The sequence below is a fragment of the Nuphar pumila genome, chromosome 9 (assembly GCF_984573655.1).
Source record: "Nuphar pumila chromosome 9, dmNupPumi1.hap1.1, whole genome shotgun sequence".
Lineage (NCBI taxonomy): Eukaryota > Viridiplantae > Streptophyta > Magnoliopsida > Nymphaeales > Nymphaeaceae > Nuphar > Nuphar pumila.
In genome coordinates this window covers 83482368-83554456 of record NC_143257.1, presented here as the reverse complement: position 1 = coordinate 83554456, position 72089 = coordinate 83482368, and positions in this window count along the sequence as shown.

Below are 72089 nucleotides of genomic sequence, written 5' to 3'. Positions count from 1 at the left end.
CCATACTCTGTCATAGCAATAAGGCCGACTCCTATCAGTCACCAAACATCGTGTTCATTCTCACTGTCCTAGGCATAGATAGTATTGTCACTTAAGCGACATTCTGTATATATCATTCGTTGGACTAGTGTACCATATGGTTAGGCTATCAGCTGTGTATTAAATAAATGTAGGATCACATGCTCAACATTATATTAAGAACAGTCAGTTAGATGATGTGTTGTATCCTTAGGTTTTGTATTTGGACCCTGCGACCAAGTTCAATTAAGCATTGTTATGCCTTCGCTTGCTATGGAATAATGGTTTTCAGTCTCGTTTCAATTGTTGATCTTCACCATAAAATATTTTAACTGGCCCTTGATGTTTTCTTAGCATTGTCTTATCAAGTATGCATGGTAGAAATTTCAGGATCTGATAGCACCTATTAATATCAGTCTTAACATATGTTCAGTCTATTGGCATTCACTTGGCTTTGCCACATACATTACAATATATGCTTTCTCACTAAATTCGGTGTATCCCATACTTGTATCCATTCCCTCATAGATATTTAGGTATCATCGAGTATGCTCTAGCCTTAATAGAATTTATAAAATTGCTCTTTATACTTTATGTGATGATAATCCTGTTTTGCAGGAGATTCATAAGAATTGCAATTTCTTTGTTTAGAATTAGTAACTCTTGTAAATTTTGAACTAAACCCGAACAATATAATGAATTAGGTGTGAATGAGAAAATTAAATTTCAAGCATTAGGTTAAAATGTATGAGCATGTATATACCATAGGAATTACTGGTTTCATCTCATTTTTTTTTTATCTTTCATTTTCTAAAAATCTCACGAATGGTGAAACACGAATGACACGTGCACCATTTCGTAAGAGGTAAATTAATCTTAAGTTGATGATCTACATCAATGGCCATAGCCAGGGTGTGGACAAAACTTAGTATTTTTATCTTTTACGAAATAACACTGGATCCACACTGGATCCATTTTCAAAATTCATCATATTTACTCAAATATTTTCTTCTTTTATTAGAGTTTAACTTAGAATTAATTCAATATATATACCAATGGCCATAGTCAGGATATATTGAGAGTTAATTTCATTTTAAACTCTATAAAAGCACCAAAATGTATTTTATTCTTCACCTGAATTTAAATATAGATTATTATATAATACATTCAATGACCATAGTCAAGGATGTATTATATCCTCAATCTTATTATAATTCACCCAAAGAATGAAATAGCTTTTCAAAATTCAATTTCAAAATTCTTTTTAAATCATTCATCATTTAGGATAGAACTGCATCATATTTCAAAATTACTTTTTCAAAACTCCAAGTGATGTAAATATCTTCTTCAATCAAATCTTCAAATCCTGTTCATCTTTTTCAAATTCTATTTCATTTTCCATCTCAGAGTCCAATTTAACTTTGAGATTTCAATTTCATTCCATATTCAAAAATCCCAAATCATTTTCAAAGTTCAATTTTACTTTGAAAATTCAAATTCATTTTCAAAAGCTCCAATCTTAACTTTGAGATTCTTGATTCATTTCAAACTTCAAATCCCAGAACTAAATTGACTTAGGATTCATCTGTATATTCAACATTCAACTTCTAAAAATTCCCTTTTCCCAAACTCAAATCAGACTTAGAAATTCTTGAATTAACTCCAAGTCTATTTTTTCTAAAATTCAACACTCATATTGGATCTCAGACTTCAGATCCAATTTCTCTTTAGGATCCAGAATTCAACACTCATGTTGGATCTTAGACTTCGGATCTAATTCCTCTTTAGGATCCAGAGTCCAATTTCACTTTTGGATCTCAGACTCCATATCCAATCCCTCTTTAGGATCCAGAGTCCAATTTTACTTTTGGATCTCAGACTCCAGATCCAATTCCCAATTAGGATCCAGAATCCAATTCTACTTTGAATCTCAGGCTTTTAGATCCAAAAATCCATCTTAGGATCCAGAATTCAATCACACTTTGGATCTCAGACTTCAGATCCAAATCCATCTTAGGATCTAGAGTCCAATTTCACTTTTGGATCTCAGACTCCAGATCCAATTCCTCTTTGGGATCCAGAGTCCAAATTTCACTTTGGATCTTAGACTTCAGATCCAATTTTCCATTTTAGGATCCAGAACCAATTTCACTTTGAATCTTAAACTTCAGATCCAATTTTCCATTCTAGGATCCAGAACCTAATTCTACATTGGATCTCAGACTTCAGATCCAAATCCATTCTAGGATCCAGAACCTAATTCTACTTTTGGATCTCAGACTTCAGATCCACTCCATTTTAGGATCCAGAACCCAAGTCCATCTTGGATTTCAAATCTCGGACCCCATTCTGTTTAGGATCCGCGATCCAATTCCAATTTTAGATTTCAATTTCATCTAATCTGAATCTCTTAAAACCATTTCTGTTTTTAAATACCATTTGATTTCTCAGATCCATTCTAAATTTCAAAAATTCAGAAATCCAAAATCGATTCTATCTCAAATGTTCATTTCCTTTCCTAAATTCAAATTCAAAGTCCATTTCTGATTTTGACTTTTCATTTCCTTTCATTTCAAAACTTCAAGTCATCCTTTCTCATTTATTCTTCTAAATCCTGATTTACTTCAAAAACTTAGAACTCCTCTGATCTATTTCAAGTTCTAAGTTAGATTCAACCATTTCTTCACTCCCTTACCAAATTCATCTCAGACATACTTGGAAATTTCTAAATCAATTTTCAAAAGAGCATACATCTTTGCATTATTCAAGCATGATTCTTTGTGCATTTAAATCTTTTAGAATAAATTCTTAGATTATATTTAGGCAAAGCAAAAGGGCATAGATTCGATCCTTGGTTCGATTACATCTGGTAAAGGCGCCAGGAACGGTCGAACCTCGTACCGACGAGCGAATCCCGTCTCTCCATTTTTCCCGCAAATTTTCAAAACGGAGGCGAGTTAAATTTCTAAATATTTTCAAATCAAGGTCAAGCGAGACCGCGCAAAATAGATCCTCTTCTCTCTTTTCTTTCTTTTATTTTTCTCCCTTCAAAAAGGAGGAAAATAGAGGTTAGAAAAGGAAAAGAGAAGGAAGAGAGAGAAACCACAAGAGAGGAAAAATTTTGCGATGATCACAGATTTGGCAACCGTGATGGGACCCGTCTTCGTCCGGTTGAATCTATGCCTTTGCTTTGCTTTTATATAATCTAAGTCTTTATTCTAACATATGTCAGCTACATTTTTCATGCAAACCTTAGGAAGCCTAGATTTTGTCCTAAGCTGACATCATTGCATATAGGATCTAAGTATGGTTTGGTAGGACCATATTGCGGAGATTATCCATGTTCACATTAGACTTAGGTCTTAAATACAACTCTCCTCAATTTTAGGGATTGAATGCAAAACAATGTATGCAAGTGTATGCTTCTTCTTATTTAAATCTATCTCTTTAGGACTCGCATTAGAGCCTTCTGATTTTATTGCATGTTGATCATATTTTGAAAACATCCCTACCTATATTGTCCTGATCTTCACATTGCTGGGCTGTCTCACTGAACCATAGTTCGGGAGAGAGCCTCACAACTGGACCACTTATTTGGGTTCACACCCCCCTACCACGTACCTAAGGGCCATAGTCCGAGGTATATCGATAGGTGTTCAAGGAAGTTGGGAAGCCCTTACCTTAGAACCGGAGAAATATTTTATGCCACGTACTTCGAGCTTCGGCTTGAGTATATCGGCATACCTTGATTGGAATCAGATGATATAAATCTTAGAGTTAGGATTAAAGGTCCTATCTGCCATTTCAAATATTGCATTTAGAGTCAGCCTTTAGGGTATGCTGTGTGCACATCTTTGTTGATATGACTTTAGCTATGCAATGTCTCTCATATTTTCTTATATATATATATATATATCAAACCTTTCCAAAACCCTGGGCATATTATTCAAAATTTTCCTTCTCTTCGGAAACCCCAGGTGTATTTTTTCTTTTCCTTTCTTGATTTCTTTAAATTCTTTTCTGATCCTGCCTGCAATTTTTTTCAATTTTTCAAAATTTACCATCTATTCTAAAAATTTTCTTCTACGTATCTTCTAAATCTATTTTGTAACAAAAATCTCTTTCATCAAGAGATGTCCTTTTAATCATATTCTAAATTGTTTATTTCTTCTTACGGGAAAATAATGCAATTGTCATACCTCTCGTACGGGCTCAATCCCTAGTAGTGGGATATCTCTTTATCAATTTGATTTCTTCCTTTATCAAAAGTTTCCTCCAAAATCTTTCTAAAAGGGTCCCATTTTGTCCTACCAGAGAGAGCATTCGGTATTAACGTGTGGTTTCAGACTAAGATCAGAGGCCGCACCAGTCAGAAGCAAGAATTGAGAAATGGACTCTCAGAGGTTTGCCAGAGAAGGAGGTCAGGACAGCCAGAATGAGATTGATCCTGCCATATATCGGTTGTTCAAAAAGATGATGGTTGAGATATTATCCGAGCAGGCTGAAGCCAGTTTTGGAAAAGCTCCCACCAAGGAAGAGACACATGTCACTTTCCGAACGAGCAAGCACAACGATGGCAGTGCAGGAAGTTCTAAAACCAGCAAGAGTGGCAACAAAGGCAACCCGGGCAATCGAGACAGCAATTTGGAGTCATCTAGGAACCAGAAGGGAAAGTTCAGCAGAAACCAAGATGAACCACTTCAATCCAATCCTCCGCAGAAGGAGAAGAATCAGGAAAAGCTAAAGCGTAAAGATTGGGGTAGTAACCGAGATTTCACTCCCTTGGATGAGCCGCTAGATAAAGTTCTTGAATACATGTTAACCAAGAGACTAGTCAGGCTCCCAAAAGCCACGAGTCCTTCCACTATCTTGGGAAAATACAAGAACCAATTCTGCAAATTCCATCGGACAACAGGACATGACATTGATCATTGCTTTGTTTTCAAAAATATTATTCAAGACTGCATTGATAGGAATCTTTTTGTTGAAGACAAAGAAGAAAAGTGCCCGTTTCCTCTAACCAAGCATGCTCAGTCTAGCTCTCAGAAAAGGGACTGCTCTCGACAAAAATCAGGCAAGCCAAAGGAGACAAAGCATGTTGGCTGGAGTTATGATCGCGAGTTTTCCCCTTTAGGTCAACCAGTCGAGGAGGTTCTCGAATACCTGCTCACGGAAGATATGATCAAGCTTCCCAGGGGAGTTGATCCTTTAGTCACCATGTGAAAATGGAAAGAATGTTTTTGCAAATTCCATCAAGTAAGGGGGCACGATACAGAGCATTGCTTCGTCCTCAAAAACATCATACATGATTTCATCGACAAAGAAATTTTGGTACCAGATGAAGGAGGGGAACAACCTGCAGTTCCAACCTAGACTCTTCCAAATCACCCGAAGAATTGATAAAACCAAAGTTTCCTGCTTTCGTCTCTTTTTCTTAGTTATCTTGTAGGGGCCAGTCAGCTCAACCTTCTATGGATCTTTTCCTTTTTAAAGTTCTTGTAAATATTCAGTTTTTGTCATCAAACCTTTGCTTATCAATGAAATGTCAAATTTTCTTTATATCTTTGATATTCAAATACTTCCTTCTTTTGCCATACTGGGGCATTTAAATTCTTGTTCTTTTCGGAACGTGAGACAATCCTGACATCATTCATGAGAGAAATGATATTGCCTATGAGGGCTTTTTCAAAAATCAGGAAGTTTTAAAAAAAAAAGAAAATCTTCGTTATGACCAAGGAGTTCAAATATTCCTTGGTCTAACCTTTGACAAAAAATCAACCCTCGTGTTGATCACGTCCTCAAAAATAAGTTTTTCAAACCATTATATTGAAAGATCAACCCTTGTGTTGGTCTTATCTTCCAAAAATGAATTTTAAACTTTTCAAAGATCAATCCTTGTGTTGATCTTATCTTTCAAAGTGGATTTCAAAACCCTTATATTCAGAGATCAATCCTGGTATTGATTTTCTCTTCCAAAATAGATTTCAAATCTTTTTATTCAAAAGTTCAACTCTTGTGTTGATCTTATCTTCCAAAATTGATCTCAAAACTTTTCAAAGATCAACCCTGGCATTGTTCTTATCTTTTAAAATGGGTTATAAATCATCATATTCAAAGATCAATCATTACATTGGTCTTATCCTCCAAAAATGGGTTTTAAATCATTCAAAGATCGACCCTGTGTTGGTCTTATCTTCCAAGATTGGTTTTTAAGCATTACCTTCAAAGATCAACCCTTGTGTTGATCTTATTATCAATTTTGAACTGTTATTTTTAGAAATCAGATCTATTGTTGATCTTCTTCTTCAAAAATAGGTTTAAAAAAAAAAAAAAACCATTGCCTTCAAAAATTGACCCTCATGATGATCTCTCATGTTGATTCGAAGGATCAGTCCTCGCACCGATCATTCTTCTTGCGGTGGATTTTCTTCCCAAAAATGATTTTTTTTCACTTAAATAAACATTTTCCTTTAAAGATCCCACGTGCAGGCAGGATCAGACAAACTCTTTTTCAAAAAAATCTTCTCAACTTTTCAGTTAATCTTGTTATCTTTATTTGTTGTATTCATTTCATCTTCAATTTAATCAAATTTTCGTCAGTTCATTATCTTTATCAATTTTTTCGTCAAGTTTTCATCAATGTCATTAAATTCTATCAATTTTTATTCTTTAACCCTTTCAGGTTAAGGGATAAACCTGATGCCTCTTTCCCATGAGGTATTTTCTAAATTTTCTTTTTTTCGCCCTCTCAGGTTAAGGGATAAACCTGACCCTCGTTGTCCGAGGTGCTCCCATTCAGGATAAGGGATAATCCTGAAATCCCTCGTAGGAGCCACAACGCTACCTATAAGGATTCGTTTGTAAATACAAGTTTTGTTAATCTTTATTGATTTTCTAGATTTATATCAACTTGCCTTCGCTAAATTTTCTTAAATTCTATTCATTTTCCATTCAGGATAAGGGATAATCCTTAAACCCCTCGTAGGGATAACAAACGCTACCTACGAGAATTCTTTTGTAAATACAAGTTTCATCAAGCTTTATTGATTTTCCAAATTTATATCAATTTCTCTTCATTTAAATCTTATTCTTTTCCCTCTCAGGTTAAGGGATAAACCTGAATTATTTCTCATAAATTCCTCAATTCACATCAAATTTTAATCTATACTCCTTCAGGATAAAGGAAAATCCTGAAGCCATCATAAATAGATTCGAATCTTAGGCCATCTTGGGTCAAGGATCTCGAGTAAATCTCTCCTCTTCATTGTCGGAATCTAGTCATACATCTTGTCAATCCTTCTAAAATCCGACTCTTGGGTAGAAATTATCTCCTTCCTGTCTGAGTTCCGACTCAGGTTTTTGTTTTGTTTTTGTTTTCATTTTTATTTTAAAGATCCGGGTTCCGACTCGGGTTTTTCCTTTTTATATATCGTTTGAAGTTTCGAGTTCCGACTCGGACTTCCTATCGGATTCAACACTCGTGTTGGAATCGATCGTACCATTGAAGATTTGAGTTGTTCAAAGCTCGGATTCTTCCATTTTTATCATTATTTTAAAGATCCGGGTTCCGACTCGGGTTTTTCCTTTTTATATATCATTTGAAGTTTCGAGTTCCGACTCGGCCTTCCTATCGGATTCAACACTCGTGTTGGAACCGATCGTACCCTTGAAGATTCGAGTTGTTCAAAGCTCAGATTCTTCCATTTTTTATCATTATTTTTAAAGGTCCGGGTTCCGACTCGGGTTTTTTTAACTTTTTTAAATATCGTTTGAAGTTTCGAGTTCCGACTCGGACTTCCTATCGGATTCAACACTCGTGTTGGAACTGATCGTACACTTGAAGATTTGAGTTGTTCAAAGCTCGGATTCTTCCATTTTTATCATTATTTAAAAGATCCGGGTTCCGACTCGGGTTTTTCCTTTTTATATATCATTTGAAGTTTCGAGTTCCGACTCGGACTTCCTATCGGATTCAACGCTCGTGTTGGAACCGATCGTACCCATTGAAGATTCGAGTTTTTCAAAGCTCGGGTTCTTCCATTTTTTTATCATTATTTTTAAAGATCCGGGTTCTGACTCGGGTTTTTTTTTTTCCTTTTTTATATATCATTTGAAGTTTCGAGTTCCGACTTGGACTTCCTATCGGATTCAACGCTCGTATTGGAACCGATCGTACCCTTGAAGATTCGAGTTGTTCAAAACTCGGGTTCTTCCATTTTTATCATTATTTTTAAAAGATCCGGGTTCCGACTCGGGTTTTCCCTTTTTATATATCGTTTGAAGTTTCGAGTTCTGACTCGGACTTCCTATCGGATTCAACGCTCGTGTTGGAACCGATCGTACCCTTGAAGATTCGAGTTGTTCAAAACTCGGGTTCTTCCATTTTTATCATTATTTTTAAAAGATCCGGGTTCCGACTCGGGTTTTCCCTTTTTATATATCGTTTGAAGTTTCGAGTTCCGACTCGGACTTCCTATCGGATTCAACGCTCGTGTTGGAACCGATCGTACCCTTGAAGATTCGAGTTGTTCAAAACTCGGGTTCTTCCATTTTTATCATTATTTTAAAGATCCGGGTTCCGACTCGGGTTTTTCCTTTTTATATATCGTTTGGAGTTTCGAGTTCCGACTCGGACTTCCTATCGGATTCAACGCTCGTGATTGGAACCGATCGTACCCTTGAAGATCCGAGTTTTTTGAAACTCGGATTCCCTATTTTTATCATTGTTTTAAAGATCCGGGTTCCGACTCGGGTTTTTCCTTTTATATATCATTTGAAGTCTCAAGTTCCTACTTGAACTTTCTTTTGAATCCAATGCTCATGTTGGACAAAATTGTTGGGTTGAGAATTCGAGTTTTCAAACTCGATTCTCACTCATTTTCTTATATTTGAAAAACCGAGTTCCGACTTGGATTTTCGCTTTTGTATATCCTTATTTTCTCAAAGTTCCTCCTTAAATTCCCCTTCAGGATAAGGGATAATCCTGAAACACCGGCAATCATTCTCGCTTAATTCTCAAGTATCTTTGAATGTCGGTCTCATTTTTCAAATTCTCCTATTGAACCATCCAGTGCTCGTGCTGAGGTGCATTTCGAAAACCCGGTGCTCGTACTGGTGTGCATTTCGAAAACCCGGTGCTCGTACTGGTGTGCATTTCAAAAACCCAGTACTCGTGCTGGTGTGCATTTCGAAAATCCAGTGCTCGTGCTGAGGTGCATTTCGAAAACCCGGTGCTCGTACTGGTGTGCATTTCGAAAACCCAGTGCTCATACTGGTATGCATTTCGAAAACCCAGTGCTCGTACTGGTATGCATTTCGAAAACCCAATACTCGTACTGGTGTGCATTTTGAAAACTCGGTGCTCGTACTGGTGTGCATTTCAAAAACCCAGTACTCGTGCTGGTGTGCATTTCGAAAATCCGGTGCTCGTACTGGTGTGCATTTCGAAAACCCAGTGCTCGTACTGGTATGCATTTCGAAAACCCAGTACTCGTACTGGTGTGCATTTCGAAAACCCGGTGCTCGTACTGGTGTGCATTTTTCAAAAACCCAGCGCTCGTACGGGAGCTTTCTTTTTGAAATCCAGTGTTCATGCTGGTACATCTAGCGCTCGTGCTAGTGTTTGGCTGACTAATCAGTTAGCCATCCAGGTTCAGCCTTTGTGCTAACCAAACATCATCATTTCAAACTATAAATTCTCAATTTCGACCTTCAGGTCACCATTTTATCAAGGATCAATCTTTTTCTCTTGCGAAGGACCCTCTTCAGGGAGAGTTCGAGGGAGCTCGTTCTTTTCGCATACAACCATCTTTCGTTCGCAAGGACCCTCTTCCAGGGAGAGTTTGAAGGGACTCATTTTCCTCGCGAACAGTTTGCAAAACAACAACCAACTTTACACAAGAGAACCCTTTTTCTAGGGAGAGCTTCGACGGAAGCTCGTTTCTTTTATGGCCCCTGTTTTGTTATCATCTCTGGCCAACCCCTTCACAGAGGACCCTCTTCTAGGGAGAGTGTGATGGACTCGTTCCTCTGTGATACTTTCTCAACTTTGTTTTTCGGCCGCCTTTCCATAAGAGAAGCCTAGAGCTAGGGAGTTTTGACGAAAACTTAATTTCTCTTCGAAAGTTCCGTTTTGCAAACACCTCCTCTTTCAGGGAAGAGAGGAGTATTTCCAACTTCCCATTCAGGTAAGGGCTTAAGCCTGAGTCTCTCTTTTTGGGGAAAAAGAGAGGAGAATTTTGTCATGGACGTGTCAGTTCGATATCAAGCAATCTCTTTTATCAAGGACTTCTAGAATACGTTGCCAATTTGCTATCAAAAGTCATTGTTGATCTCAAAGTTTTTATCGCAATGGATTATCTCAAACTACCTTCAGTATCATTTTCAAAAGAGCAAGACTCTTGCGAAATAAGAGCTAAATTCAAGCTTTTTTTTGTTGGTCAACCAAGAGGTTGAAGAAAATCTTTGATATGATCGGCAAAGGAAAATTCAATGATGCTGAAAAGCCATAAGTGAGCTGAGATTGATCATAGTTGTGACGCATTCTTAAAGATTATTCTTTTAGCGGTAAGATAGTGGAAATATCCTGGGCAGTAAAAAGAACCTACCCAATTCATATATCCTCAGTCGTCCAAGCTAAGCTGCAATCAAATATCCGCAAAAGGGATCTCTCAATTGTCGTCAAGATGAAGGCGAATTAAGCGAGTGGACCCCCGGGGCCAAAGAAGATTTGAAACATCTCCAAGATGACGGAGTTTGTGATGGATCTTTCCAGGGAAAGTTCGGATCACCGTCGAGATGAAGGCGGATGCGATGGACCTACCGACAAACCCTAAAAGATATTTGATTTCTGCTATCATTTAGAGATTTCAACCCAAGGACCAATGTCATAATTCCTGAGAAAGAAAAAGAAGGATCAGGACATCTCCAAGATGAAGGAGTTTGTGACATACCCTTCCTCGAAAAAGAGAGAAAAGTCAGGACATCTCCAAAATGAAGGAGGATGTAAAAGAACCCAGAAAAGATCCATGGTTCAAAAAGAGTACAAACAGATCATCATGGGAAATGCCCAGGATATCAAACTGCCCGAAACTGTCAAGAATCATCTTTATCTATGTGAAATTCTTTATCAATGTCTTTTCACTTAATTGCTTTTATGAAGCTAAGAATGTTTCCTCTTCTTTTCATATTAGGGAAATTGATATCTTCCTTGAGGAAACTCAACAGCAACAAATTTGAATTTTAGATCTCAAAATCTACAGAGTTAGCCCAATTGAAGCTAATACTCTAGGTAGAAAGAGGTGATATCTTCACACATGAGCACAATTCAATCATTCTGAATCAACTACAATTTTTGGCATTTTATTGGCAATATTTTCTAATTATCCCAACATGAAGTGTGAACTTGAGATCGTTTTGACGTATCCTGACGTCATCCCTCCTTAGGACTGAAAAGTCCTTTCCTTCCGGCTGATCTGAGCGCTCTCAGATTCGCACACTTCCCTGTGCTCCCCACTGTCCCGCCATAGACAGTTCCCGCTCAGGATAAGGGTTAAACCTGAACTTTTTGCAAAAGATCTGTTATTGTCAAAAGCTATTTTCAGTCTCAGCAATGAGGCGCCCAAGAACAACCCCTTTTTCAAGCTTTAGGGACCCCCATTTTCATTCTTTTGCAAAAACCCCTCGTGGACTTGTTGTGCAAAGTCTAGAGGCCCATCGCAGTTTTCCTCGCTCCTCGAGGATTCTGTATCCATTCAGGCTAAGGATTAAACCTGTTACCTCGCTCCTCGAGGTACCACCCAAAACTTCTGCGAGAGGTCGTCTGTTTTTAAAAAGCTGATTTTAGTCTCAGCAATGAGATGCCCCAGATCATCCCCTTTCCAAGCTTTAGGGAATCCCTTGATTTTCTCTTCTCGCAAACCCCTTCTGGATTTGTTCGTCCAAATTCCGAAGGCCCCATCATGGTTTCTTCATCCGAGGATTCCGTATCATCGTCCCTTTCAGGTTAAGGGTTAAGCCTGAATCTCACTTCACGAGGTACCTTCCGTTCAGGTTAGGGTTAAACCTGAGTCCCATTTTCGACTAGATGTCCTTTCTAGTTCCATCACGGTTTCTCCATTCGAAGATTCCGCATCATCTCCCACTCAGGTCAAGGGTTAAAACCTGAATCTTGCTTCGGTGATGCATTTGTTGTCCCATCATGGTTTTCCCCATAAAGGAATCCGTGCTCTTTGTGCATCCATCCAGGAAAGGATCGTTCTTGAGTTTCATCTCATGAAGCATTTCTCTCAAAATGTCCCATCGAGGTCCATTTATGTTTCCTTTCCCCATCCAAATTATCTTGATCTATCTTCGTCCCATCGAGGTTAAGGGCTAAACCTGAGTCATTCCAAAGGGCTGATCTTGTCTCGCCCATGAAACTTGATCAAAATTCTTATCTTTCACCATCCCTGAGATTGTCACCCAAAGTCCCATCACGATTTCCTCATTTCTATCATTTAGTCGTATCATGGTCGAGGATTTCATCCCCCCAGGACCATTCAGGATAAGGTTTTAAGCCTGAAAAGTCGTGTTTTCAAAATAAATTCTTCCACACCCAGTTCAGATCGGTTGACTGGGGCATTTTTTAAAATTTAGAGTATTTCTTTGCCACTAAGCTCGGCTTTCAACAGGCTTAGTAGCAAAGAGGGGCATCTGTGAACACCCCAAATTTTTCAAAATGTTGTAAATATCCCCTTTTTGCCCTTTTTCCCCATTCTTTGGGTAATTAAGTCGGTTTTAAATCTAAATTCCATTTTGTTTCTCAAATTTCGTTGAAATTAAATTCATTTTACATATCTGACTCAATTTCGGATCTGGATCTACATCAAAATCCAAATCTGAGTTTCATTATCCAATCAAATTATCAAAAATAACTTTCTGAAAAGCTCAGACACTTCGTCCGGTATCCGTTTGGATCCATCACGTTATATTTCTCGATTCGAGTATCAAAACTCGAATATTTTCACAAAACCTGGGTCCAAACCCTTTCTTTTGAAGAAATTCCCCCGAAATGGTCTGAAATTCTCAGAAAAACACTTTTGTAAATATTTCTCAGAAAAATACAAAAAAATTAGTATCATAATCTTTGTTTTCTCATAAAGCCTTAGGCTTTTATTCCAAAAATACAAAAAAATGAAAAATAAACTAAAAAACCAAAAAATTGAAAAATTTACGAGAAAAACGAATGAGTTTTAGCTTTTAAAAATCATCTTTTACTAAAAACCTCATTTTAGAAAAAACACCTTTTGAAAATCTTTTTTTGAAAGAGCCCTTTTTCGTAAATTGGTGGCTTAGGGTTTTTCCTTCGTAAGAGAGGAGAGTCTTCCTCCATGGCTGATCCCCCCCCCCATGTGCGACCTCCATCACAGCCTCCATCTCTCGTCCATCACCAACAGCCTCGCAGATCATCCACCAACCCTTCGATCATCTTCATTCGCCTCGGTCCGTCGATGCAAAACCACCCTCTCCTCTTCAAGACCCTTCCGACCCTCTCATAAAAGGGGCATAGGGTGAACGATCAAGGGGATGGAGGCTTCCATCGTCGAGGCTACTAATCATTCTCCGATCTCCTCCCAAGAACCATCGATTATATTCATCTCCTTTGCCTTTCACGAATCTGCAATTCTCCCTTCTGAAGCTCCTCCGAATCACCAGCAGGCTGAAGGAGGTCGGCTACCCCTGCAAGGATTTCAGACCACCACTCCTAGCCAACTATCCCCCTCTATCCATTGAAGAAAGCCGGCCGACTACCCTTGCAACACCAAGTAGTCCAAATGATCCTTGCAGAAATTGGGTAAAATCTTCTTCTCCCTCTTTTGCTTCGTTTTACCTTTTAAATTTTCCTTTATATCGTATCTTCCTTGACTCTGCATAATTTGTTTTCTCCTTCCCTTCTGTTTTCCCAATTCCTCTTGCATCTTCCTTATTTCTCCCTCATAGAAGCGTCTGTGATGGCGTTGGTTTACTTGTGGTAAATCAACCCATCACGCCGCTACATTAACGGAATCTTTTGATTCCAACATTTTTTTTTGGGTTTCTGCATAGTTAGTTTCCTATCTTTATTATTGTTCCCTTTTTTTTTTCGGGTGGCATCCTCTCTGTGTTATTGTGATTTCTTATTACGATTTTTTTTTTTCTTTCTTTCATTCCTTTTCTTCTTCTTTTTTTTTCTCCTTTTTTTTCTGCTTTCTTGATTCTAACAACTGAGTTCTTGTTTTGGTCATCTCGTTAACTGCATTTCTTATGCTGTCACGACCCCCATCAGTTTCCTATTTGTTTCATGATATCATCCGCCTTCGTTTAGCATCATATACCATGTCACTCTGTTCTTTATAAGTATGCATCTATGATTATTTGATTTTCTACGTTTGGGGATCACATGAATGATGATTACGTTCATACCTACCTTGGTCTTGGAAAGATTGGGTTATGCCTAAAGAGGGAAAACGATGGTGACAAGGGTGTTGGTTTTTTTTTTTCCTGAAAGGGTATGGACTTTCCATGATGAGAAGGTCGGTTCATTGGCTTCACGTTTAAGGAAGAAGGCAATTTACTATGAATCCCAGGTTGTTTGATACGCAGGATGCCTACATCGAGCTATGTGTGCTCTGTATAAGGCCTTCCTGTATCATGCATTTCATCTTTCAATATCACCATGAGGTTTTCATACAGTTAAATGTTTTCCGCTATCTTGCATTGTTGTATATCATTTCGTCTAGTTCTTTTTTTTTTTTCCTCTTCCTCTCTCTCATAAATTGTGTATGAATTCTTCCATTTAACGTTGTGCATCCACTTTTACATTCTTAACATCTACCAAAAGGGTGGCTATTCATGTCACGTTTCTGCTCAGATAATTCAATTCTAAAAGTTTTTTTTTTTGGTGTGGATTGGATCTTAATCAGACTTAATAATTTTGGAACACCTGGAGGTTCACATTTGCTCTAATGATTTGAGATGCCCCGGTCAGGTACAGTTTGGGGGAATTCGGGTTCTTTGTGTTTTGCGAAATGAGACTGCAAATGGAAATTGGTTAATGTCCCTGTATTCTCGTTAATGTCTATGAGTACCAACGATCCTATATTAACTGTTACATGTTACTTAAATTCCAAACTCAGGTGTATGGCTGTTATATTGCTCCATGGTCGTCATGATCATCAAAAACCAGATATAGCTAGATTTAAACAGATTGTTTTAGACTGTTGTTTTCAGGTTCTGTTAAAAAAAGAAAAAAAAAATGATGATCGAATTTGAAGTAATTGATGTAGTATCGGCAATTAGTGGCCTGGCCAAGGGATCGATCATGGGAGACTAAACTGGGCATGGTGTTCTAGCTCAGTTCGTTAGATGCTGAAGTGTAATTTCGGTTTTCCCATAAGCTTTCCAACTTGCAGTTACAACCTTCTCAGACAACTACTGTCTTACCAAGGGCGAACCCATCAATAGTGTGAAGACCCTGATCTTTTATAGGTCTGGAATGTTTCTGTGAATGTTCTTCGCAAGGAAAAGGAGTAAAGGTGCCAACATCATCTGCCAAAAAAAAAAAAACCTCCAAAGGACATGTTGGAATCCATTTGAAACAGAGGCAGGTGACATTTCAGGTAACACTTTTCCTATGGTCAGTAGTGCTGGCAATGTAAATATGCCGAAGACCAGAAGATGCGAGGATGCATTTTAGCCAGGTGTTGTAAGTAGCAACCCATCTCTGATTTTCGATTTTCTCCCCCACCTGGCATCTTGTGCTAGATTCACATTGTTTACCTTCAGCAAAATCATTTATTTTCTGCAAAATACCCTCCATACCTACTATAACTCCCTTACTGTTGTAGAACAAATAAAAAAAAAAGAGGAGGATAAGGAAAACCCAGTTCTCCCTTCTCTGCTTGTGTTGCTTCAGCAGAAAGTGATGGATTTATCTTATGAAATTCTTTGTGGGAAAATCTCTGGTATTATGCTCATGATTCAATATGTGTATTTTATCTCTCTTTGAGTTGGAAATTATGGTGAATTTCAAGTACCCGGATCAACTTCCTCCTTGGATCAGAACTTTTTTTTTTATTCGATGGAACTACTTACTCTCGTGTATTCTATCATAGTGTCCCTCGCTTAACAGATAGCTTATACTGTCTCATAGCCATGACTTTGATAGGAAATCTATCAGTCTGTCCCTCTGAAAGCTTTGGCCGTGTACAAACTCAATCACCTACATGGGATTTTAGCATCATCATCTAATTTTGAATTTTTTTTTTTTAGTCTCAGATTCATGTGGCTATCCCAGAATTCGTTTTTTTAAGGTGGAACAATAAAGGCTTATTGGTGGACCTGCGTAAGGATTCAGCATCACAGGTTGTTCAACAAATTCCTAACCACATCAGCTTACACAGGTTTTGAATTTTTTTTTTTTTTATTAACACTCATTTTATCAATTGCTAGATCTAACTTGAATTTTGTTGCAGAAATTTGCTTAAATTTTCCATGAATTGTATAGAAGATTTTTTTTTTTTTATATATACCCTTGCATACTCACCCACCGACTATTACTTACAACATCACGTCTAATGCATTTTTTTTGGCATACGTCTTGTATATCAGGTCCACTGTCATCGCAAATTCCCATACTTGCTGCTTTCCCATCCATGCTCATCTTATTGTGTTGCCCAGTCCTACTGGTTTATGTGTTAAATCAGTAAACGGATGCTGCTAGGGGTCTGTCTGTTAATACCATCGAGATTCTGTACTAATGTGATTGCAAACTGGTTTATGGCTGCTAAAGGTGGCCCACAGGCCTATCAGGCTCTCCTGGACTGGCTCCAATGACTGTCAAGCAGTCATCTAATGGCACATGATGTTTATGCCACAAGGTTATTGGCTTCAGCTGGATCTGTCCCTTGTGTCCATCTTTTAGTGTTTGCCTCAGATTCTTTAAATTCACCCCTGTATTAGGCTGCATTGTCCATCATCCAACCCCCACCATACTCTGTCATAGCACTAAGGCCGACTCCTATCAGTCACCAAACATCGTGTTCATTCTCACTGTCCTAGGCATAGATAGTATTGTCACTTAAGCGACATTCTGTATATATCATTCGTTGGACTAGTGTACCATATGGTTAGGCTATCAGCTGTGTATTAAATAAATGTAGGATCACATGCTCAACATTATATTAAGAACAGTCTGTTAGATGATGTGTTGTATCCTTAGGTTTTGTATTTGGACCCTGCGACCAAGTTCAATTAAGCATTGTTATGCCTTCGCTTGCTATGGAATAATGGTTTTCAGTCTCGTTTCAATTGTTGATCTTCACCATAAAATATTTTAACTGGCCCTTGATGTTTTCTTAGCACTGTCTTATCAAGTATGCATGGTAGCAATTTCAGACTCTGATAGCACCTATTAATATCAGTCTTAACATATGTTCAGTCTATTGGCATTCACTTGGATTTGCCACATACATTACAATATATGCTTTCTCACTAAATTCGGTGTATCCCATACTTGTATCCATTCCCTCATAGATATTTAGGTATCATCGAGTATGTTCTAGCCTTAATAGAATTTATAAAATTGCTCTTTATACTTTATGTGATGATAATCCTGTTTTGCAGGAGATTCATAAGAATTGCAATTTCTTTGTTTAGAATTAGTAACTCTTGTAAATTTTGAACTAACCCCGAACAATATAATGAATTAGGTGTGAATGAGAAAATTAAATTTCAAGCATTAGGTTAAAATGTATGAGCATGTATATACCATAGGAATTACTGGTTTCATCTCATTTTTTTTTTATCTTTCATTTTCTAAAAATCTCACGAATGGTGAAACACGAATGACACGTGCACCATTTCGTAAGATGTAAATTAATCTTAAGTTGATGATCCACATCAATGGCCATAGCCAGAGTGTGGACAAAACTTAGTATTTTTATCTTTTACGAAATAACACTGGATCCACACTGAATCCAATTTCAAAATTCATCATATTTACTCAAATATTTTCTTCTTTTATTAGAGTTTAACTTAGAGTTAATTCAATATATATACCAATGGCCATAGTCAGGGTATATTGAGAGTTAATTTCATTTTAAACTCTATAAAAGCACCAAAATGTATTTTATTCTTCACCTGAATTTAAATATAGATTATTATATAATACATTCAATGACCATAGTCAAGGATGTATTATATCCTCAATCTTATTTTAATTCACCCAAAGAATGAAATAGCTTTTCAAAATTCAATTTCAAAATTCTTTTTAAATCATTCATCATTTAGGATAGAACTGCATCATATTTCAAAATTACTTTTTCAAAACTCCAAGTGATGTAAATATCTTCTTCAATCAAATCTTCAAATCCCGTTCATCTTTTTCAAATTCTATTTCATTTTCCATCTTAGAGTCCAATTTAACTTTGAGATTTCAATTTCATTCCATATTCAAAAATCCCAAATCATTTTCAAAGTTCAATTTTACTTTGAAAATTCAAATTCATTTTCAAAAGCTCCAATCAAAAGGTTCAATCTTAACTTTGAGATTCTTGATTCATTTCAAACTTCAAATCCCAGAACTAAATTGACTTAGGATTCATCTGTATATTCAACATTCAACTTCTAAAAATTCCCTTTTCCCAAACTCAAATCAGACTTAGAAATTCTTGAATTAACTCCAAGTCTATTTTTTCTAAAATTCAACACTCATATTGGATCTCAGACTTCAGATCCAATTTCTCTTTAGGATCCAGAATTCAACACTCATGTTGGATCTTAGACTTCGGATCTAATTCCTCTTTAGGATCCAGAGTCCAATTTCACTTTTGGATCTCAGACTCCATATCCAATCCCTCTTTAGGATCCAGAGTCCAATTTCACTTTTGGATCTCAGACTCCAGATCCAATTCCCAATTAGGATCCAGAATCCAATTCTACTTTGGATCTCAGTCTTTTAGATCCAAAAATCCATCTTAGGATCCAGAATTCAATCACACTTTGGATCTCAGACTTCAGATCCAAATCCATCTTAGGATCCAGAGTCCAATTTCACTTTTGGATCATAGACTCCAGATCCAATTCCTCTTTGGGATATAGAGTCCAAATTTCACTTTGGATCTTAGACTTCAGATCCAATTTTCCATTTTAGGATCCAGAACCAATTTCACTTTGAATCTTAGACTTCAGATCCAATTTTCCATTTTAGGATCCAGAACCTAATTCTACATTGGATCTCAGACTTCAGATCCAAATCCATTCTAGGATCCAGAACCCAATTCTACTTTTGGATCTCAGACTTCAGATCCACTCCATTTTAGGATCCAGAACCCAAGTCCATCTTGGATTTCAAATCTCGGACCCCATTCTGTTTAGGATCCGGGATCCAATTCCAATTTTAGATTTCAATTTCATCTAATCTGAATCTCTTAAAACCATTTCTGTTTTTAAATACCATTTGATTTCTCAGATCCATTCTAAATTTCAAAAATTCAGAAATCCAAAATCGATTCTATCTCAAATGTTCATTTCTTTTCCTAAATTCAAATTCAAAGTCCATTTCTGATTTTGACTTTTCATTTCCTTTCATTTCAAAACTTCAAGTCATCCTTTCTTATTTATTCTTCCAAATCCTGATTTACTTCAAAAACTTAGAACTCCTCTGATCTATTTCAAGTTCTAAGTTAGATTCAACCATTTCTTCACTCCCTTACCAAATTCATCTCAGACATACTTGGAAATTTCTAAATCAATTTTCAAAAGAGCATACATCTTTGCATTGAACAAGCATGATTCTTTGTGCATTTAGATCTTTTAGAATAAATTCTTAGATTATATTTAGGCAAAGCAAAAGGGCATAGATTCGATCCTTGGTTCGATTACCCCTGGTAAAGGTGCCAGGAACGGTCGAACCTCGTACCGACGAGCGAATCCCGTCTCTCCATTTTTCCCGCAAATTTTCAAAACGGAGGCGAGTTAAATTTCTAAATATTTTCAAATCAAGGTCAAGTGAGACTGCGCAAAATAGATCCTCTTCTCTCTTTCTTTCTTTTCTCTTCTCTCTTTTCTTTCTTTTATTTTTCTCCCTTCAAAAAGGAGGAAAATAGAGGTTAGAAAAGGAAAAGAGAAGGAAGAGAGAGAAACCACAAGAGAGGAAAAATTTTGCGATGATCACAGTGAGCTCACTCACGAACAAGAGGTCATCGCCCAAATACTCCAACTGAGTCTAAAAGTCACAATAGTGTGTTACTCATACCCTATGGTGTTCAAGCTTTTATGTCATTCTGTACATCACAAGTGTATTGTGCACTCATCCATGTCTCAAGCACGAGACCAAAGTGTATCTCTCGAAGTACGTACTTAGCAGTATAAGTGTCAAGATGTTCTACGTGCAGGTGCGAACTAAGAATCACATAATCTCAAGTTAATCGCACAATTATGAAACAGAGGCAAATATATGTATGCATAACTTAGGAAAATTCATTTCAATTATATGAGAATATGCAAGTGAGTGTACAAATCCATAATTTCAAGAGATATGTAATTCAAGAGCATAACGTAACCATAATTGCAAGTACATCAAGCTGAAACAAATATTGCAAGCTTCTAAATTATAGTTTCAACAATTAGAACTTCAAATATCATAATTTGGCGATTCTCGCATAGCGAGGCCACTTTCATAGAAAAGATTCACAATTTTGGTACACTCATGTGTTGAGATTGAATTTTAGCTAATCTCATACTTATGAGAATTACATTATCGTTTCCATGGTGGGTCGCTGCACTTGCGGGAGAATGATGTAAATACGTCACGAGGATAAATATATGTATATGCATCACTGGGTTACTTAATGTTCACAAAATATCTCGCTTTGATGCTGACAAAGTGAAACAAATGCCATAAGTGGATTCATGAATTTGACACACTTACGTGTCAAGAATGAAATCTAGGATATTCCCAACTAATGGGAATTACATTGGCATTACCACGGTTGGTTGCCACTCTCGTGGAACCCAAAGATGCTAAAGCGATGTTTTTACATGTAAATGTCGGAGCTCAAAATGGAGAATTCTTTATGTGTGGGAAGCGTAAAGCTTACCCAACAACTCCTACTAATGCTAACGGGACAACGGAAAACACAGGGTTTATTTTAGACCAAAATGTCAATTTGACTTCCCGAATGACAGACACAAGGTATGAAGTATCGATGCGTCTGACGCAATAAATGGGACTCGTATGGTCACCAAACATATACTAGTACAAGGCACACAATGTGCCAAAAGTCCATCTGGGTCTGCAGGACAGCGAACCCACACATTTCAACTTCCATATGTTCATGGTTTAACTCAAATTCTTTGTTTTTCTCATTATATATACATATATGTGTGTTTCATTATTTCAATGGCACACTCTGTGAGCTTGCTGCCATGAGGGAATTGACTTCACTCATGTAGCGAGCAGCAAGGGTTTAAACCTAATCTGGTCCAGACGGGACCCAACCCCACAAGCTCACCCTCGCCAAGATCCGACCAAAAGGGGTGGAGCTGCAAAAGTGGACAGATACAATCCGGGTATTCCAGAACAAAGCAAGACCCCACTCCAAGGGTCAATGGTGGCACTGGACTGAACCTAAAGGTTCAGCCCATGCACTGCACTCGAGGTGCAGTCCAAACTAGAACCCACCCAACCCGGTTAACTCACCCGGGTGTGGTTGCACCCGACACCCAAGCCCACACCCGTACTAGGGCAAAAGGGCAAACTGTGAGAAAAAAGTGGGCCTGGTCCTCTGGACCAGACCTTGGTGGAGGACTAACCCTGATCTAAACATGTAAGTTCAAACCGGGCTGCCAAGTAGCAGTAGACCCAGGGGCAAGGACCCAAGCCCGCGCGCTACAATGGTGCAACTAGCACCCGGTGGCAAACTGGGCGCCAAGGCAATCACGGGAAAAAGGGGCCACTGGTCTGGTCCTCTGGACCAGACCTTGGCCATGACATGGACCTGGTCTGAACCCCAGGGTTCAGACCAGACCTAACCCTTGGGACAGGGCCTGAACTCAGCGCTTCAAGGTGACAGAGCTACCCGGGTGCATGTTGGCACTCGGCACCCTGACGCACACCAAGAGAGTAGGACCATAGGCTGGGTGCACCTGGTTGAGCCCTGCTCGGACCAGGGTGCATCTGGTCAAGTCTGTCCCAGCAGGGGACGGACCAACAGAATACCATGCGACACTTGAAAGGAAAAAGAAAAAAAATACCAAAGAATAAGATGCAATAAGGGAGAGGGATTTAGCGAAAAGAAAAAAAAGTAAAATGAGTAGCCATGGCTGGACTGGACTGTACCCATGCCCAGTCTGGTGCGCCAACCATTCAAGGGACTCAAAACCTGCCCCAGCTAACCTCATGACAGCGTGAGGGCTGAGGACCAGACTATTACCACCGAAAAGTAGAGAGCTAGCGCAAGCGTGATTAATGCAAAAAATACAAAGAACAAAAAAAAAATGAAAAATGCATTCCACTTGCATGCAAACCCACAAGAGTAAACACTCATGAAAGACTAATATGCATGCAATGGCTGGGCGAAAGAGAAGGAAAAGAAAACAAAACCACCGGGGTGAAGCATAGGCATACATTGTCGTTGAGAGCAAATCATGGGAAAAAGAAACATTTCATGCATTCTAATCCACCAAGAGTCTTGCTAGAAATGCACAGCCCTCTTGGTTTCATGGTCCATGCTATAAGAGACCTTTAAGAGAGAAAAATGAAGATAGACGGTTGTAGCTCTTGACCTTGATATCGGTTGGAGTTGGGGACCGGTTGCAAGCTCCACAAGAGTGGTGGATAATCCACACCACACGGCTAGAGGGGAAATGAGAGAGTGAAAGAGAAGGATGAGAAATGAGGAAGAGAGAATGAGAGGTGAGAGATAGAGGAGAGCCCAAAAGTCATCACTTTTGGATCCCTCTCTTTTCAAAAGGCTAAATATTGCCTTGCATAAGGATTGGAGGGCCAAGATCTCCTTGAGAGATCCAATGGCTGGGGTCAAACACGCCCCCCTATGGCCGTCCAACCTTCCTTATTCACCTCTAAGGATTTGAAAAAGGTTTCAAAAATAACAAGAGTGTCATGGGACTGCTGCCCCATGCACCCAATGGAATGGAATCTCTCCCCATCATTGCTCTTTCTCTTGGAAAGAGCCAAGATGGGACTACCACACCTCATGGGGTGCAGCCCCATGCTAATGCTTGGAGGGGCGCCCCACCCTCATGATGGTGCTCCTTGCATCATCATGAAATCGTCTAATGTGGGTAGGGCCAATCGTGGCCCTCACTTTAAGAACATCTATTAGATCTTACAAAAATGCCATTACCCCAGCTGGTCAACTTGACCAGCTGGTCTTCATGGCTAGAAGAATCCACACTAGACAAGGATGGTCGACCATGGGCTTGGTCAACCCTCCTCAAGTCGACCCTAACTCAAAACGTGATAGTGCTTTATAACCAATTTTTTTTTGTTATATTTCTCATTAATGATAATAATAAAAATATCACCATATATTTTTATTCTAAATTTCTCATTATGATCAAATTCTCAAGCCTTTCCCAAGAAAAATATCACCTCTTGCGAAATTTACTCTCGTTACGACTTAGGCTTTATCGATATGCCTTTTCCGTAATTCACATGCACTGATGAGGCCTTTTCATCATTTGGGTCTCAAATTCAGGGAGAAACTAAATATATACGTTATGAATTTACCCTTACTTTTTTAGAAGTTAATTCGTCACGAATTTTCTTTAATTGCTATTTACATTTTTCTTACGCAATTTTGGACCTCGTATTTTCATACAAGTATAATTATGAAAAAATCTCAAAATTATAAAAGAAATTTCCATTCACATAAGCACATCATAATATATTACCTTAAAATATCATGGACCTTACAATTACTGCTTATGTCTTTCATAAAATGGTAAGTTATGGATATTATCTCACCAACTCGCAAGAGTATTGACCCCATTTTATGGGGATGTAGGTGATGATTGCTAGTGGTGCGATCGTGATCGATGTGCGTTGGAGAATTGAACCCACACTTTAGATTTTTGCGACTTTGGCAATTGGTTTGAGAAATCCCATGTTTTGGGGAGACATTTTTTTATAAATGAAATGATGCATATCTTTTTTTTGTCTTATTTTATAAACCAATAGTAATATGATGTTTCTACTTGTTGTTTATTCTGTAACCCGCTCAAAATTTCTAACTATTTTTCCCTTATGGTTTTTCGCTTGTGCAACCTTTAAAAAAATATTAAAATCTAAGGATTTTCTAAGTTGGGATTTTGGGGCGTTACAGTAGAGCAGAGAGGATACGCAATATGAGAAGCATAGGGAATGTGCTCAGCAAGAAAATACTTCTTTTTGTCTTGGTGATAATGAAAGCCTTCAAAATGAAGGACGATTTTGAGTGCCTAATAACTTTGAATTAAAGAAATAGATTCTTGATGAAGCCCATAAGACCAAGTACACCATTCATCCTGAACGTATCAAGATGTTCAAGGACCTGCATCAGACGTATTGGTGGAATAACATGAAGAGAGAAGTGACAGTGTATGTCTCAAGGTGATTGACATACAAGCAAATCAAGATTGAGCACCAGAAACTGGGTGAAATGATGCAGTGAATCAAGATTTTTATAATGAAAATAAGAAGACATTACTATGGGTTTTATGGTAGGTCTCAAGGACTCAAATGAAACATGATGCAATATGGGTTATAGTAGACAGATTCACCGACTCTGCTCACTTTCTACCCATTTGGATGACTTGTATGTCAAGGAGATTGTGCGACTACATGGAGTACCCATTTTGATCATTTTGGACTGTGATCCATGGTTCACGTCATGGTTTGGGGGTAGTTATAGCAAGCTTTGGGTACTAAGTTGAAGTTCAGTACAACCTTTCACCCTTAGACTGATGGTCAATCAGAAAGGACTTTACAAACTCTAATAAACATGTTGCAAGCATGTATGCTGGATTGAAAGGGTGACTAGGATGTGCACCTGATTGTAGTAGAGTTTGCATACAACAACAACTATCATGTGAGCATCAGAATGACTCTGTTTAAGAACTTATATGAGAGGCAATGTTGATCACCAACTTACTGGGATGACATCGGTGAGCGATTAGTAGAATCATCGATGGTTTTGTAACACTACACTTAACAGGTACAGATGATTCAAGATAGGCTACGAGCGATACATAGTTGGTAGAAGAGTTATGCCAATTAGAGACGACGAGAACTCACTTTTGTGGTTGGAGACATGGTCTTTGTGAAAGTGTCTCCCTCCAAGAGTGTGTTCAAGTTCGATAAGAAATGAAAGATGAGTTTGAGATTCATTGGACAGTTTGAAATTCTGAAGTGGATCAGTAAGGTTGCATGTCGTGTGGCACTGCCGCCATAATATGCCCAGATTCATAATGTCTTTCATATATTAATGTTGCAAAAGTATGTTCATGACCCTTTGCATGTCATTCAGTATGAGTACGTGGAGGTACGGGAGGACTTGACTATGTTAGAGAAACAGATAGTGATCATTGATCGTCGAGACCAAGTGTTGTGATCAAAGACAATTCCTTTGGTCATAGTATTTTGGCAATATCGTGGTATTGAGGAATGCACATGAAAACTAGAGGCCAACATGAAAGAAAAATATCCCAGCCTTTTTGTTTAAATACTGTAGTGATATTTTACGGACGAAATCCTTTTCAAGGGGGGTAAGATGTAAGACCCACAAAATTTTTGTAATGGCTATTGAAAATTCTTGATCAATAGAAAAATTTTGATTTTTGGTTTGATTGACCTATGTGAGTGATTAGAGATTTAATTTCTTTTTTTCTGGCTTGTTTTCAGAACAATTGGCAATTATAGGTCATCTGACAAATAAATTATGAATAATTAATTTAATTATTAAATAAATCAACTTATTAATTATATGGTCAAATTAAATTATTAAGATGACTAATCACTCTCTTAGAAAATATTTAGAAATGCAATTTAACTAAATGAAAAATTATATGCAATAAAAATCCTATGTATCAATTATTTTAATCTTTACTGGGTTGGATTCAGACCAACTAGATTTGGGTCCAATTGGGGATCCAATGAGGAAGGACATAGAGATCTATTATATATATATATATATATATATATATATATATATATATATATATATGTATGTATATATGTAAAGAAAAAATAAAATAAATAATCATGCATTTTTAAAAATAAAGTTGAGTTGGATCGAGTTTGGATCCAACCCGAACCCAAGGTGGGGGTTAACCTTCCATGTGGGCCCTCCCCTATGCCATGTGAACATGGGGAGAGGAGATCTAAGGGTCCTAGGAAGAAAATCCCAAGGCTCCTCCCAAAGTAGATAATGTTTTTTCTAAAAATATAAAGCATAATTTTTCTTTTTGTGAAACCTGTAAAAGTGATTTTTGACTTGAAAAAGACATTTTGAGAGGAGGGCTTGACTTCATCTCAACCCTTTATCTCATACTTTTAATCTTAGTGACACATCTACCTCAAACCCTAAGCTAACTCTACAAATATGGGCCAAAAAGGTGGAGAGGAGTCATTCTTTCCCCAATTTTCAAAAATCCTTTTCTCTCTTCTTTCACTCTATCCCCCTTACAATGTTTTTCCTTAGAGCATTTGTGAAGCTTTCAATCTCTTTCTCTAGTGTATAGTGTGAGGTACCATTAAAGTACTTCATTCAACATGATTTTGATGAGGAGGTTTATCTTGTCTTGTGTTTGTGACTTTGTGGGAATGTTCTTAAAAAATGTAAGTAGATATACCAATAACTACTTTGTTCATATTTTAACTTTCATCCACATACATACATGTATTTTTATGAAAATACATGTAGGTATGAGTATAGATAATCATGGTAAAATCCCTTATACATACTTTGTTTATAGTTAGATCTTATGTGTTATGAGTTTTAATGGTTGTTTTTCATTTTTAACTCATGTTCGTGATTAGATCTTATGTATTTTAATTTTTAATGGTTATTTTTCATTTTTAACACATGTTCATGGTTAGATCTTATGTATTTCAATTTTTAATGATTGTTTTTTCATTTTGAACTCATGTTCATGGTTAGATCTGTTGTATTTCAATTTTTAATGATTGTTTTTCATTTTGAACTCATGTTCAAGGCTGGAACTTATGTATCTTAAATTTTAATGGTTGTTTTACATTTTTAACTCATGTTCATGGCTAGATATTCAGTAGCTTGAGTTTTAATGGTTGTTTTCTATTTTTTAACTCATTTTCATGGTTAGATTTAATCTATCTTGAGTTTTAATACTTGTTTTCTATTTTTAACTCAGATCTTATGTTAGGTATCTTGATTTTAAAAGAAAATATTTTTATTTTTAATACATGTTCATGGTTAGATCTCATGTATTTAAATTCTAATAAAGTTTTTTGATACATATTTTTAGTTAATGATTCTTAAACTATATTTGATGATGCATTAATTACTTATAAATATAATATATTTTTATTACATAAATATGTCATTTATATATTTAGAACCCACACTTAGATGCATTTAGATGTCATGAAGTTACGGTTCAAATTTCATTTGAATCGAACTTAAAATGAGAAAGATATCACATTTACAGTGTAGCAGGTTGGACCTCGGGGCAAAGCGGGTCAAATCGGATCCAAGTGGCCCATTTTGGGTCATAGATCAATGCAAAACATACCTAATCCAACCCATATTAGCCCCATTCATGAATTTGAAGTTAATTGTTAAATACCCCCTCCAAAAAGGGCGCCCAACAATAGTTTTTATTTTAATGCTCTTTCCGGAATTTCCAGAAAATGAGGATTTCAATATAAAAAGAATGCAAAACCCTAGGCAATTTGTTTTTGCCTAGGGCTGTGTGCCCCCTTACCTGAATCTCAGACCATCATCTTCTTCCTCCTTCACCCATACGCCCCACCTTTTTCCTTCTTTGGGTTTGCTTGGATTTTTCAAGCAACTCCATTGACGCCACTCCTTTTTCCTCCATTTCGTTCTTCTTTCACACCTTCCCTTCTTCTCCCCTTGCTGTGACTAATGTCCCATGTTGTCTTTTGCAGGTAGAAGCAGCTAATGGAGTGCGTCATTCCCTCTTGAGGCGTTGTCTGCCCCGAGAGGGATTAACCGGCTATATCCCCCGATTTTCTATGCCACCCGATTCGTGGATCCAGCACGCCATCCTTCGGAGCACTTTTATCCTGCATTGTACAGCCATTTGCAACAAAGTGGGCATAGCACAGCACCACCGAAGGCAGCTGGGTGCATACCCCTAGGCAGATTCCGCTCTACTTCACCCCCTCCCTCGTCGGATTGCCCTTGAGGTATGATCTTCCTTCCCCTCTCTTTTAGTGTAGATAGAATCAACCCTGTATCAAGTCAAATAAATACCCAATTATCATTTTTGTAGTTTTTTATTTTCTTTGCCAACATATGTCTATAAATCAGTGTTTCCAATAGTTTTAAGATTGATCTTTACTTTAGCTTTGTGTTTCCAAGCTTTTTGTATATTACATCTAAGCTACTAGCTAGTGTAAATCGGCTAGATATATTCTAGCCGATTTGTGAGGTTTTATAAAGTGTCGAATCTGGAACTACACAGTAGTTTAATGTATATAATAAATAGGTTGGTAATGTGTAATATCGAGTTTAGTGTGGTTAGAAGTGTTGTGTTATGTCATTGGTTTGGTTTTCGCTGAATTGTCAAAATTGGCTAGATTACATCTAACCGATTTTGACACTTTAGCATATTAAGGTTCTAAACTTTTTTTTCTTTGATGTTTTGGTAGGATAAATGTATGTTGTCAGTCTGAATATATTGTGCCAGTCAGTGAGTATCTTAGGTTTAAATTCGGTTTTGATATAATTCAATCTTTTTAGTAAAATCATACTTGTTCGTGTCTTGGGAAAATCTTCTTCTTTAGGTTAGGATTTTGGGTCTGTCGTTCTCTTCCCAAGAGAGGCAGCCATTGTTGGTTCAATTAGGTGTGAGTGATTTTAGAAAGTTTAATTGGGTTAGGAAACTAAAGTAGTAGTCTAGGTGCAGTGTATTTTACTTAGTCGGTTAGGCAATAGTTGATTAAATTAGGATTTATGTTTTCATTCTAGCATTTACAATTTTTATTGTATATTCCAGCTGTGTCCAGGCATTAGTTCATGTAAGCATTGTGTAATCCAGGTTACTCATTAGCTAACGTAGTACAGTTTTTAAATTTTGAATGGCATGAAGGATTGTTTCTTAAATTCTATTGTTAGGCTATTTTGGAAATTGTGAGTGGTTTGTAAAGTTCATAATGCCAAAACAAGGAAAGAGCTGGACCTATTGAAGACGCCACCTAGGAGGATCTTTTCCTTCTTATAATTTAGGTAAGTGGAATTATATTCCCTTACCTAAATTCGTGTGATTTGAACAAAAAGGAAAGTGCCTCCCTAATAAAGGAGTTGAGTCAAAAATGCATGGGCCACTCTCTAAGGTGGCGTGTTTGACTTTGAAAAGTCATCACTCTTTCTTTTTATTGGCATATTGTCTGGATTCCACCTCAATTCCAAGTAGTCAAACACACTTAATTTTCCTTCTCTTAGTTAGATTAATTTATTTCCATAAGTTGCATTTTCCAATGGTTTTAGGTAAGTCTTGTCATATGTGGTAACGTAGATGTCAATTGATCTAATGTTAGCAATGCTCAGCTAGGTAGTATGTGGATTATGTTTAATTGAGTCCACGCTAGGTTGAAGATAGGTGTTGCATGTGCATTTGTTCTAAGTAATGTATGCCTAATTAAGAGGTAAGTTAGCATGGTTGTCGAGTATGAATCTCACTGTTGTACTTGTTAGTATTAATTCCATTTCAACCCTAGAGTGAGAAGGTCTCTAAAAGAGGATAGTTCCAGCAGTGTGTCATTAGTTAGATTAGAGTTGTCTATATTTGAGGTGGTCTATAGGTGTGTGTGTATGGGGATCCTAAGCTAACATGAATGTGTTGTTATTTTAAGGTTGCTTAGATTCTAGGACGTTATCATCTTTATTTGGTTGAATTAATTGGTACTTACATTTTGTTGATATAGTTTAACAACATATTAGAGGTGTGTATGATTGTGGCTGCATATGTTTTAAGCAATAGTGCATGCATGAGATTAGTACAAGTGAATAGTGCATTGAATGTCAAAACCAGATTTTGCACCAAATTACACTCATTATTTTATATGCATTTTTTCTGAGTTTTTTTTCAGAATTTTTATTCTATTCTCTGTATATGGGTGTTAACTGTTTGCAAACCAAAATTCAGCTTGTTTCGAGTTGATTTGGTTGGTCTCTTAAGCATATTTCAAAATTAGGTTTTTCGCAATTTAAGATTTCGGGATAAACGATTTTCAGATATTCTATGAACTTGAAATGCTTATATCTGGAGTTTTCGGATGAGTTTTTTAATTCCATAAAGTCTGACAGATTCGTGACTCTGTAAAAAACAGAACAAAAGAAAAATCTTCAAAAATCGGATTCAGTTTGCCCCTTTAAATTCACTGTTTACAAAAACCTATCAGAATCCAATTTTGTGCTATTTAGTGACAAAACAGTCATTTCCTTTCTTAATTGATTTTTTGTAGTTTTTAATGTTTTCTAGCATGTAGTTAATGTACTAACTGTAGTTAGACTAGTTAGAGTTTATTTAATTAGTTAATTTAGTCACAAATTACATTTTTAGTGTTCTTTGTTTTTAATTGTAGTTTAATTTAGTAATTAGTTCAGAAATAGTTGTAGATGTAACTTAGAATTAATTATTGATTACATACTGATTTTTTATTTTTGTTGTGTTAGGTTGATAAGTTAGAAACAGATCAACAGGTGTATTCAGAATGTGAGTGCGAAGGCACGTGTGGCAAAAAGACAAAATTACCCCTAGCAATCCGGAGAAGACTTAGCAATCTATTCAGTTCATTTCCATTTTTAGTTTGTAATTCAATTAGAATTGTATTGTTAACTTAGTTGTAAACATTTGTGATATTAATAAATTGAAGTTTTAGATTTAAATTGAATGTATCTCGTTCCCTGAGGATTCGACCCGTACTTGCCACATTCATGGAAAGTCGGTTTTTATTATTTTTGGTTGACAATTTTCCAAAAGATTTCATTGAAAATAATGTTTTAAAAACACCACTGCAAAAGTTCAACCAATATTGAATTTATTTTTATTAAACTATAACAATCTGTTTTTATTAAATTGTTAATGATTATGAAACTATAGTCAATTGGATTTATTAAACTGTTAATGATTCTAAAATTATAGTCAATCTGATTTATTAAACTATTAATACTTTTGCAACCATAGTCAATCCATTTTTATTAAACTGTGTATGATTATGAAATTATAGTCAACCTGATTTATTAAATTGTTAATGATTCTGCAACTATAGTCAATATGTTTTTATTAAACTATTAATGATTCTTAAACTATATTCAATTTGATTTATTAAACTGTTAATGATTCTGAAACTATGTTCAGTCTCATTTATTAAAGTGGTAATGATTCTGAAATTATATTCAATATGATTTATTAAAATATTAAAGATTCTAAAACTATAGTCAATCTAATTTATTAAACTATTAATGATTATGAGGCTATTGTCAATCAGATTTTTTAAACAGATAATAATTCTGAAACAATATTCAATCTAATTTATTAAATTGTTAATGATTTTAAAACTATAGTCAATCTAATTTATTAAAATGTTAATGAATCTAAAATTATAGTCAATATAATTTATTAAACTATTAATAATTCTAAACTATAGTAAATCTTTTTTTATTAAATTGTTAATGATTTTGAACTATAGTCAATGTATTTTGTTAAACTGTTAATGATTCTGAAACTATAGTCATTCTATTTTTATTAAACTGTTAATGATTCTAAATTATAGTCAATTTGTTTTATTAAATTGTTGATCATTATGTCTTTATTAAATTGTTAATGATTCTGAACTATAGTCAATTTAATTTTTTAAACTATTAATGATTCTGAAACTATAGTCAATTTATTTTTTTAAACTGTTAATGATTCTGAAACTATATTCATTCTATATTAAGCTGTTAATGATTCTGAATTATAAACAATTTGTTTTATTAAACTATTAATCATTCTATTTTTATTAAACTGTTAATGATTCTAAACTATAGTCAATTTGGTTTTATTAAACCATTAATGGTTCTGAAACTATAGTTAATCTATTTTATTAAACTGTTAATAATTCTGAAACTATGGTCAATCTGGTTTAGTAAACTGTTAATGATTCTAAAACTATAGTTAACTGGTTTTATTAAATTGTTAAAGATTCTGAATTTATAGTCATTCTATTTCATTAAACTGTTAATGATTCTGAATCTATGGTCATTCTGTTTTATTAAGATGTTAATGATTTTGAAACTATAGTTAATATGTTTTATTAAGTTGTTAATGATTCATAAACTATAGTCATTATGTTTTATTAAGATATAATTGCATGCAATGAAATGATGAATGATGTAAATGTATTCAATAAAATGGTGCATGATGTAAATGCTGGCAATGAACTACTTTATGATGCAAATGCATGACTAAGTATGCAATACAATAAAAATGCATGCGATCATTAAAGGATGTATGATGTAATTGCATACGATGAGATGATGTATGATGTAAATGCATACAATAAAAATGTTGTGTAATCTAAATGCATAAATTATTTAGTCAATGAGAATGAATGTGAAACATGTTATTTTTTTGAGGTTCCATGCATGTTTGAACCATACTTGCATTATGATTTGCCTATGTTTGAGTGTATGGTTCAAAAAATCTTTGTGGTATCATTAGACACGTGTGAATTTTTCTATTCTTGCATTTAATTTTGTTTTGTATGTAAGCCATGATATTTATTTGATAGCTTGGGTATGAGAACCCATGAGGTGCGCAAGGATGTACCTTACTACATGCATATATCCACACTTTGACTTATTATCATTTTCATCAGTGAATTGCTCATATGGGCTAATGGAACCAGTGCAATGTGATTGGGTTGGGTACATCATAGTATCATGTTACAACTATTTCTCTAAGAGGATACTTGGGCTCCTCAACCCTGTTTGTCTGATGGATCAAGGTACATAGGATATTATATGCATTAATTAACAAAAATCTTGTAACCCAATCCAACCTTGATCTACCTTAGAGAAGGTAGGTGGTACAACCTTAAGTAACACTGTAAACCTATAAATTTTTTAAGTTTTATAAATGAATAAGAAAGAAATTCCTTTCTAGATTTTATATGAATTTATTTGATGTATTTTATGCTCATTTGCTCATTTTTTGCTAACAAGGGTAAAATGGGTATTTTGAAATTATTTCAGGGGATTAACTATTAAAAATATTTAATTTATACTCAAATATGTGTAATTGAGTGTGTCTATTATTTATCGAAGTGATTTCACAATGTTTGAGCTTAACCAGATATATTTAAGTAGCTTATGAAAGGAAATTTTTATTAAAAGTGAATTTTGGTCATTCTAATTAGATAACTATTTTATTTTGTTAGAATGCTTAACAAAATATTGTCAAATAAATATTTTTGAAGGATTTTATAAATTCTAAGCACATTTCAAAGTTTTAGAAATGAAGTTGCAATTTTAATTTGAAACTTGTTTTACAAGTCAGTTTGGACCCAATGGGTTGACCCAAATTAGGGTTTTAGGGTTTTTAAATAATTAAATAAATTTTATATTTAGTTCTAATTTGAAATTTAATTGATATTGAATAAATATAGTGTTTAATAGTTATTTAGTTTTGGGTTTTTTATTTTAGAAATCATATTAAAGTTTGGCAAATAGGATCCAAATTGAACTCGGTTTGGCGACCTAGGTGGTGCCCACTAGGGAACTCGACCTCCCATGTTCTCTTCTTTCCTTCTTTCATTTCATTCAGCGGATCTCACTCTCTCTCTCTCTCTCTTATTTTTGCTTTCTATTTCCCCTAAAATCGTGTATCTCCCATTCTCTACCTCTTCTCCTCTTGTGTTGGAAACCACACCAGCGAAGTAGGGATTCACACCATTCGTGTCATTGCTGTATTATCTCTAGCCTTTCATTCTCCCCATTCAGCAAGTTGTCCATCTCTTTCTTCTTGGCTTCAATTCCCACCTTCTTCATTTCTTTCAAGGGTTTTTTCTAATAGCCTACTCCATTGATTTTTGCATTGGGATTCATGCACAAGCCCAGTCCTAGATTTTAAATTTTGTTGTTTTTTGGGGATTTGCATCACCTCCAACCATGATTGACACCCTAGGTGAGCAGCTTCTCCCTTATCCCCTTCTTCTTCATCGATTTCCATGTTCCTTTGGGTTTTTCCTCTAGTTGTTCTTCCTTATTTGGGATTGTGGGATTTTGTGCTTGATTCCCAGTATAGGGAATCATACCCGGCATTGGGATTCACGCCTAGCTGAGGCCATGTGTTTCCTCATTAACATCACCTCCACCTTCTTGACCTTCTTTATCTTATTTGTTTTCTTTCTGTGGCTCCCTACTAGCTGACAAGCATTTGGTTTATATTTTTTGGAGGGATTTGTGTAGCAAACAAGGAAATTATAGCATGGGGAGGCATGCAGACCAGGGAGAACCTCCAGTCGACTTGCCCTAGCCACGTTAGTTTTGCATTTGGGGTTTGGAATTGGTTTGGGGAAAAATCGGCCCACCTGATGTTTCTACTTGTTGTCGATGTGTGTGGTGTAAATTCTGATTTTTGCCTCGTGATTCATGCAGCCTGTAGCACTCCCTGTCAGTGAAAGAGTGCCCCAGTTAAACTACTTTTGATATTTTCCCTTGGTGTTGCATGCACACACCAAGTGTTCAGTGAATCGTCAAAGAGGCCATCCATTGTCGAGATTGCAAAATCCCTTGGAATTTCGGGTTTCGCCACTTATTTTTACAGTATCTACGAAGATAGGATTCCTAAACTGAATTTGCAGAATACATAATTAGGTTGTTTGATATTAATCTAGTGTGTTTAGCATTTAATTTAATGATAAATATAGTGTAGTAGCATGTTGCAAATTAGGTTTTTGAGAATTAGTAAATTATATCATGATTTGATTTATTAATATAATAAACATGTATTTAGCATGATTAAACTGGATTATTTAATTCTATAAAGCATGTTTAAAATTCTAAAAATTCACTCTATGCCTTGGGAATTATGTTGCACGCTAAGTGTTTGGTAAAATGCCTAAGAGAGCATAATTTCCATATTTTAAAGTAGTTTCGAATGGGATTTCAAATCAGTTATGAATCATGTGTATTTAAAACTCAGTTTTAAAAGGGGTTTTATACATCATTATATCAGAGTTATGATTATATGTGAAATGTGTCATAAAAATGCATGTAAGTGAGCGCGACCGTGCATAGTTAACCATGTTAACACGCATATCTCAAGTACAGTTTTTGCATGTGCTCATGCATTATTTATGTTCGCAAGTGATAGTGCTTAGAAGCATGTATCAACTCAGTTAGAATTGTATAAAATGCTTAGTTTATATACCATGCAATTTATGTGAATTGTCATACAGGTTTTGAAATAAAAGTAATATTTAATGTTGAGTATCACATGCGGCTAGAAAAGCCAACGCACATAAAATGCAAAGAAATGTGCAAATCGGGTAAATACCCATGGTAAGTGTATATGATGAAAAAGCATCACAAATAAATGAGGACTTGTATGTGCACACACCGCACTTAGTTATAAATATCTAGGAATGTTATGATTGGAGTTTAGAGATCATGCTTAGCATCATTTGAATATATGGAAATAAAAGTGTTCTTTTGTTGTGGTTCAGGAGATCATGTTTGACATGATTTTAGATAGCGAAATATGAAGTGCTTTTGTAGGTAGGTGTGTGCATATGCATGATTGAATTAAATGTTTTGTGATTGATATGACCACATAACTAAAATTGAATATTTATGCAAATATTATATGTGAAGTATGTCATATATGTAATAAATATATCATACATATAATTTTGAATTAAATGATTCATGCATAGGGGCATTAATGGATCATGACATGTATCATACATCAATGCATATTTATATGAGTCATGCATATGGGCATGGACTCTTTAGTCATGCATGAGGGCATGAACTATTGACTCAGGCATGAGAGCATGAGAGGGTTATCTTATGAGATAATGACACTGAAATGTGACCTATAACTTAATAATAAAGATAACCCTAGAACCACGGGTCCAATTAAGGCGTCAGTGAAGCTATGCTTTTAAAGATGGTCGGGTCAGTCCTGATCTCAATGAGATGGTTGGGTCAGTTCCGATCTCATGTCTTCCTTGGAGAGAGAAATATGGTATAAACCTCATCAGACATTTTGAGAGTTGGAGGACTATGTGTGCCTTATCCCTGCCCCACAGAGGTTAATGGGACATGTCTACCTGGGGGATTCACAAGGTAGGGCCAAAAACTCTGCAGAGTAAAGGAAGATGTTCCCTTTTGTTTTTAGATCGGGTGGTGTACGCAGGCATAGGTTGGTATGAAGACTCTGTGTCCATTTTTCAATCATTGTATTGCAGAATTAACCGCTTGTGATCGACCCAGTTAAGCCATAGGAGAGAAAAATAAAATACATAGGATAATAAATACTCTTATGGTTGTTTATGGGTGGATATACCCTCTTTTGTATCAGATGGGTCTGAATAATCAAGTGAAAATGTGCATTAGATTTATAGAATCATTGTTATCATGTGCAGAAACATACAAATGTAGACATGTAGAGTTTGTTAATGTTTATATATGTCGTTGCATATGAGTTTACACTTGAATAAAAAAAGTCATGTATAAGATTATGTGATTGACCTATTGATTCAAGTCACAAACTTGATTGTTGCACGTGAGGTGCATGTGTGTGTGTGTGACACATAGGAAAGGTCAAGTGAAATAGCTTATTCCTCATTTGATTGAATGCAAAAATGCATTAATGGTCTTAAGAGCAGACCTAATGATTTGATAAATATAAGAATGCATATCATAGTCATGAGATGGGCATGTGTATGCTCCTTTTGAGAAAAGAATGTGAATGCTTACACTTTTCATAGACTGGTATGTCTTATTTACTTGAAAAGCATACATGTATCAAGTACGCTGGAATGGGACTTCGACCTCTTTGTCATATGCAACTTTATAGAAGCATATGCTATGTTTAAGAGAGACTCTGATGTCCTAACATATTTGAAAAACATGTAAGTGTGTTTCACGGTGGACGTGGTCAAATAGGATTTGACGTAATTATATGTGAATTGCTTAAGTATTATTTATTTATGAATGAATGTCATGGATATGAATAAATGAATGTCATGTTATGTGAATGATTGTTATTATGGATTCTCTTAAACATCATTTATAAATGATGGAAATCACACTTTGATTGTATCATTACAAACTTAATTTGGATTCTTCAAGTTTGGTTTGGGTTTCCTACGGGCATGTGGTTAGTGCCCTACAATATTACATATATTATCCTAGATGATTAGGTGAAGGTCAAGTTGTTGTAAACTCGAGGGGACTCTTACTCAATACGATCCTTGGGGGATCCAGACTTTGTTTATATTTTTAAGGGTTGTAAAACATTAAACCTTACCATTCTGTATGAGTACTCTTTTAAGACTTGTAAATATTTTGGAATGAGATTCTCTCATGAATGTTATATTTTCTTTTGTGCAATAATTACGTATATGATTGTAAATCTCAAACTTCTACGTAACTCCTTAATTGTATTAACCCTTAAATAAATTTTGACTTTCACATTCTTTTTATATGTGATGGTCCCTAGAGTAATAACCTCAATTGAGTTGTATCTAAGGTTGATTTCGTACTGTATTTGATATTGAGAGGCTAATATATATTCACGCTAGTCTTATAGTATTTGAAATGGTTAGAATGTGGTCATAGATGAACTCGTTGACACATTACTCTTAGGAGTCATGTAAAACTTTATAACAATTGAATAATTTTAAAATTTCTCAAAATTATGGGTTTTTGAGAAAGTTTTAGAAAGGTTGGATCTTTAGAGATGTTACAGTTGGTATCATAGTCAAGGTAAGAGTGACCTTCGTAGGTAATGTATATGTTTGTTAATGTTGTTGATGTGCACATACGTGATATGATATTATTAAATATGGAAAAACATTTCATGATGTATGATGTTTGCATTTAACCAAGAAATATGCTAGGACTTAGAAACTATTTGTGTGTTGTTGCTTTTCTTATCCTGATGGCATGGGCAAGAATGGTGAATGATATTATAGATACCCTAGCCATTGTAGTCGAGGTAGTACAATGGTAGTTCACAACGATAGAGGTCATGGCGGGTAATCTATAGAACTTGGCAGATCATTGCCAGAATACAGAGGGAGACTTTGGATATAAGAAGTTCAGGGATATGGACCCTCCCGTATTCAAGGGTAAAGTCGACCCTATAGTGGCCGAGAATTGGATAAAAGAGATGGAGCATATTTTTAGAGTGCTTCGTGTTCTTGAAGGTAAAACATGTGCTTGATGTTAACAATTTTTTAGGCGATAACTGTATTTGTGCTTATTACATGCCTGATATATCTATTGAGTTGGGTGGGCAGAATTTGCTTGCTAATCTTGTGTTGCTCAAGATGACCGAGTTTGATGTCATCCTCAGTATAGATTGGCTCTACGAGCACTATGCCATTATTCATTGTCATGAGGGCACAGTGGTCCTATTATGACCTGATTGTCCTGGGATTGCTTATTATGTGTCTAGACCTTCCCTGGGACACCATGTTGTTTTATTTATAAAGGCTCAAAAATATGTGAGTAGAGGAGATATTGCCTTTTTGGTAAGTTTGACTTCTGAGGAGCCTACGGTTTCATCTTTGGAGAAGTAACTGGTAGTAGGGAACTACCCAGATGTATTTTCAAACGAATTATCAAAACTTCCTCCACTTTGTACTGTTGAGTTTGACATTAAGCTTTTGTCGAAGACTGCTCTAGTCTCTAAAGCTTTGTATCATATGGCGTCAGATGAGTTGGAAGAGCTTAAGAAGAAACTTCAAGAGCTTTTGGAGCATGAATTTATTCGACTGAGTGTATCACCGTAGAGAGCATTCATTGTCTTTGTAAAAAAGAAAGACAGACGATGAGGTTATGCATCGATTATCGAATGCTTAACCAAGTCACTATTAAGAATAAGTATCCATTACCTTGTATCAAAGACCTATTTGATCAGTTGCAAAGGGCTAAGGTAAAGCTTCACTTTAGACCTTCGTGTTTGTATCTTTTATGAGTTATACTAGTTGGTGTGACTTTTGTTGTGATATATGTTTTTTTTGTGATCTTTTAAGGTCTTTTTGAAGATTAATCTAAGATCTGGGTATCATCAATTGTGAATTAAAGCAGAGAATATATCTAAGACTATGTTTTGCACTCGTTATGGGCACTCTGAGTTCGTGATGATGCCATTTGGACTCACGATTCATGGATATGATGAATCATATTTTTTGGCCGTTCTTGGACTCATGATTGTTTTTAACAATGATATCTTGATCTATTCAGAGAATGAGAATTAGCATTAGGAGAATTTGCATATTATATTAAAGATTCTTAGGGAGCACCAACTCTATGCTAAGTTTTTCAAGTGTGAGTTTTGGCTTAAGCAAGTTTCTTTTCTTGGCTATGTGATTTTAGTTGATGGTGTAGTTATAGATCCTACAAAAGTCGAGGCAGTGTTAGATTGGCAGCAACCACAGAACATCCATGATATTAGGAGTTTTCACAGTTTTGTCGAGTATTATCATCGATTTATTCAGGACTTCTCTCATATTGCTTTGCCTATGATAAAGCTTCTAAGGAAAGGAGTCAAAATTGAGTGGTCAGATAAGTGTGAGGAGAGCTTTCAGATGCTTGAGCAAAAGCTTACATTTGCTTCAATTTTATCTTTGCCATAAAGCAGTGGTAGTTTTGTGGTCCATTCAGATGCTTCAGGCATGAGTTCAGAGTGCATTTTGATGCAGCATAGTAAGGTTATGGCTTACACATCGTGTCAGTTAAAGGTTCACGAGCGCAACTATTTGATGCACGCTCCTGAATTGGCCATTGTAGTCTTCGCATTGAAGATATGTCAACATTACTTGTATGGCGAGCAGTTTGAAGTGTTCACAGATCACAAGAGCTTGAAGTATTTATTTTTCAAGAAAGAGTTGAATATGCGACAATGCAAATGGTTGGAATTGATTAACAATTATGACTTTTCTTTATCCTACCATCTGGGTAAGGCTAATGTTGTAGCCGATGCGCTTAACAGGAAGTGTGGTGTTCTATCTAGTTGCTTTACTAAAGGATAAAAACTATTAGAGGATTTTATTGTGTGGAGGTCATTTGCTATGAGCTAAGGCATGATCAAGCTAGCTATCCTAGTCGTGAAACCTGATATTTTTGTCAGGATCATCGCAGCATAGTAGAAGGACCCTCAGTTTGAGAAACTGAAAGCCCTTACTGAGGTGAGTGACACCTCTTTCCACCTTAGAGAGGACGGGGGTATTCATATGAAGGATCATATTTGGGTACCTGTGATCATTGCAAATTTTTTTCCTTTTCCTTATTCTTCCTTTTCCTTTTGATGGAAAAAAGAAAGCGAGAAGACAAACTCTTTGCAAGGTCTCACTTGACCTTTTGAAAAAGATGTTTTGAAATTTACTCGCCTCCATTTTGAAATTTTGTGGGAAAATGGAGAGACGAAATTCGCTCATCGGTACGAGGTTCAACCGTTCCTGGCGCCTCTACCAGGGGTAATCGAACCAAGGATTGAATTCATGCATTTGCTTTTCCTAAATTTGACTGAGAGATTATTATGAAAATCTTGAATGCACATGGAATCAGGCTTGTGCTATGATTTTTGAACTTTGAGGAATGTGTATGCTTTTCTTGGAAACGTTTCAGAAATTTAGATTTTTTCAAGTAATTCTGAAAATGGATTTGAAAATATCTTTTTAGAAATGTCTTTGAAGTTCAGAAAATGATTTTTAAAAGGTTGAAATTTGAAATGGACTCAGATTTGAAAGCTTGTAATTGAGGATCTGGAAATTGGATTCAGAGTTTAAGAATTTTGAAATATGAAATTGACTGAAAATCAAATTTGAATTGATTTTAAATTAAAAATCAAGATTAGAGATTGATTCAAAGTTTTAAAATCATAATTGAATTTGAAATTTGAACTTGAACTTGAAATTAGAATTGATATTGAATTTGAACTTTGAATTTGGAATTTGGAATTTGGAATTTGGAATTTGGAATTTGGAATTTGGAATTTGGAATTTGGAATTTGGAATTTGGAATTTGGAATTTGGAATTTAAAATTTGAAAATTTAAAAATTTGAAAATTGAGTTTATATTTTGAAATTGGGAATGAATTTGGAAATTGAAACTTGAAATTGGAATAAGAACTTGAAATTGAAATTTAAAATGGGAATTATAGAAATGAATTTAGAAGTTGAAAAGTTTGGAATCTAAGAGTAAACTTTGAAATTGGATTTTGAAATTGGAATTCAGGATTTGAGATTAAAATTGAATTGAAATTGGAAATCTATATTTGAAATCGAATTTGGAATTTAATATGGGATTTTGAAATAAATTTCAAATATTTGATTTGGAATTGAATTGAGAATTGAAATAAACTTCAGAATTTTAAAATTGAATTTGAAAATAGAATTCGAAATTTTGGAATTTTAAAGAGAAGTAAAGGTTTTGAACTTAACATTTGAATTTGAAATAGAATTCTAAGTTAAAATATGAAATTTAGAAATGTGAAGTTCAGAAATAAGGATTGAAAGTTGAAATTTAAAGTAAGATTTAAAACTAAATGGAATTGAAGATGAAAAAAAAAACTAAAGAAAATAAAGAAAAATCTGAATTTATAAATGGAAGTTGAAAAATGATTTTGAATTTTAGAAATAAAAACTTTGTTTTTGAAAACTTATTTCAAAAATCACTTGGAATTCCGAAAAGGATTTGAGATAATTTGGAAAGATGGCAAATAATGATGCAAAATGATGAATGCATTGAAAGAATTTGTTTAAAATTAGAATTTTAAAAAGCAAATTTCATTCTTTAATAGAATTGAGATGAGATTAAATTTTAATATATCCATGACTATGGTCACAAATATATTTTAACTTAATCTTTATTTAAATTTCAAGAAAGAATAAAATTAATTTTTTGTGCTTTTATAGAATTAAAGCCAGATCAAATTTCCATATATTCATAATTATGGCCACAAATATATCTTGATTTAGTCTTTACTTTGAATTCTAATAAAAAAAGAAAAAGCATTTTTTTTAAAATATGATGATTTTCAGAAAGAACTCAAAGTGAAGGTCGAGTTTTATTCCATAAAAGATAAAAATCCTAAGTATTGTTTGCATTTTGACTATGGCCATAAATGTGAGTTATTTACTTAGGGTTAATTACCTCTTTTTAGAATGGCGCATGTTCCATTCGTGTTATCCCATAGTATTTTTTTTTTAAATAAAGTAAAATGAAATGCCCCAAGCAATTATGAGAATTTAAAATGCAACTATATGCTCATACATTCTATTCTAAACAAAAAAGTAGAAATTCTCATTAATATAAATCTATTACAATCTTAAATTGAAATTGAAATTTTAAAACTTCCTATTCTTGAAAAGAAATCAGGATTTTCCAAGCTTTCCTGCAAACACGAGATAGCACAAGGCAACAGAGAATAGAAAGAAATTGAAAATACTATGTTAAAACTAACATATATATGATTATGCCTATATTTCAGAGGAAATGCACATACATCTATGAAAATGCAATGCTTATGCTAATGAAGAAATGCATATGTATTTGCCTAAGTGCAATGTCTGTGCTTATGGGGAAATGCATGTGCATGCATATGCCTAAGTGCAATGCTTATGCTAATGAACGAATGCATATGCATCTACCAAAGTATAATTCTTATGCTAATGAAGGAATGCATATGCATCTACCTAAGTATAATGCTTATGCTAGTGGAGAAATGCATATGATAATGCATATACAATGCATATGCTGGAATGAGACTGTGTCTGTTAAAATGCATATAAAAATACATTTGTTGAAATACCTATGAAAGGTGCAAGATGTTCATGCATACAATGAAATATATATATATATATATATATATATATATATATATATATATATATATATATATATATATATATATATATATAAATTTGTACATGCAAGTAAGTCAATAAATCTAATACAGACCTACAAGGATACTTGTAGGAACTAGGAAAATTGTTATCAGCAGGGGTACTCCCAAACAAAACCATGGTATTGCCTTGGGAAGATGATAAAGGATCTGGCCTTGAGAGAGATGGAGGGTTTCACAGTGGAACATACATGATTTTATTGACATATATTCAATAATTTTATTGTAAACAGGCAACAAATGTTGTTTTCAAAGTGAGATCATTGGAGGTTTCCAGATCAATAAAACAAAGGATGATTTGCAAGACCTTCCAACAGTTAAACAAAGTAAGTACTCTGCAATGGGCCATGCTACAGCGTGGCGCAGGAAATCAGCAGAATCAATGATGTTGTGTAGTGAACTAGATGTGGCAAAAACTGATCAAATACTGATGGAGGTGCTGTGTGATCCAGAGTATCCTACGAGATGCAGTGGAGACACTAACATGCAGGGAAAGAAACGAAGACATAATGTTGTGATATAATATATTGCAACATAAAAACAAAGAATGCAGTGAATGATAGTCAAGTGCAAAGGTGTTGCAGTATCTAGCGCCATGAACTTTTCACTATCCACGGGATTGACTATGGTAACTCTGTATGAAAAAGATGGTCTAACTGTTGATGGTGATGGAGCTGGTGGAGTGAATTTTATGGCATCAGTAGACTGTCCCTGCTGAGAGCTTTCAGATGTAGAGCTAGTCTGTGAAACCACACTGTAAGAGAAAGAAGGAGCAAGGACAACATATCCAGGTTAGGTAACACACTTTGCTCGAATAGTTTCTTGTTGTTGATCATTTGCAACACCATTGGGACCCCTAGGTCCTTCAAAACTAGCAAGCAGGCCATCTATTGGGGGTTTTACAGAAAGTGCAGCTTAAGGAGTTGCTCCAGGTGCAGAAGATTGCATCTCTAGAATGATCTAGATGACTATGTGTGATCATTGCAAAAATTTTCCTCTCTATTCTTCTTTTCCTTTCTAGCCTCTATTTCCTTTTTGAAGGGTAATAAAAGATAGAAAATAAGAAAGAAGAGAAAAGAAAAGAAAGAAGAGAGGAACTCTTTTGCAAAGGTCTCACTTGACCTTAATTTTGAAAATATTTTGAAATTACTCACCTCCATTTTCGAAGATTTGCGGGAAAATAGAGAGACGGGGTTCGCTCGTCGGTACGAGGTTCGACCGTTCCTAGCGCCTTTATCAGGGTAATCGAACCAAGGATCGAACTTATGCCTTTTGCTTTGCCTAAATAATATCTAAGAATTTATTCTAAGTCTAAAAATGCACAAAGAATCATGCTTGTGCAATGCAAATGCGGAGATGTATGCTTTTGAGAAGAATAATTTAGACAATTTTGGGATTTATCCAAGTGATTTTGAAATGAGTTTGAAAATATTTTAAAGAAATGGTTTTTGAAAGTTGATTTGGGCAAGTTAGATTTTGAATCTAACTTAGAACTTGAAATAGATCTAGAAGAAGAGACTTGAAGTTCTGAGTCTTGGGATATTTGAAAATAGATCTTGAATTGAAGAAATGAAGAGAAAAAAAGTTTTGGAACTAAGACAGAATTTTGAAGTAAAAAGTAAAGTTTCAAAGTTTAAAATGAACTTTGAATTTGTATTTGATTCTCAAAATTTGATTTTGAAGAGGGATCTTTGAACTTGAGTTTTGAATCCTGAAACAGGGATTTTGAATTGGAAATTGAATTTAGACTTGAAAAATAGATTTGAAAAGTAGAGTTGGAATTGAAAATCAATGTGAGATTTGGAAATGGAATTTGGATTTAAGAAATCCAGATGAGATTTTAAGATGGATCTAGATTTTGAAAATCCAGATGAGATTTGAAGAAGGATCTGGATCTTGGAAATCCAGATGGGGTCGAAAGTAGAATTGTATTTAAGAAATCCAAATGGGATTTGAAAACAGAACTAGATTTTAGGAATCCAGATGGAAATTTGAAAATAGAAATGGATTTAAGAAATCCAGATGGAAATCGAAAATGGAATTGAATTTGGAATTGGATTTGAGAAATCCTGAAATCTGCCTTAAATTTAGAGAAAATCAAATTTTGAGATTCACAAACAATATCAAAACTTTGATTTTGGATGAATGAATTGGATTGATAATCAAGACTCAATCTTAAATAGAACTTGGAGATTGTGAAATTCAAAATAGAGAATAAACTTGATTTTAAACTTGAATTTTGAAATCAGAAGATGAATCTGAGATTTCAAAGTTGAATTGAACTCTGAAACTTGATTTGGAATATTTGAAATTGAATCTTTGAACTGGAGAATGATTTTGGAATTTTAAAGTTGAATTAAACTTTGAAATTTGTTTTGAGTTGGGAATTGAATTTTGAATTTAGAGATGAACTTGAAATTTCAAAGTTTAAATTGAACTTTGAAATTAGAATATTGGATTTTGAATTTTGAAATAAGATAGAAAGATGAATTTGATTTTATAAATAAGAATTGGGGATTGATTTGAGAAATGAGAAAGACATTTGAAAATATATCTCAAAATCACTTGAATATATATATTAAGTTAATTTAAAATAAGATTGAAGACATAATACATTCATGACTATGGTCACAAATGTATTATAAAATAATTTGTATTTAAATTCAGATGAAAACTAAAATACATTTATGTGCCTTTATAGAGCTTGAAATGAAATTAACTTTCAATATATCATGACTATGGCCATGAATATATATATTAAGTTAATTTACAAGTCAAACTGTGATAAAGAAAGAAAATTTTAGAAAAATATGATGATTTTTTAAAAAGACCCAAGTGTGGATCTAATGTTATTCCATAAAAGATAAAAATCCTAAGTATTGTTCACATTTTGACTATGGCCATAAATGCAAATCGTCTACTTAGGATTAATTACCTCTTATTAGAATGGTGCACGTGCAATTCGTGTTTCACCATTTGTGGATTTTTGAAAATAAAAAAATGATATGAAAACAGGTAATTCATGGTAAATGCATGCTCATACATTCTATTCAAATACTGAAAAGTAAAGAATTCTCATTATCATCTATCTATTACAAATTTTAAATTGAAATCAAAATTTCTAGACTAAGAAGGAAAATTACATTTTCCACATATTTCCTGCAAAACATTGAGTTTGTATAGAGTAAGATTATAAAATATGGAGGGTGAAGCAAAAATCTAAATGCCATGCTTATATTAAATGGGAAATACATATAGAAATGCATTCAACCAAATGGAGATGTGATGCCTTCCTCAACAAATGAAATGCACATGTGATATTCTAAGTTGAAAGAGATACATAAATGTCCATGTGAGAGAGAGGGATGTGCTCGAATGTGTATTAACAGGGTTTGCTCAGGCTGCTGCAAATGGTAGATGGCAAGTGGAGAAGGTGGTGGCTGATGAAGTGCATTAGGGAATGTAATGTGGTGGAGTGCTATGTATGAGAATGCACTAGTGATCGGCAAATGTAGTATATTGAAAATGAGCTAAATGGCATGTGTTGTGAGCATGGAGTATGTGAATGCAATGAGTGTACTACTTGCAAAGTGAAGGAAGCATGAGCAAGGTGTTGTGTGTGATCAAATAACAATATATAAGTGAGAATGCTGTGAAAAAATGCATAAACATGAATACATTGGTATGATTTACAGCAATGGTGACAGCAAATGGAGTTAAATGTTGTAAAGAGGATGCAATAGTAGCAGGAAGCTACTGTAACAGTGCAAGGGGTGAAAGGTGGCAGCCGGTAGGGTGGAGCATGGGTATGGTGCTTAGGTAGTGTTGCTGAATGACAGGGTAGTGGGTATAACAAGAAATGGTGTGCTTCAACTGAGTGCTCAGCAGGTAAGTACGACTGGGGTGGTGTCGTGTGTGCTGCTATTTGCAGACTGAAGGTGGTGCGTAAGTGCCAAACTGTAAACACCCCAAATTTTCACTTACCTTCCCCGACATTTCCATCAATCATCACATTCTGGTTCTCCAAGATCACTGAAGGGCAAAATGGTTATTTTTGAGATTTAACCTTGCAGAAAGTCTAAAATTTCATTCTTGAGCCTCAAAATTTCTATATTTAGGTTCAGAGACATCTTCAAACTGCAAATTTTCAAAATCCTATTCCTGACAAGAAATTAGAATTTCCAATTCTAGATTTAAAATGACATTTCATAGAACATGTCTTTGCATAGCATTGCAGGAACATTTCACATCATTTCACTGCACAGCATGTCATTTTGAGGTCCAGAAACTCTCGATTTCAAAAATTCTCAATCTAGATTCGAGTTTTAACTCTTTTCAAAATTAATTTCAAACCCCTGGGTTTTCAAAATTGCCAATCTTTCCCATTGTACCCCTAGGACTTTTTACAAAAGTTTTTCTCAGGCAAATAATCTGGATATTTGGGTATTGATTTTAAAGATTTTATCTAAAATCTTTTTACAAAAAGATTTTAAATCTCTTTACAAAATTTCTGTATTTTCTTTATCCATATTTTTGCCCTGAAAAACCAATTTTTTTCCAAATTCTTGAAAACAAACAAAGTTTTATCTCGTATTATAAAAATTCCAAAAAAAAAAGAGGTTATTTCTTCTATTTTTATTTTCAAATAAATGGAGCGGGACCCGCCTTTGAACTAGCATCACACTCAGACTCTCAGGTATGTCTTTTAATTTCGAGCGGGGTCCACCCGGAGACGGCACCAATTTTGTAAACTCCTCTTCTTTTATTTTATTTTTTTTATGTTCTTTATCTTATAAATAATTAGTGAGCCCACACACGTGGCGCCCCACTAAGCTCCCTGCAGAAGAAACCAAACCAAAATAAAACTTTATTTTCAAAAAGAATTTAAAAAAAAAAGTTGGCTCAGGTGGCATCTCCCATTTAATGTTATTTTTTATTTTTATTTTTTTATTCACTATTCCTTTTTTCTAAGAAACGACCTCAAAATGGTGCCACAACCATACTTTCCAAAAAAAAAAATCATCTTACCTAAAACTTAGGTAAATGAAACAAAATTTTGAAAAACACAAGAGGCACTGAAAACGGCTACATTGAATTTTTCAGTTTCGAAAATTTTCAAAGAGATGTAACGGAAGCTCTGAAAGGAAACTGCGATTTTTTTGAAAGGAAGCTGAAAATCTCTTTAAAAAAGGGGGTCATTGATTGAGAAGGAGGTGGATTAAGTTTCTTTTTTTTTATTCTGATTGCAGAGCTTTTCCTCACGAGGAGCCTGGCCGATTGGAAAGGGGGTCTTTCATTCTTATCGCAAGGGAGTTACCAGGCTTTGGGATTTTCCTTTTAGCCGAAGAGAAGAGGGACCTTCTTCTCAGCAGGCTCTGCATCATCTTCAGCCCACCAGTCGAAGGTCCAAGGGGCTGCCGCCCATCTATCTTCAGCCCAGCCGCAGGGCACTCAGCAGGCTCTGCATCTTCTTCAGCCCACCAGCAGAAGACATCCAGCAGAAGAAGGGGCCTGGCCGATTGATCTCTCCCTTTTGAGTGTTGCAGATCCAGCAGAAGACGCAGGCTGCCCCTTTTCTTTCAGCCCAACAGCGTTTTAACCCTTCTTCAGCCCACCAGCAAGAGATCCAGCCGTCATCCCATCTGTGAGATTGGTTGCAGCAATCATATTCTAGGAGACATCATCTCCTTTGATTCACGCTAATCAGAAACGGCAGGAGCTAGCTGAGCAGATCAAGGAAATTTCAAAGACATTTGAGGTACAAAATTTGCGTTTTTTTTCTTTCTTACAATCTTACATATTTTAAAGTGGTGTCTTCATTTGTGGCTAGCACGACTTGTCTTTGGGATTTGTTGCAGTCTTACAAGGGCCAATGGTTTAAAAAGAAAAAAGAAAAACTGATGAAGCAATATCAGGTTGCAGAAGCTTATTGATAGTTTGGGCCCTTATTAATTTCTTGTGAATAATTTAGTAACCCAAGTAAGATTGTTCTGTGCATGTATAGAATAAGCTTGTCAATGTACAATTTTCCAAAGATTATGAAGGTGGCTCAAGGCAGACTTGTTTTTTCTTTAATTTAGACTTGGAAGTTGTTCATGTCATGTATGCATCTGCAAAATTGTCGTTCCCCCTCTGTAAGTATAAATATTGGACTCTTTGTTAATAGGTGAGAGTAGAGTTATTGCATTTACTGCTTTTGGGGCTTTAGTTGACTCGTTTGATATGCTTAAGTCTTACAACATGTACAGGCCTTGTGTCTCTTAGTGCTTTGTGTTGTGTGTGTGCGTGTTGTGCAAGTCTTGGTTTCTCAGAAAGAAGAGAGGGATAGTTCCCTGAAAAGCGAGAAAGAGATAGAGAGCAGATCTGGTGGCAGTAGTAATATGGATGGTGGTTCTAGGGAAGACCAAGAAGGGAATCAACTCAAAAGAAGTGTTATCACAGGCATACAACTAAGCTCATTCAGGAAATGGAAGTGTATTTCTCTAAATTTACTCATTCCTGTGAAAGGACAAATGAAGTTTTTGTTGTTCAATTGGATTCAACAGAAGTAAAATTAGGTGGTTAGGCAAGGTGTTTCTTCATGATCTTAAAGAACTAGCTGTCATGATGGGATGTCTAAAAGCATGGTTAACTAGACACAAGCATCCTTAGATACAACTGGGAGCATCTGCCTATTTCTTCCTTATCTTATTGCAAGTGTTTAGCTTCAAGTTTAACCTGAAATAATCCTTGTGTTAACCACATTACCTGTATCCTATTGTGTACATCCTATAATTGCAGGTTATCATTATGTTTCAGAATTGTTTTTTTCTTTTCACTTACATCATGCATTTGTGGTTTCATGCCTTCATTACAAGCACTTGTGTTGATTCCATTGCCTACCTAACATCTTGTATACATTATTTGAATGATGCCCATCTTATTATCTCAGATTTTGTATTTAGTTATCCTATGTCATCAACTTATATCAATCTAACTGAATGACTGTAATTCAGCTAGTTACAGAAGAATGAAGAACTTCTTTATTTATGACTTTCAGCCACATACTTTCAGCCTAAAATTTTTGTAGATTAGAATATATTAGCTTTTGCATAGTCATCTACATCATGTATATCCTATTCATGTAGATATTTTCTAGGTAGATATCCATCACATTCCAGTCATGTGTTGCCTTTTCCTCCATAATTAACTATATTCCCTATTATATGCATGTATTCAACATCTTCACCTCTCCATTAAGCTTTTCACAGCCTTTTCACAATATTCTTGAAACAGCCCATGGTGCTTCCAAAGTACATTTCCTACACATTGTGTATGTTATGTATTTACCCATCTCTTCTTCTGCAGGTACCCAGTCTTGAGAATGAACCATATTCATGGATGGATATATCCATATCCATTCATGATCTCTAGACCATCTTTTGCATGATTTGTTATTGATATATAGGGAAGCTCCATACCAATTGTAGTGAGAAATATGTTATAATTTGGAAATTACGGCTTTGTGAAATCACATACAGAAACTGTATATACCCTGTATTTTCTGATTTTACCCATTACATATGGAATTCTAATTACTATATATATTTTCTCATTATACGTATATATATATATTGTGATCATCGCAATATTTTTCCTCTCTTATGCATTTCTCTCTCTTCATTCTCTTTTCCTTTTCTAACCTTCATTTTCCTCCTTTTTGAAGGGAGAAGAATAAAAGAAAGAAAAGAAAGAGAGAAGAGAAAAGAAGAAAAAGAAAGAGAAGAGGAGAGGAACTCTTTTGCGGGTTTTCACTTGACCTTGATTTGAAAAAATATTTAGAAATTTAACTCGCCTCCGTTTTGAAAATATTGCGGGAAAAATGGAGAGACGGGATTCGCTCGTCGGTACGAGGTTCGACCGTTCCTGGCGCCTTTACCAGGGGTAATCGAACCAAGGATCAAATCTATGCCTTTTGCTTTGCCTAAATATAATCTAAGAATTTATTCTAACTCTAAATGCACAAAAGAATCATGCTTGTGCCATGCAAAGATGTATGTTTCTTTTGAAAAGATGTTTTGAAAATTCCCAAGTGTTCTGAGATGAACTCGGTGAGTGAAGAAATGTTTGAATCTAATTTTAGAACTTGAGATAGGTCAGAGAAGTTCTAAGTCTTTGAAGTAAATCAGGATTTGGAAGAATAAATCTTGATTTTGAGAAAGAATGATTTGAAGTTTTGAGATGAAAGGAAATGAAGTTTCAAAGTCGGAAATGGACTTTGAATTTTGAACTTGAATATAGGAAAGGAAATGAATATTTGAGATGGAATTGAATTTAGATTTCGAAGTTTTGAATTTTGGAAAGGATTGAGAAAATCAAATGGTATTTAAGAATAGAAATGGATTTAAGAGATTCAGATTAGATCTGAAAATGGAATTGAAATCTAGAATTGGAGTTGGATTCCGGATCCTAAACAGAATGGGATCCGAGCTTTGGAATCCAAGATGGATTTGGGTTCTGGGTCTTAAAATGGAGTGGATCTGAAGTCTGAGATCCAAATGTAGAATTGGGTTCTGGATCCTAGAATGGAGTGGATCTGAAGTCTGAGATCCAAATGTAGAATTGGGTTCTGGTCCTAGAATGGATTTGGATCTGAAGTCTAAGATCCAAAGTAGAATTGGGTTCTGGATCCTAGAATGGATTTGGATATGAAGTCTAAGATCCAAAGTAGAATTGGGTTCTAGATCCTAGAATGAATTTTGGATCTGAAGTCTAAGATCCAAAGTAGAGTTGGGTTCTGGATTCTAGAATGGATTTGGATCTGAAGTCTAAGATCCAAAGTAGAATTGGGTTCTGGATCCTAGAATGGATTTGGATCTGAAGTTTAAGATCCAAAGTGAAATGGGAGTCTGGATCCTAAAGAGGAATTAGATCTGAAGTCTAAGATCCAATATGAGTGTTGGATCCTGGATCCTAAAATGGATTTGGAGTTAAATCAAGAATCTCAAAGTTAGATTAAACTTTGATTTTGATTGGAGTTTTGAATATAAAATAAATTTGGAATTTCAAAGTCAATTTGAACTTTGAAATCTGATTTGAATTTGAATAAAAAAATGACTTTGAAATCTCAAAGTTAAATTAAACTTTGAGATTGAAAATGAAATTGATTTTGAAAAAAGGGATGAATAAGAATTGAAGATAGATTGAGGAAGATTTTTACATCACTTGGTGTTTTTGAAAAAGGAATTTTGAAAATATGATGCAGTTCTATCCTAAATGATGAATGAATTTAAAGAATTTGAAATTGGATTTTGAAAAGCTATTTCATTCTTTGGATGAGTTAAAATAAGATTGAAGATATAAAACATCCTTGACTATGGTCATTGAATGTATTATATAATAATCTATATTTAAATTCAAGAGAAGAATGAAACACATTTGGTGCTTTTATAGAATTTAAAATGAAATTAACTCTCAATATACCCTGACTATGGCCATTGGTATATATTTTGAGTTAATTTTAAGTTAAATTCTGATAAAAGGAGAAAATATTTAAGGAAAATATGATGAATTTTGAAAATGGATCCAGTGTTATTTTGTAAAAGATAAAAATCTTAAGTTTTGTCCACACCCTGACTATGGCCATTGATGTGGATCATCAACTTAGGATTAATTACCTCTTACGAAAATGGTGCACGTGCCATTCGTGTTTCACCATTGTGAGAATTTGAGAAATAAAGGAAAAGAATGCATGAAAATGAGCAATTCATGATGTTTACAAATGCTCATTCATTCTACCTAAAGCAGGAAACGTAAATTCTTATTTAGATCTAGCTATTACAACTCATAAAATCAAATTTACAATTTCAAATAATAGCCTTTTCCATATGTTTCCTGCAAAACAACCAGGTTAGTAATGAAAAGAGACGGAAAATCACATATGTATGGAAATCAAATAGTGAAAAGATATGATGAAAAGATGGCACATATATGTAAATACATGCGTACACATATATATACATATGGGTGCATGTATGCATAGGTAGATGTATATATATCAATAGCTTATGAGAAGTACAACATAATAGATGTATTTATCCATCGATTTCTATATATGAATTCCAGAGGTAATCCTTATCATGAACATTAATATACAGGTGGGAAAGCAGCAATACAGGTGGACATGATTTTATTCTAAGGGAGCATATGATGACAGGATATAGTAGGAGCAGCAATACCAAACATTGCCGCAAATGGTGGCAGTTGTGTGTAACAAAGGTTTTAGCAAATCTAAACATTGCTCAAAAATGCAAAGATGGCGGCTACAGCAGTGGTTGTCACTGCCATGAATGCTAACATGGAGACCAAAGCCAACACTATTATGGCCTGTGGAGGTGTAAGTAATGTTGAAGTGTGTGAATGTGAAGGCTACAGATAGTAGTTAAAGGGTGGGGAAGTAAGGTTGATATTTGGAGTGCACAAGGGTGTGCAAATCTGTGAAGATGAATTATACAGAAACTGTGGCTTGTGAAGATGATCATATGACTATGACTGGAATCCACTTGATTTTTGAATGGCAACCAAGTCAATATGATTAATAACTGAGGATGTTTGCATAGAAGATGATGAAGGAGGCTTGATATGGCTAACTGGAGCAGTAGAAGTCTTATGATGATCATCCAGATAATCTGGGTATCTCTGCTACAACTGTTGTGCAGAAGAAAAAAAACAGTGGCAACGACTGGTCATTGCTAAAGAAGGAAGCCATAGCAATGGTTGTTACTACTATGGATGCTTTTAAAATAATAAAAAAAAAACCATAGCCAGCACTGTTGCAGCCTGTAGAATTTTTTTTTTTAGGTGATGATTGTATGGGTGAAGTAATGTTACACAGGTAAAAGGGAGGATGAGAATTTAGTAGTGTGCACAAGTGTTTAAATGAAGCATACAGGGGCTGTGTAACCGTATGGTTATAGGAGATATATAAACTATGGCGATTGAGTATGAAGGTGCTCTGTGGGATTTGGTGTAAAGAGAAAAAACAAATGTACTGTAGTAAGATGGGAGGTAAGGACCATAGGAAATTGCAACAATAGTGAGACATAAACATGGTGTAGCTATAATCAGTGTAGCCGTAGTTGATCTCCCGGTATACAGGTCTTTATCAGCGCAGCCTTTCTACTTGAATCTACAAGCAACAAGGATCCTTCCCGCCAGTTGGCAACATCCCATCGAATGTTGGATTAGTCACGACATACTTAAGATGACAAGAGAGCCAGCAACCGCTCCATTCAGTTAAAGCGCAAACATTCAATTATGCTTACATTTGACAACCTTGCACAGTTTATAAATCAATATCTTGATACACTACTGATTTTTTTTTTGTCAGATAAGCAATCCATTGCATTATAAATTTACAAGGGCAGAGCACAGTTATGTATTAGGACATATGTCCAGCACAGTCCACAAGGACTTGATAAAATCTCATACAATCTTTTACCCTACTGACTCCCCCAAAGTGCAATGGCTGGGTTTCATAACTAATGAGCTAAAAAAAAAAGAAGAAACACTCAAAAAGCACCTATTTTATTCAGCAGATTAAACTTTCAGTGATTTCCATTTTTTATGTATAATGAACGAAACAAAACAAAAAAAAATGCTAGGATTACCTTCAGAACGCAATATACTCTGTGCACAGTACCCCTATCGAGCCTTGACTGAACTTAGTGCTGATATCAAAATAAAAACACGGGATCAAAGTGCAGAAATCCTGTCAATGCTGCTTTTGCCTTGTGAACACCGAATCACCGTGCTGCTCCAAGTATATCCAATTTATTAAAGCCCCCTTTCCAAATTCCACGTACCTAAACGGATCACCACGGTTTTGAAAGAGAATGGAGACCGGACCCAGAGAGGTTCAATAGAGAGAGATGGATCGTTGATGCTCTATGATGAAGGTCTCGTTGCTCTCGCACGGGACGGACTGAGTATCAACAATCCAGCACCATCGGGCGTGCGTGATTCTGTAGGGATCGGCTGGAGTCCTTTTGGAGGGGAGGGTCTGAAAAGGGGAGCTGAGGCTTCGTGCTTATCCTGGAGGGCTTCTTCTGCTGAAGGAGGAGGAAAGTCGATGGAGAGAAAAAAGGGATAAGACAAGAGGAAGAAGGACGAGCGAATGTAATCCCCCCTTTGCTTTCTTGCTGCCTGGTATTTATAGAGTGACCAGAAAGATCGAGAAGGTGGTGGTTAATGATCGATGGACTGAGGGAGGCCATGGATGATCGGAGGGTTGGAAGGCCATTGTCTCCATGTTCCTCCTGCGGTCTTTTCAACAATCGATGGTCGTTGGGGATGAACGGGAGAGGATGAAGGCAGTTGGTGATGAGGGGTCGGATCCAGGGCTTAGGGAGGTCACACATGGGGGTCTTGCCATGGAGGGGCTCGATGGGGAGCGGAAGCTAGAAGCTTCGCGAAGGGTGGTTTGTCGGGGGATCAAGGGTGGATGGAAAGTGAAAGCCGAGAGGCTTTGACAGTGGATATTTAGAGATGGACGAAGGAGGGAGCTCGTGGCAGGCGAAGGTTCCAGCGGTAGGGTTTGTGAGCTTCTGGAGGGTGATCGAGGGTTTTGGGGAGAGAGTTTGTAACCCTAAAGGAAAACTCAAAAAAAAAAAAAAAATCATTAAAACCCTCCTGTTTGAAAGATTTTCAAAAGGCCGGTGGTTTTCCAAAAGCTTTTGCAAAAAACTGTTTTTAGTAAAACCGATTTTTTTGTTCCCAAATTTATATTTTTATTATTATTATTATTATTTTTTGTTCTTTTCTCCATTTTCTATTTTTTTTTTGATATATATATATATATATATATATATATATATATATATATATTGAAAATAAAGATCCTAAAACTTGCGAGAAAACAAGGATTTAAAACTATATATTTTTTTTGTATTTTCGAGAGATATCTTACAAAAGAGGGTATTTCTGAGAAACTTGGGTTTGATTTCTTCAAAAAATGTGTTTGGATCCAGGTTTTGAGAAAATATTCGAGTTTTAAACCTCGAATCGAAAAATACAATTTGATGGATCCAAACGGATACCGAATGAACTGTCTGAGCTTTTCAAAAAGTTATTTTGGAAATTTCGAGAATTTGATTTTAAACATTGGACAATGAAGCTCAGATTTTGATCTTTTATCTGGATTCGGATCCGAATTTGAGTCAGATATGTAAAATGAATTTAATTTCAACAAAATTTGAGAAATAAAATGGAATTTAGATTTAAAACTAACTCAATTACCCAGGAAATGCGGTCAGGGGCGAAAAGGGGATATTTACAACATTTTAAAAAATTTGGGGTGTTCACAGATGCCCCTCTTTGCTACTAAGCCGGTTGAAAACCGAGCTTAGTGGCAAAGAAACACTCCAAATTTTGAAAAATGCCCCAGTCAACAGACCTGAGCTGGGTGTGGAAGAATTATTTTTGAAAATATGGCTTATCAGGCGTCAAAACCTTATCCTAAATGGTTTGAGGAGGAAACAAAATCCTCGAAGATGATATGTTTGAGTAGAAGACGAAGAAATCATGATGGGACTTTGAATGGAAATTCTGGAATGGTGGGAGATAAGAATTTTGATCAAGTCTCATGGGTGAGACGAGATCTACCTTTGGAATGACTTAGGTTTAGCCCTTGACCTGGATGGGACGAAGATAGATCAAGATAATTGGATGAGGAAAGGAATATGAGCGGATCTCGATGGGACATTTTTGAGAGAAATGCCTTGCGAGATGAAGCTTTAAGCATGATCCTTTCCTAGATGAATGTATATAGAGCATGGACTCCTTTGTGAGGAAAAACCATGATGGGACTGGAGGAAAACACCTCGTCGAAACGAGACTCAGGTTTAACCCAAACTTGAAAAAGGAAAATACCTCGAAGTACGAGGTTTAGGCTTAACACTTATCCTGAAAGGGACGACCATACAGAATCCTCGAACGAGGAAGCAGTGATGGGACAACCAATGCATCGCAAAAGCGAGATTCAGGTTTAACCCTAACCTGAACGGAAAGATACCTCGTGGAACGAGGCTCAGGCTTAACCCTTAACCTGAAAGGGGCAACCATACGAAATCCTTGGATGAAGAAACCATGATGGGACCTTCGGAATTTGGACGAACAAATCCAGAAGGAGTTTGCGAGAAGAGAAAAATAAGAGATTCCCTAAAGCTTGAAAAGGGGATGATCTAGGGCGTCTCATTGCTGAGACTAAATCAGCTTTCTAAAAACAGACGACCTCTCGCAGAAGGTTTTTGGGCTATACCTCGAGGAGCGAGGTAATAGGTTTAATCCTTAGCCTGAATGGATACAGGATCCACGAAGAGCGGGGAAGCTGTGATGGGACCTCTAGACTTTGCACAACAAGTCCGAGAGGGGTTTTGCAAAAGGATGAAAAATGTGGGTCCCTAAAGCTTGAAAAGGGGGTTGTTCTTGGGTGCCTCATTGCTGAGACTGAAAATAGCTTTTGACAATAACAGATCTATTGCAAAAAGTTTAGGTTTAACCCTTATCCTGAGCGGGAACTGTCTATGGTGGGACAGTGGGGAAACATAGGGAAGTGTGTGAATCTGAGAGCGCTCAGATTAAACGGAAGGAAAAGGACTTTTCAGTCCTAAGGAGGGATGACGTCAGGATACGTCAAAACGAACATCAAGTTCACACTTCATTTTTTAGACAATGAGAAAATATTGCCAGTAAGATGTCAAAATTGTAGTTGATTCAGTATGATTGAATTGCGTATGAAAAATATCACCTCTTTCTACCTAGAGTATTAGCTTCAATTGGGCTAACTCTGCAGAATCAAGAGTCAAATTCAAAGTTTGTTGTTGTTGAGCTTCTTTAAGGAAGATATCAATTTCCTTGATATGAAAAGAGAAGGAATATTCTTAGCTTCATAAAAGCAATTGAGTGAAAAGATATTGATAAATGAATTTCACATAGAAAAAGATGATTCTTGGCAATTTCGGGCAATCTGATATCCTGGGCATTTCCCGTGATGATCTTTTTGCACTCTTTTGAACCATGGAGCTTTCTTGGGTTCTTTTACATCATCCTTCATTTTGGAGATGTCCTGACTTTTCTCTCTTTTTCGGGGAAGGGTACGTCACAAACTCCTTCATCTTGGAGATGTTCCGATCCTTCATTTTCTTTTTCAGGAATTATGACATCGATGGTATAGGTTCATTGGTAAAATCTCTAGATGATAGCAGAAATCAAATATCTTTTAGGGTTTGTCGGTAGGTTCATCGCATCCGCCTTCATCTTGGCGGTGATCCGAACTTTCCCTGGAAGGATCCGTCACAAACTCCGTCATCTTGGAGATGTTTCAAATCTTCTTTGGCCCCGGGGGTCTACTCGCTTAATTCGCCTTCATCTTGACGACAATTGAGAGATCCCTTTTGCGGATATTTGATTGCAGCTTGACTGACTGAGGAGATATGGATTGGGTAGGTTCTTTTTTTTTTTTTACTGCCCAGGATATTTCCACTGTCTTATTACCAAAGAATGGTCTTTAAGGATGTGCCATAGCTATGATCAATATCAATTCGCTCATGGCTTTTTAACATCATCGAATTTTCCTTTGCCGGTCATATCGAAGATTTTTCCTTCATCCTCTTGGTTGACCAACAAAAAAAGCTTGAATTCAGTTCTTATTTCACAAAAAGTCTTGCTCTCTTGAAAATAATACTAGAGGTATTTTGAGGTAATTATTTATATGAAAATTTTGAGATCAATAATGACTTGATAACAAATTGGCAAAGTATTCTTAAAATCCTTGATGAAAGAGATCGCTTGATATCGAATCGACACGTCCGTGACAAAATTCTCCTCTCTTTTTCCCCAAAAATAGAGACTCAGGCTTAGCCCTTACCTGAACGGAAAGTTGGAAATACTCCTCTCTTCCCCAAAGAGGAGGTGTTTGCAAAACGGAACTTTCGAAGAGAAATTAAGTTTTTGTCAAAACTCCCTATCTCTAGGCTTCTCTTATGGAAAGGCGGCCAAAAAATAAAGTTGAGAAAGTATCACAGAGGAACGAGTCCATCACACTCTCCCTAGAAGAGGGTCCTCTGTGAAGGGGTTGGCCAAAGATGAGAAAAATAGGGGCCACAAAAAGAAACGAGCTTCCGTCGAAGCTCTCCCTAGAAAAAGGGTTCTTTTGTGTAAAGTTGGTTATTGTTTTGCAAACTGTTCGCGAAGAAAACGAGTCCCTTCAAACTCTCCCTGGAAAAGGGTTCTTGCGAACGAAAGATGGTTGCATGCGAAAGGAACGAGCTCCCTCGAACTCTCCCTGAAAAGGGTCCTTCGCAAGAGAAAAGATTGATTTTTGATAAAATGATGACCTGGAGGTCGAAATTGAGAATTTAGAGCTTGAATGATGAGGATTGGTTAGTGCAAAGACTGAACCGGGAGGGCTAACTGATCAGTCAGCCAAACACTAGCACGAGTGCTAGATGTACCAGCACGAGCACTGGATTTCAAAATGCCCCAGTACGAGCACTGGGTTTTCGAGAGATGTACCCCAGTACGAGCACTGGGTTTTCAAAAAATGCACCCCAGTATGAGCACTGGGTTTTTAAAAAATGCATACCAGCACGAGCACTGGATTTTTCAACAGGAGACCGACATTCTAAGATGCTTGAGAATTGAATAAGAATGATTGCCGTTATTTTTAGGATTATCCCTTATCCTGAAGGGGAAGTTCAAGGAGACTTTGATCCAAAATATGAATATTAGATTGACAAGGAAAATTCAAGAGAAAATAAGGATATACAAAAGCGAAAAATCCAAGTCGGAACTCGTTTTTTTTCAAACACAAGAAAATGAGTGAGAATCGAGTTTGAAAACTCGAATTCTCAAAAAAATGATTTGTCCAACATGAGCATTGGATTCAAAAGGAAGTTCAAGTCGGAACTTGAGACTTCAAAAATAAGAATATACAAAAAAGAAAATCCGAGTCGGAACCCGGTTTTTAAATATAAGGAAATGAAATGAGAATTGAGTTTGAAAACTCGAATTCTCAAAACAATGATTTGTCCAACACGAGCAATGGATTCAAAAGGAAGTTCAAGTCGGAACTTGAGACTTCAAAAATAAGAATATACAAAAAAGAAAATTCGAGTCGGAACCCGGTTTTTAAATATAAGGAAATGAAATGAGAATTGAGTTTGAAAACACGAATTCTCAAAACAACGATTTGTCCAACACGAGCATTGGATTCAAAAGGAAGTTCAAGTCGGAACTTGAGACTTCAAAAATAAGAATATACAAAAAGGAAAATCCGAGTCAGAACCCGGTTTTTAAATATAAGGAAATGAAATGAGAATTGAGTTTGAAAACTCGAATTCTCAAAACAACGATTTGTCCAACACGAGCATTGGATTCAAAAGGAAGTTCAAGTCGGAACTTGAGACTTCAAAAATAAGAATATACAAAAAGGAAAATCCGAGTCGGAACCCGGTTTTTTTCAGAAAAAATAATGATAAAATGGAAAAATGAAATCCTGAGTCGGAACTCAGACGGGAAGGAAACGATTCCAACCCGGAAGTCGGAACTTGAAGGATTGACAAAAGCATGAATAGATTTTGATGATGAAGATGAGAAATTCATCCAAGATCCTTGACCCAAGGTGGCCTAAGATCCGCATTTATTTATGATGGCTTCAAGATTTTCCCCTATCCTAAGGAAACATAGAACAAAATTGGAGGTGAATTGAAGAATTTATGGAAAAATTCTGGTTTATCCCTTTAACCTGAAGAAGAATAAAATTTTATAAAAATGGAGAAGAATTTAAAGAGATTGATTTGAAAATTTATTTTAAAAAAGAATTCTCACAGGTAGCAGCGATGCTCCTATGAGGGGTATCAGGATTATCCCTTATCTTGAATGGGAACACCTCGGATAACGAGGGTCAGGTTTTTCCCTTAACCTGAAGGGAAAAATATAAATAAAAGAATACCTTATGGGAAAGAGGCATCAGGTTTACCCCTTAACCTGAAGGGGTTTTTGAAGATAAAGGAATAAAATTTAGTAAAAATAAAACTTAATGCAAATTTGACAAATTAATAAAATTGACAATAAATTGATAAAACTTGATTAGATAAAAAGAAAAATGAAATGAACGCAATTTAATGAAGATAACCAAGTTAACAAAGAGTTGGTAAGATTTTTAGAAAAGGATTTGTCTGATCCTGCCTGCATTATGATGAAGGAAGATAAGTATAGATCAAAATAAAATGCCCCAGTATCAGGGGGAAGGATGGGAGAATTTAATAGAAGATTCTTGCTTTATTGAAAGACTTTTGAAGAGTACAAAAGGCCATGATGAACAATTCAAGTATAAAATCTTTTCAAATGTAAAGCATTAATAAGATCTAGCAGCTCCACTCCATCTGCGTTGATCAAACAATAGGAATTGCGGGGCAGCGCCTCTTTAACCACATAAGGGCCTTCCTAATTGGGTGACCACTTGCCCTTCGGCCGATGCTTGAGATGAGTTGTTGATCTGAGCACAAGATCATTGACTCGGAATCTTCTCTCAATAACTGATTTGGCGTAGTGCCGAGCTATCCTCTGACGATAGGCCTGAGCGTGTTCCGCTGCCTTGAGCCTTTTCTCATCTAATAGATCCAGTTATACTAACCTCTGCTGCTGATAATGATCAAGCGGAAGCTCGATGAGCGATGCAAACTTGAGTGCAGGCTTCTGAACATGGAGAGGTAACACCACCTCGGTCCCGTAGACGAGCTCTGAAGGAGTAGCATTGGTTGGAGTCCAAATGGTGGTTCGGTATGCCCAAAGTGCATCATGCATCTTCTCGTGCCAATCGCGGCCTGTTTCCACTGTTCTTTCCAGAATGCGGATCAAAATTTTGTTGGTGGCTTCTGCCTGGCCATTTCCTTGAGGATAATAAGGAGCTGAGAAGTGGTGATGAATCCTGAACTTCGAGCAGAAAGTCTTCCTCTTCTCATTATTGAAATGGCTGCCATTGTCTAACACAATATCATGTGGGACGCCGAAACGGCAAAGAAGATTTTTATGGATAAAGGAAACCACGTGTCGGCCTTCTACTGTTCGCAGAGTTACAACTTCGATCCATTTGGTGAAGTATTCTGTAGCCACGAGGAAATATCGATGGCCATTAGAAGCCGAAGGAGTGATCGGACCAACTACGTCGAAGGCCCACATCGAAAAAAGCCAAGGAGAGACCACAAATTGTAAGTATGCGGCTGGCGCATGAATGGAAGATGCGTGCATTTGACACTTGACGCACTTCCTTACAAATTGATGGCAATCCTGCTGCATGGTTTTCCAATAATATCCCGCCCGAATAATCTGCTTGACGAGTGTTTGGTAGCCGATGTGACCACCACAAATTCCTTCGTGTGCCTCTCGGACAATTGTCATGGCTTCATCTTTATCTAAGCATCTGGCGTACTCAGAACTGAACCCACGACGGTAGAGAATATTGGCAAGGATAAAATATCGGGCTGACATGCGTTGAACCGCGTGTTGCTCCTTTCTTGGCATTTCTGCTGGGAATTTGCCAGTTTCAATAAAGCTTTTAATATCTTGGTACCAAGGCTTTTCTTTCTGAGTGGCTTGGTTCACTTGTTCAGCTGGAATATAGGCAGGTTGATCAAGTCTGCCGATTTTGAATGAACGACAGGATTCACTGTCTTTAAACGACAGGATGGAGCCTAAACAGGCCAAGCCATCTGCTATATGATTGTATTCCCTTTTGACATGGTTGAGCTGAAATTCTTCAAAGTTGCTTATGAGAGCTAAGGCAATCTTTTGATAAGGGATTAACTTTGGATCCTTGACTTGTCATTCAGCATTAACTTGACTGACAACAAGCAATGAGTCGCCGAAGGTGTGTATTCTCTTGACACCAAAGTCTTGCAAAATCTTGAGGCCTTGTATCAGAGCTTCATATTCGACCATATTATGAGTACATTGGAAGTCGAGTTTGAGGGAATAAGGGAGCATCTCTTTTTTTGGAGTGATTAGCAAAATCCCAATACCTATACCGGACATGTTTCTAGCTCCGTCAAAGAATAGAGTCCAAACTGAGGATTCCTGAACACTGCAGATGCGGTCATCAGGAAAATCATCTTCGGCTTTGATCTCTTCTGTCAGCGGGAAGTCTGCCAACTGATCTGCGATGGATTGGCCTTTGACTGACTTCTGAGAAACATATTCCAAATCGTACTGCATCAGGAGGACTTGCCATTTTGCAATCCGTCCCGTAAGGAAAGGCTGCTCAAGGATATACTTGAGAGGGTTAAGTCTCGACAGAATTTTGATCTCTAAGGCCATTAGATAATGTCTCAGCTTCTGACACATCCACACTAAGGATAGACATGTCTTTTCCATCTGAGAGTATCTCTTCTCATAATCGATGAAAGTCTTACTGATGTAGTAGATGGCATGCTCTATCCGGCTGCCTTCCTCGTATTGTGCAAGAAATCCCCCACAAGCATTATGGTTGACGGAAATATATAAGAGGAGTGGCTTTCCGAGTTCTGGTGGCTTCAGAACTGGTGGATTGAGAAGATACTGCTTGATGCGCTCAAATGAGAGCTGACATTCTGGTCCCCACTCGAACTTCACTTCTTTTCTTAGCAAGTGATTGAAGGGTTCACACCTCATGGCCAAATTGGAGATAAAACGTCAAATCGACTGAATACGACCTTGAAGGCTTCGCAGCTCTTTAAGATTGGTAGGAGGCGGCATATCAATGATCGCCTTTGCCTTGGCAGGATCTACCTCTATGCCTTTCTTGCTGATCATGTAGCCAAGCAGCTTGCCTGACTCCACTCCGAAGACGCATTTCTGTGGATTGAGTCTTAATTTGTAGAGAATAAGTCTTTCGAAGACTTGACCGAGAGCATCAAGATGATCCTCTCCTTCTTTTGACTTGACCAGGATGTCATCCACATAGACATCTATGTTCTTGTGCATCTGGTCATGAAAGATAACTGCCATGGCCCTCTGATAGGTCGCCCCAGCATTTTTGAGCCCAAATGGCATGACCGTATAGCAAAATGTGCCCCAAGGCGTGGTGAAGGAAGTTTTAGATTGGTCACGAGCGGCCAATTTGATCTGATTATAGCCTGAGTATCCATCCATAAAGGAAAACATGGCATGGCCTGCCGTGCTATCGATCAGAAGATCGATGTTGGGGAGTGGATAATCGTCTTTCGGGTTGCTTTGTTCAGATCTCTGAAATCAATACAGATCCAGACTTTGCCATTCTTTTTGGGAACTGCCACGATGTTCGCCAACCAGTCTGGATATTCAATGGTCTGAATGAATCCTGCTTTTAATAATTCTTCAAGTCCTTCTTTAACTTGCGGTGCCACTCGAGGATCCATCTTTCTCAGTTTCTGCTTGATTGGTTTGCAATCTGGCTTCAACACAAGGTGATGCTCGACCAACTTGGAGTCTAAGCCTGGCATATCCTCATAAGTCCAAGCGAAGACTTCCTGATGCTGCTTGAGGAAGTAGATGAGCCTTTCCTTCTCATTCGAACTCAAGCTGGAACCAATCTTGAGGATTTTCGGATCATCTTCCGAACTGATGTTGACATCCTCTGTTGGGTCTTGAACCAATGGTGATGGTTCATCTTGCTTCTGCATACTGGCAGATCTTGAATAGTCGAGTCGAATTCTGCCAACTCTTCGATCTGCCTTGTCATTTTGTTGACTTCTGGCCCTCCCTTTGCCTTGTAGATTCTGGTCGGTCGGGATTTATTTTGAGAAGAATTGGTATTGATGACGAGTTTTCTGAGTGATTTAGGAGCCATGATCCCTGAAAGCGTAAGGAAGGTTTTTAAGAAAAGGATAAAAGGTTTTTGGAAAAATAGCCTTTTGTAAGAAAACAAAGAATGACAATTATGGAAAATAGATATAAGCAAGAACTTGTGCCCACCAAGGTGAGAAATAGGAATCAAAATTTCATTGATTTAAGTAACTCTGATATTTACAGACAATGGAAGAAAAGAAAGAAAACTGGGGCGGATCTTTTGCCCCTTACAAGATGACTCAAACGGGAAAGAAAAACAAAAAACACTGGCATTGTCTTCATTATGCTCCTTTGATGAAAACGGTCTTCTTGCCAGATGATTGACCTGTGAAACCCAGACCTGTACCTTCGATATGCTGAGCGGGGACGATCGGTTCCAGAATGCCGTCTCTATTCCTGCCCAGGCCCCTGAAGGGTTTATAACCGTGCTTCATCAGAAGATCAAACCCCCTCTTAGCTTTCGAGAACTGAGGGAAAAGAGGGTGATCTTTGAGGGAAGTGCAATCAAGGCGCCCGCCCAACTTGAAGAAGCGAGGTCCCTGCCACTGGACCACTGTTGTAACATTCTCGGTCGACTGGATTTCTTTCAGCTTTAACATGTCCAAGCTTTCACTTAAATTGATTTCATCAACTTCCCTGATGCTCGAGATGTCGGCCGTGAAAGTAGGACGGGGAATCATCGACTGCGGGAGTTGCTCTTCTGGATCCTCTCCTAGGACGGTGGTGATCATGCCTCCCTTCGACCACTTGATGCATTGATGCAAGGTTGATGGAACAATATTGGTGTTGTGAATCCAAGTGCGTCTAAGCAACAAATTGTACGTAGGAAGCACATTGACCACATGGAAGAGCACGGTGTGCACTGAATAGTTGATGAAAATCTCGAGAAATATCTTCCCCTTGGCTGTCTGCCCATGATTGTCAAAACCATAGATCGTGATCGGATCTGGGGTATATTCCTCTTCTTTTAGACCCAATGCCTTAGCCGTCATTTCCGGACAGATATTGAGGCTGCTGCCTCCATCAACGAGCACATGGGGGACTGTCATGCCCCTGGTTTGCACCACTATGTAGAGAGCGTTATTGTGGAATGAATGAGGTTTTGGCAGATCCTCATCCGAAAATGTGATTGGTGCATTCATCATGGCCTGATTGACGATTTGAGCCATATCTTTCGGAGTGGTGCTAGGCTTGACTTTGATCTTTCTGAGAAGATCTTCTAGCACTTGCTGGTGCTCAGGTGAAGCGTGGGTCAGGTCCAAAATAGAAATATTGGATTGAGCGGTGATTGGCTTCTGAACTGACTCTGAAGCTTTTCCTTCCTTCGAAGCCGCCTTGATAAAGCGCTTCGGGATTCTGGGGACTATCTCGGCAATTTCTGCCGTTGTTTTTGTTGTTTTCTGTTTGCTGGAAAATGCAGTGATATCCAGCCTCTTGGCGGAAGACTGCGCTTGACGAAGGACCAGGACCTGATGCTGATCCTGAATGTCCTGACTAGAACATGGTCGGATGCTACCTTGCAGGAAAAATGTTTGTTCTGTGATGACTGAAGCTGAATGTTTGGGAAATGGTTTGGACAGGATTTCTGGCTGTTCTTCTTCATCCTTGATTAACAGGTTCTTGTCAATGCAGTCCTGGATGATGTTTTTAAGGACAAAACAGTGTTCTGTGTCATGTCCGACAGTCCGGTAACTTGCAGAATTTATCCATCCATTTTCCCATAGTGACCGGGGGATCCGCCACTTTGGGGAGTTTAATCATTCCCTTAGACATCATATATTCTAAGATGTCTTCGCGGGATTGTTCCAGAGCTGTGAATTCTCGGTCATAACTCCAACCTTCATGTTTTGGCTTTTCTGATTGTTTCGCTTCTGGCTGAGGTACTGACTGAACAGGTTGTGGCTTGACAAATTTCCCCTTTTGGGCTGCAGAGTTTGCCCTTTCGACCTTGAAATGTTCGACATTTTTGTTACGATTTTTCTTGCTTTTTTTATTGTTGGAGCAGCCACTGTCTTGGTCTGAAAATCCTGTAGCATAGGCGACGTGCACCTTTTTCTTCTGATCGGGATTCCCTCTGACAAAAGGGTATCCTTCGTACATACCATTGTCCAGACCAATCTCGAGCCATTCAGCTCTTTCGATTAGTTTGATGAATGATTTGGCAGGCGATGTAGAAATGAGGTTCCTCAGAGGCTGGGCAAAGTTATTCAGAATAATTTGCAGGACGTGCTCTTCTGGGATGGGAACCTTCATTCTGTTACAGATGCTTCTCCACCTGTGGTTGAATTCGCTGGCTTTCTCATTCTTCATCTGTTTTAAATTGTACAGATGATTGAGGGTTGATGAGGCTTCAACATTGAACATGAAGCGCTCAATGAACAAGTTCACGACTTTATCGAACTCTCATAGTTTGATAGGATTAATGTGGTCTGCATACCACCTGGCTGCTACCCCTTCGAGGCTACTGTGAACACCCCAAATTTTTTAAAATATTGTAAATATCCCCTTTTTGCCCCTTTTCCCCCATTCCCTAGGTAATTGAGTCAGTTTTAAATCTAAATTCTATTTTATTTCACATATCCGACTCAATTTCAGATCCGGATCCAGATAAGAGATCCAAATCTGAGCTTCGTTGTCCAATTTTTAATCAAATTCTAAAAATTACCAAAATAACTTTTGAAAAGCTCAAACACTTTGTCCGGTATCCGTTTGGATCCATCGTATTATATTCCTCAATTCGAGGTTTAAAGCTCGAATATTTTCTCAAAACTTGGGTCCAAACCCATTCTTCTGAAGAAATTTCCCCGAAATGGTCTGAAATTCTCAGAAAAATACTTTTGTAAATATCTCTCAGAAAAATACAAAAACTAGTTTTAATCCTTGTTTTCTCACAAACTTTAGGATTTTATTCTAAAAATACAAAAAAATGGAAAAATCATGCAAAAAACCAAAGAAATTAGGAAAGACTACGTGGTTTTTGAAGATTTTGCCGAAAAACTCACCTTTAACCATTTTTTTTAGAAAAACCTGAAAAGGAGGCCCTTTTTTGAAAAACCTGATTTTCGACGTTTAAAGGGTCGAGTTAGGATTTTTTTTTTTTTTAAAAAAAAAACCCCGAACTCGCCTTCTCCTCTCCGAAACCCTTCCCTCTTCCTCCATGGCAAAACCCCCGCCATGTGCGTCCTTCATCCTTCAGCCATCCGATCCCCAACAACCTCCTCCTCCTTCGTTCATCACGAACGAACTCACTGACTTCTCTCATCCCTCAAATCGCCACCCTCCAATCCATGGCTCGAAGCATCCACCCTTCATCCCTAACGGAAGAGGCTTCTGGAGTTTCCTTTCTTCTTCCTCTTTAAAAGGGAAGCCATCCCTTACACAAGAGGGGGGATCTCTCGGGCGCATCTGTTCCCCGTTTTCCATTTACGCTCCTGCGTCCTCATTTGGGTTCTGAAAGAGATTGGAAGCTAAAATCCTCCAATCCGACCCCCCCCTTTTCCTCAAGGCCACGGTAGAAACTTTTCCTTCAGTTTGGTTATAAGGGGAGCCCCACAACAGACCGCGTTTCACCACCTTCATCCGAGCTCTCTCTTTCAAAAGCTCTGCAAAACAAGGAACTCACACCTCCCATCCTTTTCCTGCTATCAGTAGAGGAATCCGGCAACACAAAGCGGTCTGGTAGGAACCCTCTGTCTCTTCTGCCCATTATTTTCTGATTTCCATATTTTCCCTGGTCTTACCCTCATTAACGCACGTTTAAGGGAGTTGGGTTGCTTACAGCAATACCAATCCCTCTCTTGTGCAACAACAAACAATATAGTCACATTCCGACATTTTTTTTTTCTCTGCTTTACTCTATGCTGCGATTTTGGGCTCAGGCTGTCGGATTGAATAATCCGACAGGATTCAACCGAATCCCAGTCCAAGTCTCCTGCTAAACTTTGCCCTCGTTTTTTATCTCTTCTGAAATTTCAATTTCTTGTATGATTTCAGCTCCTCTTTTGATTGGTAGGTTTTACTTTATTTCTGCAATTTTGTTCTAACCTCCAGCTTTGCCGGATATATTTCAACATTCTCATTTCGTTTCTGCATTTCCTTTTTACATTATTAGCAATTTTTTTTTTTCGTTGTGGCTATATACTCATCTTATTAAAACATTCAATACCTGGGATGCCTCCTTCATAATGTTGCTCTGTTACCATTTTATGTCATTATATGAGAGTAATCATGAATTTCTCAGCGTCAAGCTCCTGTTACCATTTGAGGGAACGATCCAGGCAACAGGTAATTCTCACAATTGGTTCTATGTGGGTCTAATCATGATGGTTCGTTTAGAAGATATGATCCGACCATTTTTTTTAGTTCAAGCATTGTTGTCTGTTCTGGTTTTGACGCAAAGATGAGACGTTACAGCTCCAAACGCAGATATGTTGTAGCATGGATTGGTTTAAGTATCATTGTCCCATCTTGTTTCGGGCGTTTTGTACTCTTAGTTTTCCTATTTCCAACATCACGTAAGATTTGGCACCATTGAAGTTTGTTCTCTATGATTGCCTCGATCTACTCTATGCCACAGTTCACATGATATTTGCAACTACGTTACATTTCATCAACACTCCACCATCTACATCATACATTTTTTTCTATAGAAAGTTTTAACCACTCACGACCTTCATTATGCATCCATGCGATTTCCTATGGTCTGAGTTTGAATTCACAAATATATTATCTGCTGTGAGAATGTTGAGACATCCTACAAATCGGGGGAATGAGGAGAGATATGGCCCATTTTTTGTTTGTTACACAGGCAAAAACCTTGTTGAGAGCATAGTTGATTCTGCTAGTTGCGAAATGTCGTCTGATATCGCTGAAAGGGATCTAGGCGCAGGTCTTAATGATGTTCATAAAGCCGTGGATGCTCGCCAGTTGCCACAGCCAGATGCTAGCCATAGTTTTGTTCATGATAGTACGGATGTTTGTTGCTTATTGCAATTTGAATGAAATAGTAGCCGGTTTATGTTGGTCGCAGGTTTGACCTTCCTTGAAGATCTCATGTACACTCTTTGACTAACACTGAGCATCAACAAGATAAGTTTCGGCTCTAGCTACAGTCAGGACACTTGCAGCGATGACAGTTTCTTTTCACTGCAGTGTGATCTGAGGTGTCTCCATAATGCTGCAGGCTGTTGGAGCCTCCTGTGTGTTTATAACACAGCAACTCTAAAGCTGCTGTGGATTTTTATAGCCTGCATCTCCACCTTCACAGCATATCACTGCATTCATCACATATCGTGCACTATATCACAACACTCTCATTTCCACATATTCCAGCTCGTGTTCTAGCAAGGCTTCATATGTATCCCTTGCTCATCTACAGTATATCCGTGAATTTCAGTAGCCATATATGCCTTACCAGAATTCAAAATGTTGCTATAAATGTTCGTGCTATGCCATGACAATCCAGCTGATATTAAGTCGCATGCAGGCCACCAACGCTCTGTTGTATATGATCTCTCCGCATTTGTGGTACAGCAACCTCCTCTCCTACCTGCAATATAGTGTTACAACCACATATTCTCTGCCTTTTTCTTTCATCATTTGAATAGTAGCACCGCAGCAGGTACCCTTCCTTTTCTTTTTCTCTTGTATTTATCATGCGTGGTATATGATTCTTCATATGTGTGTTTTAGTCCAATTATATATTTGCCTGGTGCGTTAAACATCTGCACCCCTGTTCCTCTTTTTAGTCCCAATTTTCCCCATATCTGATCCAAGAAGCATGCTCCTGCTTGTAATTTAAGGGCCCAAGGATAAAGCACTTATAATATCAGATCAGGTTTTAAATTCACTCCAAAGACCTGATGTCCCTCAATCATCGGAATATACACTACCGAGAGCCATCTTTATGTTTATTTAAGTTCGTTTATGCCCATCAGTAATTCCATCACAGCTAATCATCAGTTGGTGCACCGAGTAATATACATATGTTGTTAGGTAGCAAATGTTGAATTCTGGTATAATAATCAGTCAATATATAGGCATTGAGGACTTGTTGAAGCATGTGATAAATAAATTCAGCTGAACATAAACCTTCAACAGAAAGAAGATGGGTTGCTCACGTCTGAGGGTGGGTTAACTGGTTGTGTCTGCTTACCGTAAATAAATATGTTTTGCTTGAGCCTATTCCTTTTTTTTTTTTTATAAAACCGTTATGTCTGGAGAAGCTCAACACTAATGAGAAACAACTTGACTGGCTTAGACCAGTGACCTTCTATGGTGCTGGAGGATTGGCTTCTATTGATATTGTTGAAAGGTCAAAATCGGTGCAGAATCTGAAGCTTGATTGTGATTTCTCTCTTAATGCATCACTCACTTTATCACCATCACCCACAGCATTACTTAGGTACTGTTGTGACTCCTTCCACTTCATACCACCAGCTGTAGGTGCCTCAACAACCCCTGTTGTTACCACCAACAACATTGCCTTCCCCTCTAAGTAGCATCACAGAGTTAAAGTTTCTTTTCCTTTACAATTCATAAATAGGCACTGCAACACATTCATTGCGTATAGATTTGCCACAAAGTCCGTGTATACAGGCTCTCCTGATCATCAAGATACCTAGGTTTTCATCATTACTAAGAGTATGTAGTTTTTGTCCATATATCATACTTGATTTGGAAAGTCAACAATGATACATCTATGAGATCATCTGTGGCATACATGTTTCTATCCCTATACTGCATTTGAAGCAGTTTTCCCACATGTAAAGATTTTCTGGATCATGCAAATTGTAAATGAGTGGTCTTGAGTGCAGTACCTGTTCTTGTTCTGCTGGTATAAGTTCAAATGTCTATGC